The sequence below is a fragment of the Notolepis coatsorum genome (assembly GCF_963971535.1).
Source record: "Notolepis coatsorum genome assembly, chromosome: 7".
Lineage (NCBI taxonomy): Eukaryota > Metazoa > Chordata > Actinopteri > Aulopiformes > Paralepididae > Notolepis > Notolepis coatsorum.
The window spans coordinates 26127700-26199788 of record NC_140171.1 but is presented as its reverse complement, the minus strand read 5'-3'; the positions used below and the strand labels follow the sequence as shown (position 1 = coordinate 26199788).

General features: G+C 42.3%; 3 protein-coding genes across 6 annotated transcripts in view; 1 reads left to right on the top strand and 2 right to left on the bottom strand.

Annotated features, from left to right (window-relative positions):
- cldnd1b (claudin domain containing 1b) overlaps window positions 1-10568 on the bottom strand; it is a 15593-nt gene extending 5025 nt beyond the window's left edge. Inside the window, exons 1-5 of one of the 4 annotated variants that reach the window (XM_084319240.1) lie at window positions 10521-10568; window positions 9362-10113; window positions 9119-9250; window positions 8810-8917; window positions 778-915 (exon numbers count right to left, since the gene is read on the bottom strand). In XM_084319240.1, the coding sequence (XP_084175366.1) occupies window positions 778-915; window positions 8810-8917; window positions 9119-9250; window positions 9362-9647 (664 nt within the window). In that variant the 5' untranslated portion in view covers window positions 9648-10113; window positions 10521-10568. Of the gene's footprint in view, window positions 1-777; window positions 916-8809; window positions 8918-9118; window positions 9251-9361; window positions 10114-10310 lie in introns of all 4 variants that reach the window. The other 3 variants (XM_084319238.1, XM_084319239.1, XM_084319241.1) reach the window with 3 other exon arrangements.
- A 6118-nt stretch (window positions 10569-16686) lies between these two features.
- On the bottom strand, window positions 16687-43954 carry glb1 (galactosidase, beta 1). The gene is made up of 16 exons (XM_084319226.1): window positions 43814-43954; window positions 42741-42910; window positions 40996-41146; window positions 40741-40801; window positions 40546-40640; window positions 37480-37660; window positions 36160-36218; window positions 33505-33626; window positions 31688-31728; window positions 31448-31560; window positions 30411-30485; window positions 28566-28655; window positions 25835-25948; window positions 24956-25087; window positions 21972-22211; window positions 16687-20204 (listed from the first exon to the last, which is right to left on the bottom strand). The coding sequence occupies exons 1-16, from the start codon at window positions 43862-43864 to the stop codon at window positions 19947-19949; spliced, it is 1953 nt and encodes a 650-aa protein (XP_084175352.1). The 5' UTR covers window positions 43865-43954; the 3' UTR covers window positions 16687-19946.
- Window positions 43955-44169: 215 nt separating this feature from the next.
- On the top strand, window positions 44170-52533 carry ccdc86 (coiled-coil domain containing 86). Its single transcript, XM_084319288.1, has 5 exons — window positions 44170-44649; window positions 48938-49140; window positions 49571-49700; window positions 49801-49875; window positions 52027-52533. The coding sequence occupies exons 1-5, from the start codon at window positions 44335-44337 to the stop codon at window positions 52279-52281; spliced, it is 978 nt and encodes a 325-aa protein (XP_084175414.1). The 5' UTR covers window positions 44170-44334; the 3' UTR covers window positions 52282-52533.
- Window positions 52534-72089: the final 19556 nt, after the last annotated feature.

Genomic DNA, 72089 nt, shown 5'->3' with positions numbered 1-72089 from the left:
CTGCAGCCACCATGTCGCAGCCCACCCCTCCTCCCTCTACACCACCGGTCCCAGCCAAGCCAAGTCCCTTCACCCAGCTAGGAAGGATGACAGAGGATAGGGTGAACAGGGCTGTGACCCAGTTCGTTGTCAAAGGCCTGCACCCCTTCTGGAGTCCAAGGGCTTTAGGTAACAACAACTAATCATTCAGTGTATATAGTTTTTTTTATCTTACATTTGTTGTTTATTATAAAAAGTCTATAATTCAGACACATTTAAAACATTGTTCCTGCTGTTGCTGAAGAAATAATATTTATTTATTATATTTATTTATAAAGTTATATAAAAGAACATTGCTGCTGCTGAAGAAATAATATTTATAAATAATAAAGCAATGTCGATAAAGTACCGAACCGTTAAGCAGTATCGATAAGAGTAGTAGTATCGATAAAATCCTAACGATACCCATCCCTAGGTAGAACACACATATTTTGAATGCCTTCGGCAGACTTCAAATGAGCCATTTTAATCTAGATTAACTCCAGGATTGCAGATAGATTAATCTAGATTAAATTCTTTTTTTATCTATGCCCACCTCTAATATATATATAAATAAATATATGTTAGTGGGGCAATGGGAAAAACTGAATGATAGGAACAGTTTTTGTGTGCGTTTTGTGCTAAAGTACAAAATGCTAAAATGAGGTAGGGATGTAGTGCAAATCTTTTAGTAATAATTAGATAATAAATGTGTGCGCGTGTGTCTGTGGCGAAAGACTACACATGCATTTGTCTTACCTGCCAGTAGGTGGAGCACTCCCACACCGAGGGTGGGGGTAATGCTGCGGCAGAGACAGGCACACACTCCGACGAGGCAGCTGAGGAACACCAGGGCCAGGGACACCAGCGGCAGCAGGAACTGACACCTCCACAAGTCTGTACAGACAGACACAGACACACGTGAAGAAAGCGATCAAATACATTCAGATCCATCTGTGATTGTAATCGACCGGTCCCGAATCCTGCCCCCTGACCCTCCATTCATAGCCATTGTTTTCCTTGGTCAAGCTAAGAGAGAGCGGAGCCTGGGATTGGTCAATTAGGACTAGGCGATATGGCCAAAGTATTATATCACAAAATGTCTTAGTTTTGTTCATTTACAGTACAAATTGAAATGCAATACGACATCTTTTTCACATCTTTATATTTACATTTAGTAATTTAGCTGACTCTTTTATCCAAGCGACTTAGGAGTTCTGTACAACAGGTCAGCAGGAAGGGTGACAGCTAAGTAACATGTTCGTCAAACAGTGTTGAACTTGGGTGCTACAGTCTTGAGTCAGTTGAGTGCACTGCATAGTAGAGACATTAGTATAGTAGGTAGTAATTCCTTAGTAGCAAAGTGCATAATAGTATAAGACTAAAATTTTTTTTTGGGTTTATAACCATATTTAAATAGTTATGGTGCCATTTGATTAAAATGAAACATTTTCTTTTATTCTTGAGTTGCAAGCAGCAACTCTGTGGCTCGCCCTGTTGGTTCCCACCCTCTTGCTGCCACTTGGCTTGGAGGTCAAGTGTTTGTGAGGGAGGGTGTGTACTGTATGTATGAATTAAAGCCGGGCTCATATTTTTCACTATTTGGGCAATTTTACACAATTCCTGTGAGTCTATGGAACACATCTGTAAGGTTTTTCAATCAAATTCATTGTTATGTATTTTTAATCAAGTACTTTGGTGCACCACTTTCTGCCCTTGCAAAGTCCAAGCTGTTTTTGGCTGGGCTCCGCCCATACTCACAATGCGCTTTGAGTGACAAGTCACCCACCTGCACTGGCAGATACCTTTAGGGGGGGGGAGAGAGAGAGAGGGAGAGAGAGAGAGAGAGATGGAGCGCGAGGCGGCAATTTGTGTGTGCGTGTCGCTGTGTTTTCATGTGTGTGTGCTGACGCATGGTTCTGTTGGACTAATTAATTTAGCTGCGGGGGACATAATCCCACGGGACAATGCATTGGTAACTTGTTTCAAATGACAATATATACCCCGTGAATATTATTGCACGGATCGGAATGCGTGGGAGCGTGCGCTATGATATTTTGCAACACGTTGACAGTGATACAGCGAGTGCTGATACGAGAGAGAGAGAGAGAGAGAGAGAGAGAGAGAGAGAGAGAGAGAGAGAGAGCGCTCCCCCCCAGCCCCATTCCCTCACACCAGTTTTATCTAGTTCTGTGTGTGATTCACTGTGAATTCACTGAAGGTCTCTGCTGTCGAAAAACCGCTTACGCATTATTTCCACTCGCTGCGCATAAACGTATCACAGTTGATTGTGGGCGGGCGGTGGCAGATCAGCATTCTTACATGTCACAGATCGATGTAAATTCAGAATGGCTTGGTTTAGTGGGGGAGGTTTTTGTCTCAGTTGAACTGGAGGAATGTGACTGAATGAGAATTTCACATCTAGTCAGTGTTGGTACAACCCCCCCATTGCTAGAAAACAATGCAAACCACTGGAAAAGGCCATTTATAAGATAGTTCCCCTTTAAAGCATGTGGATACATGCGTGTATGCAGTCAGTTATTTCAGATTCTTGCTTCTTCAATACTGCTGCAAGGATTTTTTTTTTTTAACAAATGTTTTTTTATTTGCCCCCTTTTTTTTTTATACATAAAACCAGACACAATACATTAACAGTAGAAATTAGGGGTGGACGGTATAAACGGTATACGGTATAAACGGTATGAATTTGCTCTACGGTATGGATTTTGAGTATACCGTGTAACCGGTAGTGCAGCTCTAAAATAGCAATGACGTCATGTAACCACAGCGCGACTATTTCACTCGCATTTGCCCCTAAAAATAGATAGAATTAGTCATAGATAATAGATATGTGCGAACTGGAAAAAGTTATTTAGGAGGCTTCGCGCAGTGGCCGTGCCAGCCCCTACCGCACGCAAACACGGGTCTAGTAGTCTAGTGGGACGGGACACGGAAGCTGTCGGCGTCTCCCTGAGCTAACGTTAGCTTAGCTACCGTTACAAAATGACCCAGTCAACTATTCACTTTTAGTTTAATACATGATGGGGCATTGTCTAACCGAACGGTATCTAGTCGGCCAGCTACCGATAGCTCCTGACATCAACAAACGCTCCACAAAGTCTAGTACTAGAGACGTGTATGCTACCTGTTAGCTCACGTTAACGCAAGTTAGTTCACCGTTCAAAACGAAATGTCCCATTGAACTAAATAATTCACTGAGGCGTTGTATTAACGTTATATATGCAGTAGCTACAGATAGCTCATGATATCAATGTCTTATAACACTGATTCGATGCGTATTCGAGCTGAGGGCTTGCTAACGTTATAATACCAATACAATAGGGTCCAGGTGCAGCGCCGGAGAATCCTGGCCGTAGCTCTGCTCGAGGCTACTCGAGTATAGGTCCAGGTGCAGCTCCGGAGAATCCTGGCCGTAGCTGGAGGCTACTAGAGTACACACAGACAGTGGAGCTTGTTGCGTGGTGGCGATGTCTCGCAGATAATACCAGTACAAGTCTAATTATATAATATATATATTTTATAAAAAAAAAAAATTATATAAAATAAAATAAAATTTTTTATCAAAAACGATGATACCGTGATATATACCGTTACCGTCTATGCTTCAAATTATACCGTGATATAAATTTTAGACCATACCGTCCACCCCTAAAATCCACAATAAATCACAGGACTATGATTGACATAATAATAACAATAATGACAGTCCAGTACTTAAATCAAAATAAATGTAGATTAAAAGATTTACCCATAATAAATACAATACAATACATATGCTCTTTGTCTCTTTACCTGTATAGAGGCTGCTAACTGAGAAACATCATTCAACAACAATACAGAAGGCAGTACAGGTATGGTCAGAAATAAAAATTCTGATAATTGCGTGGTTACTTCTTCCCAGAATATCTTAACAGGAGGGCATTCCGAATCCCAATACATATGCATAAATGTACCAATATCACCGTTTAAACATAAGGCGCATCGAGAGTCTTGTTTAAGCCCCATTAGGTGCAAACGTCTAGGAGTTAAGTAAGTCCTATGAATAAAATTAAGATTAATCTGTTGATGATCCGGGTTGCGTGATGAAAGCCGTACGTTTGCCCAAACTTCATCCCAATCAAAATCTACTTCCAAGTTTGGTATATCCTTCCTCCAGACTAAGTCTAGAGGAAGGACCTCGTATGTGGACGTAAGTAAGTGACGATAAAAATCAGAGACAAAGCCTCTCGATGTCTCCTTTCCATAAAATAATTTGTGATATCTGTGGTGCTCAAGTGGCACCTTTAATGGAACTCCATGAGCCCTTAAAGCTGCTCTTAATTGTAGATAGAAATAAAAAGTGGATTTAGTGAGGTTACATTTGTTAGATATATCTTTAAAGCTGCAAAAACCCCGGTCGTTGAAGACATCCCCCAATGTATGTATGCCCTTCTTTTCCCATTTGGTAAATCTGATAGGTTGTTGTGCAATAAGGAGTGAATTGTTATTAAATAGGGAAGAATGACTATGCCATTTATGTTAGTTAGTAAATTTTTTCTGTGTGTCACGCCATATCCAAATCACATGTGTAATAAGAGGGCCAAATTTCAAGTTGCATTGCTTAATTGATAAGTTGGTGTATACTATATCCTGCAGTCTATGTGGTGCCACTATGTTCTCCTCTAATGGTCTCCAGGATACAGATGCTTGAGAATCAAACCAGGTGATCAGTGGTCTTAAAGAGAACGCTTTAAAATAGTAGCTGAAGTCTGGGAATGCTAAACCCCCGTCGGCTTTATTTATCTGTGCAGTGGATCTTTTTATTCGTGGAGGTTTATTGTTCCAAATAAATTTATATGCGGCGGATTGTAATTTTTGCCAGTAACCAACAGGGGGGGGGGGGGGGGGGGGGGTAACGGCAACATTGAACTGAAAAAGTTGATTCTAGGCAAAACATCTATCTTAACTATTGATGCTCGGGCCTGTACTGAGTTTTTTTAGTTTTGACCACCTGCCGAAGTCGTTTGTGATCCTATCTAGGAATCCGGTATAATTATACTTCACCGTTTGGCAAATAGTGGGAAATATTTCAACTCCAAGACATCTAAAGTGTTCTACCATTGGTATATTTACTGGGAGTGAGGTAGCCTTCGCAGTCACATTAAGTGGAAGGAAGGCCGATTTTGGCCAGTTTATCTTAAATCCAGATAGATTGCCAAAATCATCCATTACCTTGAGAAGATGAGGTAGTGAGGTGGTAGGGTTTTCCATGAACATTATTACATCGTCCGCATATAAACTGATATGATGTTGTGTGCCCTTAATTGAAATCGGCTCTATGGATTGGGATTGTCTTATATACTGTGCCAGAGGTTCTAGAGATAGAGCAAACAGTCCGGGACTAAGAGGACAACCCTGTCTGGACGAACGCGACACAGGGAAGTTTGGGGAGGTGAATTTCCCTGTTATAATCATGGCCGACGGATCTGTGTATATAGTACTTTGATCATATTAATAAATCCATCTCCTAACCCCATCCTTCCAAGTACTAGCCATAAATAAGACCATTCCAACCTATTAAAGGCCTTCATCGCTGCAAGGAATATTAACTTAAATATACTGTGCACACTGGGAAAACGAAATACCGCCACATATCATTATACTATCAAACATGTAAAGAAAAAAAAATATATATATACAGTGTATTGTTGTGTGAATATCAGGAAGGCAGCAGGTCCGGACGGCATCCCCGGCCGCGTCCTAAAAGTCTGTGCCGACCAACTGGCCCCAGTATTCACTGACATATTTAACCTGTCCTTAGAACAGGCTGTCATCCCCACCTGCCTGAAGAAGTCCACTATTATCCCTGTACCCAAAAAATCCAAGCCTGCTTGCCTCAACGACTACCGCCCTGTAGCTCTCACCTCCATAGCCATGAAGTGCTTTGAGAAGCTAGTAAAGGGCTACATCTGCTCCTCCCTCCCCATCAACATGGACCCCCTGCAATTTGCATACCGCCCCAACAGGTCCACGGAGGACGCCATATCCCATGTGCTGCACACAGCAGCATCACACCTGGACAAGAGGCAGGGGAACTATGTGAGAATGCTATTCATCGACTACAGCTCGGCATTCAATACCATAGTCCCCTCCATACTCATAGCCAAGCTCAGGGACCTGGGCTTGGGCTATGACCTCTGCCAGTGGGTCTTGGACTTCCTGACTGGCAGACCCCAGGTGGTGAGAGCAGGCAACTGCACCTCCTCATCCATCACCCTCAACATAGGGGCCCCCCAGGGCTGTGTTCTGAGTCCCCTCCTCTACTCCCTGTACACACACGACTGTGTGGCTCAGCGGAGTAGCAATACAATCGTCAAATTTGCTGACGACACAGTGGTGGTGGGCCTGATCTCTGCCAACGACGAGAGGGCCTACCTGGAAGAGGTCAAGGTCCTGGCGGGATGGTGCCAGGAAAACAGCCTCTCCCTGAACGTCAGCAAAACAAAGGAGATGATTGTGGACTTCAGGAGGTCGGGGGTCAAGGACTACAGCCCCCTCAGCATCGACGGGGCACCGGTTGAGAGAGTCAACAGCTTCAAGTACCTCGGAGCCCACATATCCGAGGACTTGAAATGGACCATACACATTAACAGTGTGGTGAAGAAGGCACGACAACGCCTCTACTTCCTCAGGCGCCTAAGGAAGTTCCAAGTCAGCCAGAAGATCCTTAAGAACTTCTACTCATGTACAATAGAGAGCATCTTGACCGGCAACATCACCTCCTGGTTTGGGAATAGCACTGCAAAAGACCAAAGCAGACTACAAAGAGTGACACGTTCAGCCGAACGCACAATTGGAGGGGGGCTCCCCACTCTCCAGAACATTTACAACAAGCGTTGCAAGGGGAAGGCTAAGAGAATTATTAAGGACTCGAGCCACCCGAACAACTGCCTCTTTGAACTGCTGCCGTCAGGCAAGCGACACAGGAGTCTCAAGGCGAGCACAGAAAGACTCAGAAGTAGCTTCTATCCCCAGGCCATCAGGCTGCTAAACGAACAATGAATGAACACTACACAACAACAACCACCAAACACACATAGCACACACATCCACACGCACACACTCACTTTAAACAAACACACTGTAGCACCCACTACACACACTTTATAGCACACACCCACTTTAAACAAACACACTGTAGCACCCACTCCCCACACTTTATATTTATGGATGAAGGATTGCACTACAACTCGTACACCTTACTGTAAATTGTACCTAAAATTGTACCTCATCCCATTTCTGCTTTGCACTAGATAGTACTGTACATTAGTACACTGCATAGTATTGTGTATTGTATATTATATGGTAACTCAGAACATTGTACATATGTCTATACCGAACAACTGTGACCTCATTCTTCTTCTAAATTCATGCTATATTATGTTATTATGTTATTTGATACTATCTTGTCTAGCACAGTCTCTGGAGCGTAACAGTAAGAAGCATTTTGTATGAAAGTATTCTGTACTTCTGTATGACAACTATTAAAGAACTTGAACTTGAACTTGAAATATCACAATATTGACCATTTCTGATGTCATCACAACCAGATGAGAAATGGATGATCAAAGAAAGGAAACTCAATCATCAATGGGAGACTGCTCATCAAGGAATACAATGGGACAAAATGCTCAGTATCTAAAAGGAGAACATCTGTGGACGACATCTTGAACTACATTAACCTCAGTGGAATAAAGGCGCCCTGGACTGCATTCTCCACTCACGTTCCATTCCAATGTCAACGGTTGAGGATTCATTGTAGACAGTGGACTCGATTGTTTTGTTTTTGTTAGCCGAATGACTGCACTATGTACAAAAATTTAAGCTGGAGTGAATTAAAGTCCCACCTACACCCAGTACAGCCAAGCTGGTCAAAAAGGCTGTTTCAGTGCTCGGTGAGAGCCTGGACTCAGTGAGGGTTGTGGTGGAGTGTAAGCTGCAGGCAAATCATGAAAAATTACAGCCACCCTTGACCCTCTCGATCCCAACCTTGGCAGGTCATCATGAAGAATGACAGTCCATCCCAACCTTGGCAGGACATCATGAAGAATGACAGCCGCACCCTGGCAGGACATAGGAGCAGCCGCAGCGGACGGCTCATCTCCCTGTGCTCACGGACCGAGCGGTATAGGGGATCTTTTGTCCCCTCAGCCATCAGACTGTTTAACACCTCAGGCGAGGGTGGCGGCTCATGAGCCCCCCCCCCCCCCCCCCCCCTCCCATTGGACAATGTGGAATAGCGAATGTGCAACACTGTGCAATAGTGCTAATTTATTGATCTATTTTACAGCAGCAACCATTTTTTACTTTTTAATTAATTTTACTTTTAAATTAAGTACTGATTTTATTTGTTGTACACCACATTGTTTTACTTGTTTGACTTTTTTATTGTGTGTCTATTTTATGTCTGTCTATTTAAACGTTTGTCAATTGTAATGTTGACTGATGAGCTACTGGATACCTGAATTTCCCCATGGGGATCAATAAAGTATCCATCCATCCATGTTCCCACAGCTACCGTGCCACTAGAGGCAAATTCGGAAAACTCCCACCTGTACCTAGAAGACAACGCTGCTTCTTCCTCATTTGAGATTCAGTTGTGGTTGTTTCTCAGCCTTACCGGTGCCCTATGGCCATGTCTTATCCGTACCACCTGACTCTTCAGGTAACGGCATTGGTATAAATGTCAAACTCAGTCCAGTACAGATGGAAAAAAAGACAAAAGACTCACAGGTTCTCAACATATCCTCTCCACTGTTGTGGTTGCCTGGTTCTTTGTACTTGGCCACAAACTGCTGCTGCAGAGTGAAGCTAACACACTGGGTCACCATCTTAGGATCTGAGGAAGAGAGAGAGATGGCGGAAGAGGGGGAGAGAGAGAACAAGAGAGAAGAGCAGACAGAAAGAGAGAGAGCGAGACTGACTTAGAAGACTGCCAAATCAAAGGAGTGAGTGTGGCTCAATCTCAATGTAGGCCTACCCGACACCATCACCCTATTCATTAAATTAAAAAGAATGTATAACTTATTGTATAGCCTACATTGTTTTGTTGATGTTATGGATTTGTAGGGAGCCATATCCACATCCGTGAGTGTGACTTTGGGAGTGGCACTTCGCAGTGAAGTGGTAGTGGGTGGGGTACCATTTGAGTAAGTTCCTGAGTGAGTCACTGCTAAGATAGAACTGGGCAATCAGCATCCAACTGGTATTACGTTCACTCAGCATTAAAGACTAAATTCAATGTAGAAACTGTAGAAAACATGACTGTGACTGGAGTTCTTACCGGGCTCTTTGAACCAGTGCGACTGGCCTGGCACCAGGATACACCTCCACCACAGTCCCAGGGTGCCGTTGAGGCGGAACATTGTGTCGCTGTATTTATTCTCATCAAAGTCCCCATTGATGAACTCTTCTCTGAGTTCTGAGGAGTTGCTTGCCTCGTGCTTGGCTGGCGGGCTGCGGTACTGATGCCAGTGCTGTGTTCCCACAGCTACCGAGAGATACACAGTGGCCAGGAGGCTCAACACTGAACCAATGACCAGGGCTGTGGCATAACGGTTATCCACCATGATTCAGATGGGAGTCTGACTTGAGTGTATGTGTGTGTGTGTGTGTCACAGAGGAGCTGGAATTGGTTTCACTTTCAGGTCGTCCGCGAATGATTACATGACCACTACACTTCCATCCTATGGGATTGATTGATTGAAAATGTTATTAACAGATTGCAGAATGGGTACAATACAGTACGGCTCAATACACACAATTGTTAAGGGAAGGCAGACCAGAGAAAGACTTTCGTCTTGTTTACATCAGGGTCCCCCATTTTCAATGCATCATGATTGTGGAAGGAAGCCTAGCCAGTATGGCAACAGAGACAGGAGAGGCCCAGGGTCAGTCACTCGGCGTCTTAACTAAGGATAGTCCTCATGGCATGCTGGTTTTGCATTGCAATTCACGACACCCCGTCCGATGTTAGAGGACACTTGGTTCTAATGTCACTGCACTTCAAATGAAGACAGCCTTCATCACTCCAACCTGTGTGGAAGAACAAAATACAGCAGAGTGTCACAAAAAGCTGTTAGCTAACTAACGTTAGCTGGTTAACATGAGCAAGATTACATGTAAGGATAGTACAACTGTTGGCTACATGTTCAACGGCTGTTAAATAGTTGCGGAATGACAATATGAATGAAAAACAATAACACCAGCCAGCTCAGTTGGGTGTGTCTTACTCTTGACTCTTGTTAGCAGCTAACTTTTAGCGTTGCTGTTAGCTGGCGAACGCTCATTTGCTAACGTTGATCATGCAGCTACTACTACACCGTCTGTTGTCATTCCGGTGTATAATATCGCACCGTATCATCATATCAAGTACTAATAACATAACGTTAATTTAGTTACTTAACGTTAGCTCACATCTTAGTTAACGTTAGGTACTTCACCGTGAGCTGTTAGCGATTGGGGGGGGTCCATTACTTCTTCGCCTGTCAATATATACGGAAGACAATTGTAGGATCTCTGCTATACTGCCCTCAGCAGTTTACTGTTCGCAACTGCAGGGGCGAGAGTTAAATACTCAAAAACTCCACTCGTACTGAATTTTGATCGCCACGCCCCCTTTACTGGGGAAAACAACTCGGGGAATAAACAGGGATTGGATGGTGTTTGTTCATAAACTACAACTTTAGGACAAAACATACATATAAATCACGTAGAAGACCATTTTTGCCCAGAAATAGTAATTATCTCTTAGTTTTAGGTCACTTGGAATGGATATTCATTATGCAAATGACATGTCGTCAGCTTGTGACTGCAACTTGTTCCTGTTTGCGGACGACTCAGCCCTGCTGGTCTCTGACAAGAACAAGTTACAGGTTGAAAAAGCCCTCAGCTCGGAACTAGGCAAAATCTGCATATGGCTCGCCGACAACAAACTATCATTACACATGGGCAAAACAGAGTCCATTCTCTTCGGTTCAAATAACAAACTCAGCAAGACTGACGGCTTCTCGGTTACAGTGGGTGACAATATTGTCACAAGGAAAGATGAAATTACCTACCTGGGTTCCATCCTAGAGGCTAATCTTTCCTGTGACAAAATGGCATCCAATGTAATAAAAAAAGTCAACCAACGAACGCGATTCTTGTACCGGATCTCCTCTCTGGTAAACAAGAATACCCTGAAGACTCTAGCAGGAGCACTCATTCAAGGGTACTACGACTATGCTTGCACCTCATGGTACCAAAGCACCTCAAAGGCACTAAAAAACAAATTACAAACATCTCAAAACAAGCTAGTCAGACTACTACTTGACCTGACTCCTAGAACCCACCTCACCCCTGCCCACTTTGACAACCTAGGATGGCTTAGAGTAGACGACAGAGTACAGCAACTTGCAATGGGCCTGGTCTACAAGATACACTACGCGACCAAGGTACCCATGTACATGTCAAAATACTTCCCAAAGGTCAGTGAATACCACGATCACAACACCAGAGGGAGCTCCACAAATCATGTAAAACCCAGATTCGGCTCAAACAAGGGACTAAACACGTTTCGCAATTATGCCACATCAATGTGGAACGCCCTGCCTAAAGCTGTAAAGGAATGTGAATCACTACCCACCTTCAAAAACACTCTCAAAAAACACCTACGTGAGACTGCAATTCGAAACTGGCCCCTACAAATGTCCTAACCTAGTTGTACAGTAAATGACCAAGTAAGGCTTTGTCAACATTCCAATGTACAGTGTAAAATGTGTATGTGTCCCCTACCCAACCCCCCCCCCCCCCCCCCCCCCCCACCTCCAATGTACAGCCCTCACCCAACCCACCCAACCCCACCCCACCAACCTCCTCCAATGTACAGTTTCTACGCCAAATGTATATACACTCCTTTTCTGGACACTTTTGTATCACAAACAGTACTGTATTTGCAAATCTGATATGTCATAAATGTATAGATGTAGCAGTACTGTCTATCTGTATGTCAGGTATGTCATATATGTTATGATGAATTGAAAATGGGGGACCCTGGTGGAAACAAGACGAAAGTCTTTCTCTGGTCTGCATCCCCTTAACAATTGTATGTATTGAGATGTACTGTACTGTACCCATTCTGCAATCTGTTAATAAACTTTTCAATCAATCAATCAATCAATTTCAATCAATCAATCAATCGTAATAATGTCCATCAATGTGGAACGCCCTACCCACAGCTGTAAAGGAATGTGAATCACTACCCACTTTTAAACCACTCTCAAGGAGCACCTACGGAAGACTGCAATTCGAAACTGGCCCCTGTAAATGTCCTAACTCAACCCCCTCCAATGTAAATGTCCTAACTAGTGCTGTCAGGCGATAAAAAAAATTTATCTAATTAATTACAGGAGTTGTAATTAATTAATCGAATTAATCGCATTTTAATCGCATAACCATTTTATGCCTGATATTCTATATTCTATAATCATATTTCAAATTGCATGTGTCCGGATGGCAGAATTCAGTACTGTATCTACAAAACCTTCTGTTTAATCATGTTCCATCTATTAATTTGCTTAGATTTTTCAGGTCTGGTCAATTTGAGCATGGTGTTATTCACAGTCAAAGATAAAAAAAAAAAATTATTGATATTCTCATTTGGTTCATTACAATTTACTCAAAATAAAATTGTCATTCAATCACCGCGCAGATTGATTGATTGAATGAAAATGTTATTAACAGATTGCGGAATGGGTACAATACAGTACGGCTCAATACACACAATTGTTAAGGGGATGCAGACCAGAGAAAGACTTTCGTCTTGTTTACATCAGGGTCCCCCATTTTCAATTCATAATGAATTGGAAGTAAGGGTGCAACTTGCACCGTGCAATCCATTCTTTGTGGATCTAGCCCACAGTATTTCTGACACTGGGAATACATTCCCTGAGATTCATAGATGTCCCTAGAATCAGATACCAAGAACATGCAAATGGACCATATTAAAAAAAAAAAGTCTGTAAATGTGTATTCTATATTCTTATGGAATGAATGAGATACTGTAGGATAATACCATTTAGATAAGAATTTAGTCAAATGACTTACTCACTCAGTGGATCCAGTTAGTAAGGTTTATTAACCAGATCAATCAAATCATTACAACAATAGAGAATATGGCTGGAGATCTCACCTAAACAGACCAGCTCCATCAGTCAGGTAAAAAGATCCCGCTCCCCAGTTGGGGGAACGATTAAGTACCAGGTGAACAAAGGGGGAGAATGGGGAGGTTTGGAAGGGAGGGGGCGTTGTTTACAAACAGGTTTAGAGGTATCTCAATATATTCCACAATAGAAAAAAAATAGTATTAAAAAAAATATATATATATTTATTTTTTGTAATTAATTTTGAGTTAATTTTCATAACGTGATAATTTGATGTGTAATTAATTAATCTAATTAACACGATAAACTGACAGCCCTTGTCCTAACCCAATAATACACGAGACCCTCTTCTTGGGACCAAGTAAGGTTTTGTGGATAATCCAATGTACAGTTACCCCCCCCCCCCAACCACCTCCAATGTACAGTTCCCCCACCCCACCCCTGCACCCCACCTCTGCCCTCTCACGGCTGACCTTTCCGACTGCTCCCGATTCGAGAAGCATGCAACTGCAGAGCCGCAGAGCACGGCGCTCTCAGGCCCTGCGCGTTCAGGCCCGGCGGTCTGGGGCCCCGCTCAGCAGCGCCAGTGCGCCACCCACCCAATGGCTGAATTGCCAATGGCTGAATTGGAGTGTATTGCACTGTGCAGGCACAGCTGTGAGATCCGCGCGAGGCCAGATATCTTGAATGAATGCGTTTATTTAAACTTTAATTAACAGATTGCAGAATGGGTACAGTACAGTACAGCTCAATACACACAATTGTTAAGGGGATGCAGACCAGAGAAAGACTTTCGTCTTGTTTACATCAGGGTCCCCTATTTTCAATTCATAATGACATTTATGACATACTCAATATAGAGATATAAAAAAACTAATCTAATCATCTAATCTAAACTAATCAATCAATCAATAAAAAAATATAAACAAATAAACCTGTTCCGTCCTCTGAGCTTTTAAAATTGACAAACTGGTTTAGGCAACTTAGATTACAAATCAGTTTTGGGAAAGTTATGTGAACACAGAGGGGCAGAGCTCAAGTTTTATATTAAGATATTATGTGAGCAAAAAAGAAAAGAGAAATCTATAAAGTATATATTTTACTCATACAGTATGTACATCCTCTGGTTAACTTCCCTGTGTTATTGACAAAGCTAAACCCTATTGATATGAAGTCTAAATAACATGAGAGGATGTCGTCATTATTGCACTACTGAGTTATTTGCTGCTATGTTTCAATATTATAAGAAGAATTATAATAACACTTTTGAGTTTTACAATCAATAGTCAATAGTCAATACACACAATTGTTAAGGGGATGCAGACCAGAGAAAGACTTCCGTCTTGTTTACATCAGGGTCCCCCATTTTCAATTCAACATAAATGTACAGGTCCCTCCCCCTTGTATATATTTACTGTTAGGATCTCTGGCTTGGCTTCAAAACCAAATTCTCAACAATACTAAACAACATGGCCCCCCTAAGAACCACCAGGGTAAAAAATCACGCTGAGGCGCTATGAAAGCCAGAGACAAAAAATGCTCTGAGTTTCGTAAAAGTCAGTCAAAGCTTACCAAAAGCACGAGCAGTGAACTCCAAGCCCACGTGACTGAACTCAAACTAGAAAGAAACAGACTAAGAAATGACGTAAACTCCATGATAAAAACTGCAATTTTTTTTTCATCAATGACAAAACTGAGGAAAACAAAAATAAACCATGTGAAGTTTGGAAATTACGCAATAATCAACTAGGCTGCAGTAAAAAACTTAAAACCAGGTTCTCAAATATAAAAATAAAGACGGACAACATGCTCATCACAGACAAACTGGATGTAGCCAATTACTTAAACACTTTCTTCACAAACATAGCCACAACACTGGTAAACAAACTACCCTCCCACTCAGGGCAGTATGGGGTAGAACACATAGTAGCATACTACAAGAACCTAGGCGTCCACAAAGACTATTTCAAACTGGAAATGGTAACTACAGATGAGGTACTCAAAAAACTGAGCGCCCTCCAACCGAACAAGGCCACTGGCCATGACAACATCCCCTCCAAATTCCTCAGAGACTCAGCAGCCGCCATCACCCCAGTCATCACACACATAATAAACCTCTCCATAAAACAGGGACACATCCCCAAGGACTTCAAAATAGCGAGAGTAACACCCCTGCACAAAAAGGGCAGCAAATACAGTACAGCTCAATACACACAATTGTTAAGGGGATGCAGACCAGAGAAAGACTTTCGTCTTGTTTACATCAGGGTCCCCCATTTTCAATTCATCATTACATATATGATATACAGATAGACAGTACTGCTACATCTTGTGTGGAAGTATGGGGATCGACATTTAAAATCATACTATTTATACTACACCATATTGGTATACAGTATTATACAATTAATAGTATTTTCAGTCACTGCCTGAATCAAAGATTGTTAAATGATTGTGTATATTGTATTGTGTGATGACTGAATACATTACATTACATTTAGCTGATGCTTTTATCCAAAGCGACTTACAAGTTCTGTACGACAAGTCATCAGGAAGGGCACAACTCTATCAGCTGAGTAACAATGTTCATCAAAGTGTTGAGTGCTACAGTGTAGGTTAGTATATTAGGACAAGTGCATGACAGTAAGGTTAGTTAGGGTTAGAATATTTAAATTTTTTTCATTTCAGATAATGGTTGAAAGAAGTACGTCTTTAGTCGACGGCAAAAGATTGGACGGGATTCGGCTGTCCTAACTGGGGTGGGCATGGGCAGTTCGTTCCACCATTGTGGGGCAAGGACTGAGAATAGGCGGCTTCTCCTTGATGACCCTCCAGGAGCTTGGATAAAAGTGGGTCTGAGACGGCCAGAAGATACAGAGCGTAGGGGTCTTGAGGGTGTGTAGTTAGAGACCATTGACCAGAGGTAGGCGGGAGCGGTTCCCTTTGCCGCACGGTATGCCAGGTCCAGGGCCTTGAAGCGGATTCGTGCTGCAATGGGGAGCCAGTGTAGGTCCCTAAGAAGTGGGGTGACATGGGCCGACTTCGGTAGGTTTGAGATCAGGCGGGCCGCTGCGTTCTGAATGAGCTGAAGAGGCTTGGTGGCAGTGGCCGGAAGGCCAGCAAGCAGTGCGTTGCACTACTACTACTACTATGTGCAAAACAGTTGCTATGTAAATGGAGTGTAAGTGTGTTGATATATGATAAATATATCAGCAGAAACATAATAATTTGGTGTCTTATTACTGGATCTTGTCAAATCACAGTAAAACAGTAATATCATGCTATTCTAGTTTTACCTACTCTTACCACTGCACAGAAATTAGCAACAAAAAAAAACTTTCTTTTGAAAGTGGTTGCCAATGGTTACAGGCAGCAATACTGGAAGAAAGATAACTACACAAACATTCTGTGCATGGCCTCTATAGATGTATTCATCATCATCTCTCTCACACACACACACACACGCAGCTGAGCAATATTTTTTATTGTAATGTTGACATAAAAAAAACATACATTCAGATTCAAATCCTGATATCATCTGGTGTATGCAAAATCAATACACATTTAAAAAATGCAGTTTTATCACACAACTGTTCAAACGTTCAAGATTCATTCATTGAAATAAGAAATCAACAAGATCACTGAGGTTACCGTCATTCTCAACGACGTCGAGATAATAAAGAAGACAACACACAAGACAAAAAATAAAGAACAATCAGTAAAAAAGTTACACACTGAGCAGTTTGTGATCACGCTTCTAAACTTTCCAAAGGTTGTGAGACTATCAATCTTTAGGGTGTGTTGAAGATTATTCCACATGTTTGGAGCACTGAAACTAGAAGCTGGCTTTCCAAATTCGGAATGGATTCGGGGGACCTGAAGAATAAGGCCTGGAACACACAGGACGCCGGGAACACACAGAACGCCGGGAACACACAGAACGCCGGGAAGAGCAGCCGGTTTCCTTTCGGATTGGACCGCTCATACCAGCCACGGAGCTCCATGTACGGCGTGTGATCTGCAGGGATAGTTTTGGCTTCTGGTCTATTTTCTCTGTGAGCAGCGAGCGAATTGGACATAATATACATTAAAAAACATCAAAACTGGATGAACAAACACGTTATTAAGGTTTTTAATATTCCAATTGTATATCAATGAAGCTATAAATCTATATGCTATAGATCTATAAACTAAATTGTAATTTATTTATTTATATTATTATTAATATATGATATTATATATATTTTTTATATATATGTCATTGTTATACATTATTATCATTATTGCCTTTATTTTTACTTGAAAAAGATAAATTAAAAACAGTTACAAGCAGAGACAAAATCGGGTTAAAATCATGGATTAAAAATGTCCAAAGAAAGAAACTAGAGGCAGATCTTCCAAGCTCAGTATGAAGGGATCTGCAGCATAAGGGAGTCATTAGACCATGTGCGGTGTGGTCTATTATAGTAGATAATTAGATATAGTGATGTAAGGTGGCGGTTTTTCAATAAGGGTCTTGTAGATAAACAAATACATATTGTATGTCCATCACGTCTCTCAGACAGAGACCACCCAACTTTTTCATACACAATGCAATGATGAGTGCTATAAACAACACCCGTAATAAACCCAAGAGCAGAATGATACTATATCATATCATTATTATAATAATAATTATATTATATATTGTTATTTATGTATATCGTTATAAAAAACACCATTATAAATGAGGGATGTCCGATATTATCGGCCTACCGATATTATCGGCCGATATTGGCATTAAAATGTGATATCGGAAATATCGGTATTCAAATTTTTGTATTTAATTTTTTTTACATTTATTTAACCTTTATTTACCCAGGCAAGCAAATAAGAACAAATTCTGATTTAATTTATTGTCAAAAGTATGCATAATGTTGTGTAAATTCCACAACAAGAGATATGTAATGTTAATTACCTGAAATTATTCAGTTTTTGGGGGGGGGGGGGGGGGGGGGGGGGGGACCCTGCATATATCGGTATCGGTTGATATCGGTATCGGAAATTAAGAGTTGGACAATATCGGTATCTGTAAAAAAGCCAATATCGAACATCCATATTATAAATTGATGAGGTTGTCACTTACCCATGATAAAGATCAGCTCTACCTGTGATTATAAAAAGCAGCGGAGCAGACCAGTGTGAGGAGAATGCTCCTGGTGTGAATAACCAGGCTACTGCTCGCAAGAGAATTGACGTTTCGCGGCGCTTTGGGTCCTGTGTGTTCCAGCTGTAAGGCAGTCATTTAGAGCAAGTTAGATAAGGTCCAAAGCGCCAATCCAATATAACTGATGTAAGGTGGTAGTTTTCCAATAAGGGCTTCATAGATAAACGAATACCAATGTTTATCATGTCTCTCATCCAATGACGAGTACCATAACTATCACCAGTAACAAATCTGAGGGAGGATTCAGGAATGATATACTGAGTCCAAGGGCGTCTAAAGAGTGGAAGCAGCAGCTTTGTTTTCAGATGATAAAAAAATTAAAACATTCAATTAATTCAATGCCTGTTCACAGTGAGGCGTTGGCAACGCTTTAAAGATAAAAATTCCCTTCAGACAAAACCCATAAAAGGATAAAAATAAAACGAATACAGTCATACAGTTCATGCAGAATCACTGAGGCAGAGAGACATCCATGATTGGTTTGATAAACGTATTTAGCCTAGATGTTTACTAGGCTTAGACCACGGAAGTGACATTCCTGGTTCAAAAGCTCTGATATTTAGCCCCCTCCCCCTGGGGAAATAACCATTTCGCAGCAGTGGAGAAAGTAATTATTGTATACATTTTTCCTAGAAGCACTATTCAATCTAACTGTATCTCATTTCCTGGGAAGCTGTTCAGCTAGGTAATTGTTTTACTTGTGATTTTAAGCAGACTAATCAATGCTAGGAAATGTTTCACGCTGAACCAATGTTTCCTGTTGCAGAATGGCACGAGAGTAGCTTTTGAACGAGGGGGGGGCGCCACCAAATGGAATGTCACTTCTGCGGCCTATCAGTGATGTGAAATCCCAAACAGAGCCCTGCATAAGCCAAGTTGGCACAACATTTAAAGAATCACTTACCCAAAATTAGCCTCTTCAAACATACAAAATTGCCCAGATGTAAATTAAACGTAGGAGTGTCCATTTTGGATTGTGCAAATAGTGCAAATCGATCACTTTACATTCGATCGGTGCATTAAAGGTGTACTCTGTAGGATTTCTATATGGAATGAGGACCACATAACTCAACCACTCATTTATTCCATGTAATCGTCTACACCATGGCATTCCAGTGCAGCCCGCGGGCCAATGGTGGCCTATGGAAGCGTTTCTGGCGGCCCACGATTAGTTAAGGTGTAAATGCATAAAACATCAAACGGTACTCTAAGAAGCGTAAAACTGCGCCCCCCTGGGCTAAGCTGTCAAGTTAGGAATGACAGCTTGTTGAAAGCTTGTTAGGCTACTGGTTGCATGGCAACTACTAGGCATCTTGCGAGTCGCGTATGACTCGTGAGATGCCTACTGGCGAGACAGATTGCAAATAATTTTTGTGTTTAGTTTTTTCTTGGCCGGCCCTCAATCCAATGTTGGTTTCCTAAATTGGCCTTCGGTCATCAAAACTTTGAGAAACCCCTGTGTTCATTCCAAATGATGGGAAAACGTACAGTGTACCTTTAAAAATTACATGTAAACTGAGTTATCGCAGTAAATCGTCTTTGTTAAACAGCTCCCTCTGCTGTCTGTAGTCATACTTGACAGTGGCATTCAGGATGGGGGAGCTGGTGAACTCCACAGTGCACGGCCCTGAGGCACAGGGAGCCCCCTCCAGCTCCAGGACAGTCACGTTGTTGGGTGCAGCGGTGCTGAGGATGCTGGCAGGCACAAAGAGGGTCACTTGGGGGCCGCGGCTGGGCCAGTAACGTCCCAGGTTGAAGCCGTTGATCCAAACCTGCCCCTGGGGGTGGGGTGCAAAAAACATATGGGATATGTAGGGTTCTCTCCCCCCCTGCTTCTCTCTTTCTCTATGCTCTCTTCTGGTCTTTGTCTCTTTAAAAGGTGCTGTAAGTAGTGTTTAAATAAGTGTTAAATATCTCTACATTCCGCCATCACTGTTATAGTGTGTTTGGTCAGTAACATGGGTCTCCCAGTCCCTCCGCTCTGCAGTAAACACAAAATACATTTCCTGGTATCCCTTCCCACTTTATACAATCAGGAGAGAGAACCCAAGATATATATATTTTTGTACTTATTTAAAGATATCTTGCCAAGCCATTTTTTGCAGCGTAGAGTTATCTTGGATAAGCATGGGAGCGAGGATACCAGAAAATGTATTTTCCGTTTAGTGCAGAGCGGAGGGACTGAGAGACCCATGTTACTGACCAAACACGTTATATCATTAACCATTAACACGTAGGCCAATTATTTTAACAACAACAATACCACTTACAGCACCTTTAAGATAGTTGTGCACTTGACAAGCTAATGGTCCACAACTGAACAGATGCCTTTAAGAAGGGACCAGTACCTCTGCTCATTCTCCTGCTCTCCCTGATGGTCTAAAATTATGATTTGGACATTCGTCACAAGAAAGGCGCTGATAATGTGTTTGCCGATGCCCTTTCTCGTGGCTAGCTCGTTGGAAGTATTTAAAAAAAAATTGGGAACAATTGTGAAGTTTGGTTTCATGGGGGATGCTTTGTGTTATCGCCAGCCTTGGGCTGACTCTTTATGGGGTGTAGCAGAGTAGCCTATTGGCACTGCCCCTTTAAGGCAGGCAGTCTAATTGCCATATAGGACTCAGCTGAGTTGATTGCAGCATGGGCAGCAGAGCAAGAAACCAGAGTGGAGTGAGAACAAGCAAAGACAGAGACCAAGCTTGATGAAGAAAACAAAGAAAGCAACATAAATAAGTCAATTTGGAGGAATTACAAAATGGAGTTCTCAAGGATCCAGTGGCACAGGATATGGCCGATCAGAGGTTCCAAGACACCAGTGGAGAGAAGGCACCAGTGAAACAGACGGATAAGTTATCACCCAGTCCTTTTCATTTCACTACTTCACTGAACTGTCACCTGTCTTCAAAACCCCAAATAACCCGGACTTGACCATGTTGCACTTTGACACTCAATGTCTCCATTGTCCCTGTTCTCCCAGCTCCCTCATACAACCCCCAAGCTCTCCTCAGCCACCACTTCGGCTTACCCCAGCCTGCTACCCCCACACACACACACTCACTGAGCACACACCCAATCCCCAATCTGGACTGTTTATTTTACTCATTACCCCTTTTCACTTGTATTCTATGTATCTGTTTTGCACTTGTTTATTTTGAATACAGTATATATTATTTCCCTGAATACTGTTTGCCTGCCTCTTATTTCAAACCTTATCACATGCTGTTTTTTGTAGTGGAGGTTACCTGGAGCTAGCCGGTAACATTTACATTTTGATTATATTGGGCTGACCACCGCTATAGGGGGGGAAGTTCACTCTCTCTCTCTCTCGCATACACATACTTGCGACACTCCTCTCACACTGATGTACTCACTTCCACATCTCATCTGGTAGTTGTTCTGGATGTTTAGGTTAGCCAGCCCGTTGGCCAAAGAACCTTCTAATTAGCATTAGTGGTAAGATCTAGTCCACTTCAAGGGAGTGGATACATGAACACATCGGGGCAATTAAAGCCAGTCATGCTCACACTCTCATGTCACATACGTACCTTCCTCCAGTCAGGGAACTTGATGTAGGTGTCTTGGGGCATGTCTGGAATACCATCTGGAATGACAAAGCTGCCCCCATAGAAGGTTGGAGGGGAGAGGGTGGCAGGCTGGGGTGCGTCTCTTACAGAGGGTTCCATTTTCCCGAGACGCCCGTGGCTGACTGCGTCATCAATGCTTAGACTGTAGACAGTCCAGCCAGTGAGCCAGTCTGCCCCCAGAGTCAGGTTGGTCACCAAGCCCTGTGTGGCAACACAACATAAAATAAAATACAACATCTTATACAGAACAGAGCAAACAATATACATTATTTTGACTCCCAACATCTAACATGTTTGTAAAAGATTTCTTCCTTCACAATGCAAAGCAGCATATAACTCGGGTGTAACAAAGGAAAGTCCACCATAAAATATAATTAACATATTATTTCTAGTATAGAGTGTGGTTCAGGTCCGATTTGTTCATATGACACTATGTAACTGGTGATTGCATATGGGTACATTTTCGGATTCAGAGCTGTAAACCCTACTTTTAAATTTGAATTGAATTGAAAACCTTTATCCCGAGGGGAGATTCAGAGCATCACAGCATAACAGAAATTTAAAAACGGTTAATAGAAACAGTTAATACATACACTTTGTAATGGCAAATTTTACTTTCCAATGTCCTGTTTTCTCTTGCCAGTTACTTCACAAGTATGGTATGGGAGTGATCCTATGCAGTAGACACAAAAACTAGCAAAGATGGATGTCCAGTCATAATTCCAGTTCAGGTGTATTTATTGCGTTGCAGTGGTAATGATGCACATTCGATTTATAATGCCAGTGTGGGTTCTGTGGCAATTCCCTGTTCTTCTGTATTTCTGTCCGTCTCTGGCTGTTGAGCTGCTGAGCTGCTGGTAAGAACGGTGTGCTCCTCACTACCTGTGTCCTGACTAATTACTAGGGTTGGGCATCGTTTGGATTTGAACGATTCCGATTCCGGTTCTCCATATCGATTCCTGTTCTAGATGATTCTCGATTCCAATTCTTTGAGGTGCAGGTCAAAACAGGTCACAGCTTATTTCGCAGGAGAATTTTATATTTTTTAAATGTTTTCATACTATTCACATTTTCAGTTGACTTGATGCAGTTTAATTTGGTTGCTGTACTGTAACTAGGGTATTAATTAATTTAATTTAATTAAGAATCAAAATGCAAATGTTACTTCCGGTTCCAGGACCGGTTTTCGGTGCCCAGTTTATTTATTTTGTCTGTGTTGGTGTTGGCCCCCAGCATATCACAGCGAAGAAGAGGGCACTAGCCACCGCAGACTGGTAGAACATCTGCAGCAGTTTGCTGCAGACATTAAAATACCTGAGCCCTAGGGCGGTCAGTTGGCTTAACGGAGATTGCGTTCGTCACCAAACCCCGGAGCGGCTAGATTCGCCTGTTCGAATCCAGCTCACAGCTCCGGGGTTGTCACCAGCTTGGCTGGCCGTTCACACTAATACAATTGGCAGTATTAGAGGGTGGGAGAAGCTGGCGGGGTGGGTCCGGGTCGTTGTAAACAGCGACTCCTACAGTTCGGTCGGGGCGCCTGCTAAGCGCGGATAGGACTTGAGTGCGATAGTGTGATCCTTCCACACGCTACGCCCTCTCAATGAGAATCCGCGCTGCCAGGTGAAAAGAAGCGGTTGATTGGCTGGACGTGTGTCGGAGGAAGCACGTGATAGCCTCCACTCTCCCAGACCGACTGTGGGGGGTAAGTGCGCAGCGACCAGGAAGGGGATTGGGAATTGGCATAACGACTAACATTGGGATGGGAGAAAATCGGAGGAAAATGGAAGAAAAAAAAAAAAAAAAAAAAAAAAGCCTCTCAGGAAGAACAGTCTGCTCTGTCCCTTCCTGTAGAGGGCCTCTGTGTTGTCCGTCCAGTCCAGTTTATTGTTCATGAGAACACTCAGGAATTTGTAGTTATCCACCATCTCCACCTCCACCCCCTGGATGATGATGATGGGAGTTGGGGGCTTCCTCCTGCTCCGCCGATGGTCTACCACCATCTCCTTCGTCTTGCTGATGTTGAGCTGTAGGTGGTTTTCGTTGCTCCACTCTGTGAAGCTCTCCACCACAGCGCTGTACTCCTCCTCTTTGTCGTTGGTGATGTATCCAACGATGGAGGAGTCATCAGAAAACTTTTGGAGATGGCAGTTCCCGGAGCTGAAGCCTGAGGTGTACAGGGTGAACAAAAAGGGTGCCAATACAGTTCCCTGGGGGGCGCCAGTGTTGCAGATCAGCACATCCGAATGGCACCCCTGCAGTTTGACAGACTGTGGTCTGCCAGTGAGGTAGTTGAAGATCCAGGCCACCAAGTCGTCCTCCACCCCCCTTGCTGACAGCTTCTCGGCTAGTAGTGGAGGCTGAATAGTGTTGAAGGCACTGGAAAAGTCAAAGAATGTTACCCTCACTGAGCTGCCCGGCTTCTCCAGATGTACCGGTAAGTAGGCCTTGTGGACCATATTTATAGATGATGCCATCCTCCACACCGATGTTCTGCTGATACGCAAAATGCAGGGGGTCCGTAAAGCCTCTCACCTGTGGTTTAAGGTGCTCCAGAACCAGCCTCTCAAAGACGTTTATTATTTGGATGATAATGGCTCAACAAATTCAATCAAATTCAAGTGTCGATGTTCTGATTTCCAGCTTAGCGAGACTGTTGTCTGTGTTTATAGATATTGAGTTACTGTAACTGTCCACGTTCATTGGAATAGCACAATGTGTATTCAATTCTAGGGTGGAATTTCCCTTTAAACTCGGATCATTCACAGAATATGATGCAGTCACTATGGAATTCTGTTTATACAACCACTGTTTGCGCAACCATAACTGAATGTCTGGGTAGCTCTACAGGAAGGTATCACACACCCTCCATGGTGATTGATACGTCAGCCACCACAGTGGCAGTGATCCTGTATGATAAATTAATTAGAACAGCAGCTGTAGAGTACCTTGAAGTCATTGATATTTTTTCCGTAGTTGATCCGGCCCATATTCTCCACCAGGATGTCCACCTGGCTCCCAGCCTTCCCTGTCACATTGATGGTCAACGCTTTGTTCCTTTCAAGGATCCCCACTGCCACCTTGGGAGAAAAAAAACAACCAAAATACATATTAGGGACATTTTCTAAATCAAACCAAAAAGAACTGGACTTTGTTTTGTCCGGTATTGATATTGTAGCCTGGGAGATGAGTTGTAATGAAAACGTACACAAAAACTCCATAGTAGGAGTTTGATTCTGCTGAATATTTGTTAACTGATGCGTAGCATGCTGGCGATTTTTACTGATCAAGCAATATATAGGATTACTGGTGTTGCATTAAATATGGATCAGCATGAAATATGGATCGGCCAGTGAAACATGGATTGTTGCCCAGGTAACACACTTACCACAATTGTAAACAAAAGGAAATCAATTAAATAATATTATTTAATCTAGCTAACTAACAGTTTCACTATTTGCCATGTTACCATGCTAGGTACTGTAAGAAGAAATACAATTTACATGTTACAGCCTACCCTCTATGTATTTGTCCCTTTGAACAGCTTATCTACCAAGATCAAACCCAGGATATGTTTTAATTTGGTTTTATGTGATCTCTCCACATTCTAGTTTGAAAAAAATGTATTCATTAACAATGCTGTTAAAAAAAAGTATAGAACTGATGGAAAACTGGGCAGTAAACAAAATGTATTGTTGATCACAATAGGAGGAGTATTGCTTTAGGAATGAGGAATCGCTAGATTACTAGTGCATTATTCTGAAATTCTTTGTTGCACTGTGTATCATGTATTGTAGTTACAGGTTGGTTACATTGAACACACTCACCCCGTTCACTGACACATAAGCTCTATCGTGGACCCCATTCAGTGGAGAAGACAGAGGAGTTGGTGAACTACAGTCAATAGGCAGCTTGGTCCTGTAGAGCATAAACCCAAAGGCCTGGTGGAGAGGAGGGAATTACTTTACTTTACTAATTTACTGATTAGTCTTAAAGATCCAGTTCAGTGAAAATCATGGTATGTTGATGTAAAATTACCCAAAATGTTGAACTGTTTTAAAAACGGCAACTGTGATAATTTATTTATCACCTGCTAGCACAGATTAGCCTGTTAATCTCCCATAGCAACCGATCACCCTGGTCCCATGAAAGCTTCATGTATTATGATACTAACTTGACATCTCCTTTCAATTAACAGAGGGCCACGCCCCCTCAACATACTGAGAGTTGGCTGTACTCAGAGGCTGCACTAAAACACTTATAACAAATCAAATGATACATCTGAAGCTGAAATGTAATGTAAAATGACATTCCTGACATTAACTCATTCTGCGCCAAACCCGAGATATCTAGTTTTTAGATCCTTTCTTTTTCCCCCCGATTTTCCTATACTAAACAGTCGCGCGGACCTTTGTGACTCATCTGATACCTTGAAATTACAATGACTATTGAATCCCGCCAGGTGGCAGTATCACCTACCATATGCACATGCATATGGGCCAGCTTAGTGTGGGTGACCCCAGCCCCCAAACAACTAGGGACTCTACTAGTAGGTTGTGAGCAGGACGACAGTGGTGATTGCCTAGAGCGAACTATTGGATATTATAAAAGACAAAATGGATTATATGGATGATGATTATGGATGATAAGGTGCATTTCCTAACGTTATATGTATTGATCCTGTTCTGATTCAAGACTTCACTTGGACTTGAAGTGAGAAATGGAGCACCTCTAAAACAAAGGTAACGTCTATTTTACATCTACTTTACCGAAACTCTCATCATAAAACATGCGTTTGTATGATCGCAACGTCGGAGAATGACACCCCCCCCAACATTTGGTAGTGTACCTTTGGTAACGTCTATTTTACCGAACCCCCATCCTTGTATGATCGCAGCATCGGAAAACATCCCCCCCCCCCCCCCCCCCACGGCTTTGTGAAGAAACAAGGTCATGTGTTTACCTTTTACCTTTGACCTGGCAATAATATAGGTTTCAGGTGAGCAGTCGTGAGATTTGCGCATACGCTGCACAAAACAGACTTTATCTCACAACCTAGAAAACCAGCCTGGATTATTTTGAAACGGGCCGATGTTTACCGTGGTATAGCGCACAAACGAAGGGATGTAGAAATGAACTGTTTCATCCCTGTTGTACTATAAATAGTGCCTGTCAAATGAGCCATACTATTGTCTCCATAGCTATAATGTAGAATATACGATGGGTCCGCAAACATCGTGAAAATGGTCAATAACGCTGGCGCCAGGGAGTAAAGATGGGAAACAGCGTGGCAGTCAATGAGTTAACATTCCACATTACGCTTTGTCCGACTGAATTAACATCATCGTACTGGTTATTTAAATAAAGTTATTGTCCTATTGACCACTTACACAATGTGGGGGCGTCATATCCGGTTACGTCTCTCTAGCCCAGCAGACTTCTTTCAGTCCCATCACAACAGATTGTCATAATCACGCCGAGAGCCTTCCTCACCCCTCCTCCTTACACACCCTTATATGGGCAGCATTGGACCCCAGCATTCCCATGCTGCCAGAGGGACATCAATCAGCGCGGCTGTGAGGGATTCCCTCATTAACAACCCCTACATCAGCCCACGGATCCTGTTCTCCCTCATCGCAGTGTTAACCTAACAACCTAGGTACGACGACGCACACTAGCCTTGCTACTCTCTCCTTGTTGCCTGCCTGGTCCTAATCTTTGTTCTCCCTGTGCCCAGGACCACCGCTCCAGAGCTACGCCGTCTCCCGAGACACGACCCATCTGGACGCTCCTGTGCTGCATGAGGAGTGCACCTGCTCGCGCCTATTTGCACATTCCTGTACTGTCATACCTGTCTGCTTGGTGCCTACATTAAAACCAACCTAAAACGCTCCATTCTCTCTCCTCCTGTGTTCTGCTATTGGGCTCCGCCACTGCTGCCCTAACACACATTGAGTTTAGCAACTTTTCTCTCGTCATTAAACAACTTTATCGTAACTTTTTTTCTTTTTAAATTACTTTTAAAAATGATTTGATAAGCTAACGTGTTTGTCAGCGGGGTCTTTTAAGGTTTTTGGGCTGTATTTCATGTACAAAGGTTTACTGTTAGCCACATTACCATTTAGCTCCGCCTAAATCCAATACAACCAACAGTTTACCAGAAAACGTTCACAACTTTCGAGAATATCAAACATGGGTCTAACAGATGCCACGTCCATACTAATTGAGTTATAAGTCATTTCATGCCCCATATCTAGCAGATTAATGTATTGGATTCAGGCGGAGATAAATGCTAATGTGGCTCCACTGTTAAGAGTTAGCCACATTAGCATTTAGCTCTGCATCACACATGCATGGATACTTAAATTTTATGAATTGAAAATGGGGGACCCTGATGTAAACAAGACGAAAGTCTTTCTCTGGTCTGCATCCCCTTAACAATTGTGTGTATTGAGCCGTACTGTATTCATTGTACCCATTCTGCAATCTGTTAATAAAATGTTCAATCAATCAATCTTATTTCATTATATCAAAGGTTAAAACAAACAGGAAGAGTACCTGGTTCATTTCGATGAAGCTGAGGGGGTACGTGCTCTGGACAGGCCCTGAATACGACAGGGTCTCCAAGGCATCGGTTACCGTCTGCAGCTGCAAAGACGGATGGTTGCATGTTTACCATGAATCTCGTGACATAATTATCTAATTTTGCTAAAACGCTAAAGACAAGAGAAAACAGCACTATGGAAGATTGCCATCCTGTGGCCAAGAAAGGTAATTGCACCTTGCGGATAAGAAAAAACAACATTATGGAAGATTGCCATTCTGTGGCCAAAGGAGGTAATTGCACCTTGCAGATAAGAAAAAACAGCACTATGGAAGATTGCCATCCTGTGGCCAAGAGAGGTAATTGCACCTTGCGGATAAGAAAAAACAGCACTATGGAAGATTGCCATCCTGTGGCCAAGAGAGGTAATTGCACCTTGCAGATAAGAAAAAATAACGCAGCACTATGGAAGATTGCCACCCTGTGGCCGAGAGAGGTAATTGCACCTTGCAGATAAGAAAAAAACAGCACTATGGAAGATTGCCATCCTGTGGCCAAGAGAGGTAATTGCACCTTGCGGATAAGAAAAAACAGCACTATGGAAGATTGCCATCCTGTGGCCAAGAGAGGTAATTGCACCTTGCAGATAAGAAAAAATAACGCAGCACTATGGAAGATTGCCACCCTGTGGCCGAGAGAGGTAATTGCACCTTGCAGATAAGAAAAAACAGCACTATGGAAGATTGCCATCCTGTGGCCAAGAGAGGTAATTGCACCTTGCGGATAAGAAAAAACAGCACTATGGAAGATTGCCATCCTGTGGCCAAGAGAGGTAATTGCACCTTGCGGATAAGAAAAAACAGCCTATGGAAGATTGCAAGCCTGTGGCCAAGAGAGGTAATTGCACCTTGCAGATACGAAAAAATAACGCAGCACTATGGAAGATTGCCACCCTGTGGCCGGCACCTTTGGGGTTGTGAATAATTCCGCTTTTCCACTGCATGGTACCTACTTGACTCTACTTGACTCTACTCACTGTTGGTACCTGGCACTTTGTTCGTTTGAGCTCATAGGAGAGAGAGTGGGGGGAGAAAATGAATGAATGTGGATTAGAGCCTTGACCAGGGTTCCAAGAGACATTCCAAAATGAAATTATAATGCTAACTGTTATAATGGGAAATCCCAGTCACATAAGCTAACAAAATTAGCGATCTTTTTGTGAGACTAAACTCTTTGTTCTTGGTGGTAAATTATTGTGTTGCTGTTGGTTTTGTTTCATAAATAAATGAGGCAGAATACACCGTGAATGTATCTTTTTGTGTTTATTTCACTTTGTTCTCGCTGCAAACAAATAATGAATGCTAATGTTTAGTCGTCGCAAGGCTATTTAAAGATGGCGGGTTTGTGCTTTGTGCAGGGCAATGATAACGTAGTGACGATTCTTAGTGAGTTTTTCCTTACCTTCGCGTGGGGTATGTCTGGGAGTGTTGCATTCATTTAAAAAATGTATTTAAAACTTTTTTAACTTCATGGTGTTTTTGTTTTGTTCTTGATTCATTGTGATGTTTCTTCTTGACTTGTTTAAAGAAGACGTGTCCGGCCCATGGGGACATTAACGTGTGTTGTTGGGCCTTACAAATAAATTTGATTTGATTCTCTCTTCTGACCAATCAGTGGTCTGCACATCACTTTTTGGTATTGCTTCTACTCGCTTGGAACCTCGACAGAGCAGGTACTAAAAAAAACATCCACAAATTTCGGCAATGGAAAAGCAAAAAGGAGTCGAGTCGAGTAGGTACCATGCAGTGGAAAAGCCCATAGAGGACATTATGAAGATGCAACGTTGCACAGGTACCAACCTCCTTCATCTTAACAGCCCCGTATGCATATTTGGGAGTTGTCGGGGGTGCCGGTCCCTCTGGTATCTCACGGTACTGTCGAGGGAGGGTACAACGTCTTTAATCAGAGAGACCGCTTTTATGTGAGCTCAACAATATTCATTATTTACTTCATTGTTTTACACAAATGTTTTATATCCTGTCTATATCTATTTTACCTAAACATTTAACAAAACAAGCTCCTTATTAAGATCACTCTCTCAACATCAGTGCTAACACATATCTGCATATATTCTTGTTTACATCCACTCTATGCATTGTACACGCTGTATATACTCTATCTATATCTGTATATATTCCATACCTACTTGTATTAGTTATACCACTGGCCAATATACCGTAATTCCTCTAATAGTAACCCCGGCTTGTATTTGTTTCAACTGTAGCGGGTACCAGGCTTGTATTAGGAGGAGGCCTGTATAAGAGGGAGGCCTATATTTCAAATTTTCAAACGGATCATAATGAATAAATCAACATTTTGTGTCAGTTTGAACCCAGTAAAATGTACTGGGTTCATTTATTGAAACCAAGTACTGTATGAAATAGTAAACAGTGCAATTACAGGTGGTCACTGGTCATTTCAACGTTTTCAAAGTGAAATCAATTAACTAGCTCAGTATGCAGCTCAGTATATTAGTAACCCGGCTTGTATTAGGAGGCCGGCTTATAATTGCTTAGCTCAAGAGCGCACCCGGCCATTAATAGAGACCCGGCTTGTATTTGAGACCCGGTTACTATTAGAGGAATTACGGTAGCTTACTACCTTAGTGTATTTATACACTATATTGTATCACTGTACATAATAATATTGTACATACATCAGATAACCATATTTACTCAGTAGCTCACTTGTTACACTGTATATTGTTAATGCACTTAAGTGTTACCTTGCACTCGTTGTACTGTGCTTGTGCTGTACAATGACAATACATTTGAATCTAATCTAATAGAAGTTCATTTTAAAATGCAAGTCCAGAGGTCAGTCTTATATTGCATACCATTTTGATCACATCTCGAATGGCAAAGTACTTGTCTGTGAGGTCCCCTGCTTCTGTTAAAGGGGCATCGTAGTCATAGCTGGTGGGCTGGGGGGCGTACGCCATATTGGCACCTGAGGATTTGAAAAGAAAACAGATTTTCAAACTAAAGTTCAGGTAATCACCCTAGGAGAAAAATAGATATGATTGGCTTACTCCAAAATGTCACATCATCAAACCATATTGTGAAAGGGCACTCGCCATTCCAGTATCCAAAATTGGTTCCTCCGATGAACATGTACCTGTGAAGAGAAGTTGTTCTATTAGTAATTATATGAATAATTTCATAACTAAACCAGTGGCTAATGGGTTAGTATCAACACACTGAAACAGCTGGGCCCTGTTTCTTGTACCTGGATAACTGAGTTAGCCGGATAACTTTAGCTGGATAACTGGGTTAGCCGGACTTTCCGATTTCATGTACCTGGATTTTCCAAATCACCATGACAACATATCCAAAAGTTTGAGCCTGGTCGAAAGCAGAGTTCAAGTTCAAGTTAGCCTGAACTATCGCCACGCCCCCGCAAAGAAGTGACAGCCCGTTTCCTGAAACTATTCCCACAGTCTACAATCTGCATTATACCATTCTGAATTACGTTTTTGTGCTCCATTCTTCCAGAGGGGGCTTTTGAAATGTAAAATAGACCCAAAATGCTGATATTAAATTCATTTGTCCTAAATAATGCACGTTATATATACCGTGGCGACGGTGGCGCTCGCTCGTGCGATGTACACATGATGTGGTTATTTTAATTGTAACTGGGATTAAGATGTCTGATGAGATGCGCTGTTTGACGGATTTGAGAAATTGAATGAGCCGTTGACGTCACATTAATGAATGAGGATAAAGAGATAAACTTCATTCAAAACAACGGATATTCTAAACACGGGTCTCTCGTTCATTAATGTATAAACAATGAATTTATCCCATCTGGCCCAGTGGCCCAGCGGTAGTGCTCATGCCTGCCAATCCAGCGACCGGGGTTCAAATCCCGGTGTTTCCAATATGATTTTTTTGAATATAATATTAATGATTATACGCCAAAGTAGCCTGGTTTTAAGTTAAAATATTATAAATCTACATGCATTGAGGATGTCATTCTTTATATAGCTCTCAACGTGCACCAAATTGAATTATTCCTATATTGCAAAAAGAAGGAAAAGACTAGGGCCTTGAACCCCGGTCGTCCGTGTGAAAGTCAAAAGAAGAACCCGTTACACCACAGAGAAGATAAGTAAAAGATTGACTATACATCAATCAATGGGTAAGAGAGCCGTATCGTAATTCTGTATAACAGTTAACTAATAATTTTCGCTAGCAAGATCTCATTTGATTATTCAATCCAGCAGGCAAGTTTAAAGAAATATAATCTGATTGATTGAGGTAATGAGGGACTTAGAATTAGCCTATAGATAACGCATTTAACCTGTCGGCGAGGCGATTGAGCCGTATTGCAATCTGTCAATAAAGTCTTAAATCAATTAATCAATCAATGCCGTTGAGAATCAGGATCTCTGCCATCGATACGTGCTGGCTTTCCACCTAAAACGGGAGCGCGCATCTAGCCTGACTTGAGCCTGACTCTCAAGTCTGGCTTGAGTTAACGAGACTGAATCCTCCTTTGTGAAACAGGAAAATCCCGGCTTTGAACATCGGGTTAACTGAAGCTGGATAATGGACATGTTGATCGACTTAGTTGAACCACGTACATGAAACAGGGCCCTGGTTGCTTTTGGGTCATTGTTATTGTTTTGTGCACTGATGGTTGTATCAGTAACCTTCCAATTCAATTATTGGTTGGAATTGAACATTGAACACTGTATAAGGTACAACATTATAGCCCTAAATAGCTACATATCCATCTATCTGTCCATCTGTCTTTGTGTCAGTGGTTCTAAAGGACTCACAGGTTAACACTAGCTCCATGGTGGAGGATCTGTCTGTCTGTCTGTCTGTCTGTCTGTCTGTCTGTCTGTCTGTCTGTCTGTCTGTCTGTCTGTGGTTCTAAAGGACTCACAGGTTAACACTGGCTCCATGGTGGAGGATCTCGTTGAGGGTTTTTACCACAGTGGACGTGGCCACGACAGAGTGCCGTTCTCCCCAGTGGTCCAGCCAGCCAGCGTAGAATTCAGAGTTTACCTGTAATACAGGAGGCAACACTTTCAAAGTATTACTTAGATCTATTGAGCTTTTTTAATTATTGCAAGTTCTCATTGTGTTTTCGAAGGGATCAACAGAAAGCTCAAAGAGTCTAGACAAATACTGGTGGGGTGAAAACACAAGCCACTGCTGAAAGTGGTGGGGGAAAATAAATATCGATACAGTATAGTATCGCGATACTTTGCGTGGCGACACTGTATCGATACAAGGATGCCAAGTATCGATATTTTATTATGCAAATTTCTTTTTTTGTATAAGGAAGTTGCATTGTTCATTTCAATACCTGTAATGGTACAGTAGTACACACACACACGCACATGTGTGCATTCAGTTAAGTTGGAATATGACTGTAATACAAACAGTTCAGTTTGTCAGGTACATGCAACACAGATTACAGTGTTGACATCTGTCTGCTTGAGAAAATCCCATTTGCTGCAATAAAAATTATTGAAGTGAGATGAACAGACTGAAACTTTATTTGATTAGATAAAACATGTTGACAAAGTTTTACGTTGCAGTTGAAAAAAGGTAATAAATCGCAATATATTGCAATATTAATATCGCAATACTCAGCATATCGCAATATATTTTGAATCGCAATACTATCGTATCGTGACTTAAGTATCGTGATAATATCGTATCGTGAGGCCTCTGGTGATTCCCACCCCTAGAAATACAGTATCAAATTACCCTTTCCTCTTTGAAGTCTCCTTTCAAATCCTCCAGCCGAGCTGTTCATCACCCAACTGGTCTTTGTTGAGACTCTTTGAGCTTTGTGTTGATCCCTTCGAATACACAATGCAACCTTGCAATAATTAGTTAGGACGGGTTTTGACTTAACCCTCAGAATGGGTTTGTTATAGAGCTTTGTATATACATACAGTACATACATACCTTGAAGACTAACAGGAGCACTCATTCAAGGTTACTACGACTATGCTTGCACCTCATGGTACCAAAACACCTCAAATGCCCTAAAAACAAGGCTCCTAACATCACAAAACAAACTGGTCAGACTACTGCTTGGCCTTACTCCTAAAACCCACCTTACCCCTGCCCATTTTGACAATCTAGGATGGCTTAGAGTAGACGACAGAGTACAGCAACTTGCAATGGGCCTGGTCTACAAGATACACTAAACCACAAAGATACCCATGTACATGTCAAAATACTTCCCAAATGTCAGTGAATTCCACGACCACAACACCAGAGGGAGTTCCACAAATCATGTTCGACCCAGATTCGGCTCAAACAAGGGACTAAACACGTTTCGCAATTATGCCACAACAATGTGGAACGCCCCACCCACAGCCGTAAAGGAATGTGAATCCCTACCCTCCTTCAAAACCGCTCTCAAAGAGCACCTACGGGTGGCTGCAATTAGAAACCAGCCCCTGTAAATGTCAAAATTCCCCCCCAACCCCCTCTAATGTACAGTTTCTTCCCCTTCGGATTTAAATTTTTGTATGATGTTCTCTCTTTCTTACACAGTACCGTATATTTGTATGTCTTGTTCTATGTCATACATGTCCTGACAAATTGAAAATGGAGGACCCTTATCTTATGTAAACAAGACGAAAGTCTTTTTCTGGTCTTCATCCTCTTAGCAGTTGTTTGTATTGAGCTGTACTGTATTGTACCCATTCTGCAATCTGTTAATAAAGTTTTCAATCAATCAATCAATCACATACAAAGCTCAATAGAGCTGAGTCTTACTGGGCTTTCACACCAGATGCGCAAGCACAGACCTGCGCTGAGCAAGCTGTTTTCAACCAACAATGTGGCTGTATTGTACCCCTAAACAGCTATGTGATTAAAAGCAGCATGTACTGCCTTGAAATATCGCAGGGCACCGTGCCTCGAAGTTTCAAATAATTTGAGCTTTAACCAATAAAACCGATGATCTCCAGAGACATGACCGATGGCTTTGGTTGGGTGGTCCCTGAGAGAGGACGTTTTCTGCTGGTAGGCACTACCGTCTACCATTGCACCGTACAGTACCTGTGCGGCTTGTTTGAACCTGGTTAGGCAACAATGTAAAAGTGTGTGTGTGAGTCATTGTATTTCTTCGACCGGGGAGAGGCAGGACACGGATTATGTGTGGAGAATAGGTTCTGGCCTACTGTTGATAGAATGTGTGAATGTGTGTGCTTGTGTGCATTACATTTAGGGTGGTGCCACGCCTCGTTCCGGGTTGATCGACCGAGATATGGAGGGAAAACACCTTCCATGCCTATTCTATTATTTCTCCCTTCTCTCGACGCACGACTGTCCAAACGGAGAGACCGGGCAGTCCTGTGAGTAGTTTTCAATGGTGAATGCAATGTCGGTATCCATTTCACAATGCCACCAAGGAAAGTGCCTTTTCTAGCCACCAAAAGGTCACCTGCCAAAGTGTCTAGTAAGAGTGACGGTGTTACCCGCCACTGCCGAATTCTACCAGCCTATGACGGGTGGTGGAGGTTAATGTCAAGCCCTGAATATAAAGTATAAAATGTAATGAGAAACTTACCAAGGGTCCATGAGGTTCAGCATGTCTTTGTACATCAAATGCAGCGGTTACATTTGAACCTAGTACATGAAACGCACAAAGCAAACACAGAGGCGTGAACACAGGCAAAAACGTCCACATGACTACTCTGACTAACATAACATGTGGCAATGAGTCAACACAGCACAAACCAAGATGTAGAACCATGGTTACATATTGTAACCCTGATTATATGAAGGTGGGCAAAGCATCTCGCTGTGCCTACCGGACCTTCAGTGCACGTACATGCTCACACTGAAATAATTTGAATATGCCTATCACCTCTCAGGACTCCATCCTGCTCTTGTTCACCCTCCCACTCTTTTTAAACCCTGGCTGATACAGGTCAGACCCTTTCTTATGTTTGGTTTGCTCTTTGTTTGATTTGGTCTCAGTTAGGTTTGGCCTTTGTTTCGGGGTATTGTAGAGCCATGTGTCCGGTTTATTTTACTTTAGTTTTAAGTGACTATTTTCGTTTGTCATACTTTTAGTTGACGACTGTTTTGTTTTCCTTCATGTACATTATATTACTCATTTCTGTTTTCTCTTGTTTTTCAGGAAGCACCGATGGGGTGAGCTGCCATTTGATTTGAGTATTGCCTTTCTCCTGTTAGTTTAAGGGTTTAGGTAACTAATGTATTTTCATTTACAATAGGTTACAGTTGTGCTTCCTTTATGTCAATAAATATACTTCTGTTTCAAACCTGGTCATCATTCCCTTCAACCAAACTTCATGTTACAACCCTTTTACCCCTAGACACATCAGGGGTCGTAGCGATGGGTCTCCTATGAGACACATCAGGGGTCGTAGCGATGGGTCTCCTATGAGACGCATCAGGGGTCGTAGCGATGGGTCTCCTATGAGACAAATCAGGGGTCGTAACGATGGGTCTCCTTATGAAACACATCATAAGAAGGTCAAGAGAGAGACAACTCTCTGACACATCCAGCAGGTAAAACCAGGTAAGAAGGGACATCAAGATCAAGTTGCAGGTATGCATTATGTCTTCCACTGATACCCTTCCAAAAAGTGCAGAAGAGGTGGCCACTCCCCTGGTGGGAGTGGGCTCTGGTCTTAGCTGGAGCGGTTAGACCCACTTTAGTGTAGACAAGGGAAATGCCTTCACAGCGCCCCATGAGAAGAGTACTGTTTGGAGAGAGTGCTGTTTGGAGACACAAAACGGCACACAGCACACACAAAAAAAGAGGGCGGGTTTGAGATCAATTTCCACTTTGTTGTCAAGGAAGCGCCGTCAATGTCGTCATTGACAATGTCAACGTGTTTCTAAAAAGACTACCTACCGGGGCCAAAGTCGACAGTGGCGTAAAGGTCCTGTATGGAGCCACACTTGAGGTAGCCCAGTCCAGCGCCGTCTGTGGTGAACAGCACCGCTTCTTCGCCCAGGTGGAGGCGGAACAGCTTGGTCAGGTGACGCATGTAGTTGTAGTCACAGGCGAAGTAGCTGCCATATTCATTCTCCACCTATTCAATAGGGATATGGGACGGTAACCGGTATTACTATATATCTGGGTAAAAACTGAGATAGTTATTTATATTTTATTACCATAACTACCGTGATTACAGCTTACTTACTTACTAATCTAATGAACTGAAAACGTCAACATACAGTACAATTCTGTATGGCTATAAGATGCCATAAATAAAATAAAAAAATAAATACATCATATGATATTTTTTATTAGTTTTGACGGGATAGCGTTAATTCATGGTATTTCATTTTCCAGTACAAATTACAATGTGATATTCAAGATTCAAGATTCAAGAGGTTTAATCGTCACATACATATACACAAGACATAATAGTGAAATGAAGGTGGCCATGCCATAGAATAGATAATAAAATAGGGGGCGGCTACGTGGCGTAGTGGGCAAGGCGCTCGCCACGAAATCTGGAGACGCTGGGCTTGCCTGTTCGAGCCCAGCGCTCCACATTTGCTTTCAGTTTAGCTGGTCGTCCGTACTAATACACATTGGCCGTATTAGGGGGTGGGAAACTGATGGGTGGGGATCGGGCGTTGTGGACAGCGACTCCTACAGGTCGGTTGGTGCGCCTGCGCAGTAGAATCAGGAAGTGTCGGGGGCAGCGTGAGCCTCCCACGCGTTACTCCTCGCCACTGAGAGATCGAGCTGCGCAGGTGAAAAGATGCGACTGCTGTTACCTCAAGTACCGGAGGGGACTTGTGCTATGTATGACTTAGTCCACATTGCAGCCGGCTTGTGGGAGGCAAGAAACAGCGTTCGTGACAGGGGAGGGTTGAATTGGATGATACGAAATTGGGATGGGAGAAAATATAGAAAATGGGAGAAAAAGTGGATACAAAAAAAAGAATAGATAATAAAATAGACATGATAAAAGTAAAGATAAAATACAATACAATGCTAAGCTTAATGGGTCCTATGTACACTACTATACAATATCCTATACAATATACAGTTATACTATGTATACTAAACTAAATGACAAAATGTAAATGTAATGTAAACTATCCTAGCTATACTAACTATACTATACAGAACAAACAGTTATGTTTTTTTATCCCTTTAAAGTGACCTTTTATTTTGTGTTTAAAGTGACCTGTAGTGTAGCTCCACTGAGATATGACATATCTTTTCAAGGCTTTATCTTTTAATGCAAGTGTCATGGTGCAATCCCATTCAAACTGGTCCATTTTCTTTTTTTAGATGAACTTATGTATGTACTAACTGTATATATAAAATATTATATATACTGTATATTTTTTTGTTGTAATGTGTCTTTAGTGACAAGAAGTCCCTTGTATATGCTACTCCCCAAAACGATTTTAAAACGATCTTCTCTGTCTGACTCTCTCTCTGCCCTTTCAATCCAAAGTGAGAAACGGAGCCTAATGTACACAATGGGCTTTCCAAAAATGTCAGACATTGTGGGGCAAAACCAGCCTACACAATGGACCTATCTCAAACCCCGCCCTCGAGCAACAGTTGTGATGGGAGGATCAAGAAAAGAGGGTGGGGTTTGAGATTTGAGCACCAACTGGAGAAAGGGGGAAGAGGAGAGCAGCTGCTTTCGCCTCTGCTGTGTTCATCATAGCCACAAGACCCAAGACAACATGCGTGTGCAGATGGAAAACAGTCGACAAGGTCATCCTTCGCTGAGGCCAGGGATGTATTTGCGTACACACTATACATCATATGCCTCCCATATGCCTCGATACATCCTCAATGCGTTTTGGGTGCGATCACACCTGTATTTAGAGCTGTCCACTTGTGACTGGATCACCCAAGAGATGCATTTAGTATTAAGTCTGAACAGCTAAGCGCTAAGTCTAAACATCTGATTAGCACTACACCCAGTAGTACTAATTTATATATTTTATACCCAGTTTAATCACCTGTACATTGTATATAACTATTGCACTTTACGGTTACATTTTCATTGTACTGTACTTGTGCTGTATAATAACAATCATTTGAATCTAATCTAAACAGGGCCTCAATCACTCACTCTTTCTTAGCCGCTTTGCCCCTAGTGGTGACTCACTGGAATTGCACTTTGTGTAAGACGAGTTTGCTTATGACACTGTTGTTTTGCATCTAGTCACCTCTTGTGTCGTCTCCTGCCCCTGGCATGACGGTCACGCATGATTCATGAGACGACCCTCCCCCACATTGTGTTGGCTTCCTGTGCGCGTCTATACTTTTACCAACTAACCTCCAGTTCCGCGTTCGCGTTCTGCGATCTGATTGGCTACTGACGTTTCTGGTCATGTGACATGTGCGCCAATCGCGTGACGCCTGTTTCTGCACCTATTTCCGCCTCGAACAGCCTGCAAACTATCTAACGCCTAGTTTATCACTGGTTAACCTTAGGCGACTCTTTCGAAGTTGGTTAAGGTTAGAGTTTGGAATCAAGGCTGGTGTTCTATCGCCCTGCTCTAAGACAAACTCTAACCTTAAGCAACTTCGAAAGAGTGCCTAAGCTTAACCAGTGATAGAAACAGGCGTCACACGATTGGCGCAGATGTCACATGACCAGAAACGTCAGTGGCCAATCAGATCGCAGAACTGGAGGTTAGTTGGTAAAAGTATTGACGCTTCCTGCGTTCTAGCTGGCAGAGCAGAGCTGGGGAAGGCTCGTCAAGCTAATTGGGGCACACCTGGGCCGGTGTGTCCCAGGCAAGATATCAGAGAGAGGCTGCCTCTGGTCTCTGGTGAACTCCCCACATATCTGGTTTGGTTATTTGATTGTTTGGTGCTTTTGGTTTTACACTTACTGAAATAATACCATAAATCTAGATAATTTTGGTTTATGCACCAATAAAAACAACCAATACAAACTCTCAAAACTATTCATTACTGTCTACTTACCTGCACAGTGATGACAGGACCACCGTTCTGATAGAGGAAAGGTTTTATCATGGGCAGCAACTTCCCCATCCACTTGTCAACCGCTGCAATGTAATCTGAAACACATGAATGGGATGTTTTACGACACACAGCTTAGGCCATAACCGTTTGTATAAATACTGTATCTGGGTTGATTCTTGTTTCATGTCGTCACACCTGGATCTGAAGACCGCAGCACTATGTCTTTCTTGTGGAGGAGCCAGGCAGGTAAACCACCCTAAGAGACACCAATATTCATAAATGTTTGGGTACATTTTGTCTTTTGTGGTATAATATAATGTGTAACACAAATGTGAAGCTAGCAGTTCAATATTGGCATGGCACACATTATCCACAGTAAAACAACATTCTATGTGCTGCAAGCCCTGCATCTTGCAACACACAGTAACAATCACAGACACCCTCTCTCACCATGTCCCACTCTCCACATATGTAGGGGCCAGGCCTAAGGATGACCAGTAAACCGATGTCTTGGGCCAGCTGAAGGAAGGACTCCAGATCCCTGTCTCCACTGAAATTATACCGGTCTGGGGACGGCTCGTGGTAGTTCCAGGGAATGTAACTGCAAGGAGAATGATGGTGGTTTTTTTTTTAAGTACAATGAAGCACAATACCTACTTCCTGACCCCCATATACACAGGAGAAGAAAGTCTTGATATGCTTTGCTCATGACCCCATTTTAAATATGATAATGTGTTCATAGTACAACATTAAATATACTGTACAGTTCAAATCAAACAAACTCTCCTACGATGGAAAGGTTTGGGCTACTTGTTTCTCCCTTCACATAAAAGACTAAGTTGGGCATTTTACTACTTTTGACAAAAAACATTTTTGTAATCCCGTTGTAGGAAGTCATATCACATCATAACTTACAAACGTTCAGCTTCTATAACATTAACATAATACATCCGCTTCTAATTATGCCTTCAGCAATGTACACCTATTATATGATATCTGGCCCAAAATTGTGTCACCTTGCACATTTTTACAACATTTATTTACATAGGGTTCGCCGAGCACAAATGCTCTTTTTCAGCAACGCCCTGCTTCACACTCACACAGTCACACACATTCAAACCTGGGAGCTGCGCAGTACAACCACAGTCTGACACTGTTGGCCACTGAGCAGCTCCACTGGAGCAGTTAGGGGTTAAGTGCCTTGCTCAAGGGCACGTCAGTGGTTGGTATTGTAGGACGGGAGAGAGTTATTCATTCATTTCCCCGCCCAGATTTTTCCTGCTGGTCTGGGGGATCGAACCCGACCCGTGACCTTCCGGTCACAAGGATGCTTCTCTATCCTTTAGGCCACCGCTGCCCCCCAGACATGAAAATCAAATGAGTGTGCACATTCTTTCTGTCAGCCAATAAACTCTCCAATCTCTAAACCCTTCCAGTTTCCTTTATCACTTCCTTATCAGGTGCAGCATGGTTGTAACATGGTTGTAACATGGTTGTAATGGTAAAATCAGGGTTTGAAAGTAAGGCTGTCCAGAAGGCGTCTAGTTTTTTACCAACCCAGTTCCGCGTTCTGCAATCTGATTGGCCACTGACGTTTCTGGTGCGATCTGATTGGCCACTGACGTTTCTGGTCATGTGACATGTGCGCCCAATCGCGTGACGCCTGTGTCTTTGCCCATTTCCGCCTCGAACAGCCTGCAAACTACCTAACGCCTAGTTTATCACTGGTTAAGCTTAGGCGACTCTTTCGAAGTTGGTTAAGGACGGTTAGAGTTTGGAATCAGGGCTGGTGTTCTATCGCCCTGCTCTAAGACAAACTCTAACCTTAACCAACTTCGAAAGAGTGCCTAAGCTAAACCGGTGTAGAAACAGGCGTCACACGATTGGCCGCACATGTCACACGACCAGAAACATCAGTGGCCAATCAGATCGCAGAACGCGAACTAGACGCGTCCAGAAGCCCAGAGGGTGATAAAAACGGTGACTGGGATGTTTCAGAACAGATTTAGGGAGGGTCCCAGGATAGTAGATGAAAATAGGCTGAATTTTCATACACAGCCACATGTTTGGGATATGGGGCACTCTTCTGCACTTCGGGACAACTAAAACTGTAGTTCGGGATGGTTGTCGTTGTAAGCCCTGGGCCATGAATGAAGACAGAGAAGAGAGATGGCACGCTACAGATAAACACATACGTCTGGATGGAATTCAGTCCTGCCATGTACATCTTCAGCAGACGATCTTTCCAGTAGACTCTTGGTATTCTACTGTAATGGATGCTCCCAGATATGTAGCGAAACTCTTCCCCATCCTTCCGGAAGCAGTCTTTCTCGTAGTCCACGCTGAATGTGTTGGGTGCTCCAAGCTGATGGCCAACACACATTTTAAAAACACATATTTGGCAATAGTACACCATCCTCTGATTTCTTCTACATGTCGTGAATTAATGAATGAATGATTCATAAATGAAATGAAATATAGCGCTTTTCTAGACACACTCAAAGTGTTTTTTTTACAATGTATTGGCTCCTTAGGTGGCCTTGATGTCAGAGACCTGATTAGGAATTTGGCCTGGAACGTTTTTTTTGGCAATGTCATCTTGTAGGGTGGAATGAGTTAGCCTGGATACAGCCCCCTTACTTATTGAATCATACAGGCTAAGTTCCTATATTCTGTGTCATCGGTTTATGCTATTTGGAATGGGCCTGATAGAGCACATGATCATTGCATCAAAGGTTGATGGTTTTATGACAAAAGCATGGCATCTCATGTGATAGCAATTACCTTGACAATAGGCTGTGCCAATGCAACTCACATTGCAATGAAAGTCTGATAAATGCATTGATAAGCGTGAATTAATTAATTAATGAAAACTTTATTAAACAGATTGCAGAATGGGTACAAATAATACAGTACGGCTCAATACATACAATTGTTAAGGGGATGCAGACCAGAGAAAGACTTTCGTCTTGTTTACATCAGGGTCCCCCATTTTCAATTCATAGTGACATTTATGACATACACAACAGACATCATGACATTTATGGCATAGGGACATACATGACATACAGGTATAGTACTGTTACATTTGTGACATATATGATATGCAAATATACAGTACTGTTACCCATAGATTCTGACAGAGTAACACAAAGTATAGTATGATCTGAATTAATAACAGGATGAACAGCTACAGGCTTTATTTTGGATCAGCAGGTAGAGCAGTCACACACAGCAGAGGTCCTGATGAAAACGTAGAAATACTTACTGAATTCCCAAGGAGCAGCAAAAGCATGGCTCCAATTTCGAAGAGAGGCATCCTTGACCGTCACGTTTAAACTTTATAATTTTTAATGGCCCCTCTATATCTCCCTAAGCAGTGTTGGCTACTGCTGCTGTTGCTTCTCACTGCAGACTGACACATTCCCGACGATCAAGGGTTGCGGAAGTCATACGTCATCATGTGACACGATTGTGACTTTGTTGTGGCAGAACCATCATTTACCAGCCGGCGGCAGTGTAACACATTTTTGTTGTTTGCCAACAACCGGTTTAAAAAATCGGAGGACGAAGAAGAACGACACCGGGCTGTGACGTCGCGACGCGTCACACGCCACACACACATGGAGCAGGAAACAGGGAAGTAGGGAACACAGCAACAACACGTGGGGCCGATAAAGGGGTAATATTGTCAATAGTATTGGTTTTGTAGCTTGTTGTGTGTACATAACGCGACGTGGTAAATATCATTGTTAGTTTTGTACCGTGTGCATAGTTTAGCAAGACAACATGTCGACGGAGGAAGATGTTTTGCCAAGTGCTGGGACCGAAGTGCTACAACAGGAGGCCGAGAATAACGTTGAAGAAGACGAGGTTGAGTTGCCTCCACCAGTGGTGACGCGGACCCGCAGCGGACGCACGGTTCGTGCACCGTCCGACTCTCAGGCCGGTGGGAAGACTCCTGTTCGCCGGACGAGGAAGTCCGTCCTCCAGGAGTTATTACCCTGCGAGAATCCAGAGACCGAACTCAACCCCGTTGTTCCAGTCACTGAGTGCACCGATACAGCAGCAGCAGCACCGTGCACCGAATCCCAGGGAACTGAGGTACAGTCCCCTCCTAATGTACAGTCCCCTCCCCATACTCTCTGTCAGGATCTATGGGTAACAGTACTGTATATTTGCATATCATATATGTCACAAATGTAACAGTACTATAGACATGTATGTAATGTCCCTATGCCATAAATGTCATGATGTCATGTATGTAGTGTATGTCATAAATGTCACTATGAATTGAAAATGGGGGACCCTGATGTAAACAAGACAAACGTCTTTCTCTGGTCTGCATCCCCTTAACACATCCACCGCAAAAAACGGCTTATGACGGGTTTCAAGGTCATGCGAATTCCGCCATTCCACGGTGTACGACGTTATTGAGATCATATTTATTGAGATCATAATTCCCTCAACCAGCCTCGGCTGAGACAGTGGGACTTGGCACAACCGTGCAACGCTTTAATACCGCCACCTGGTGGATGATCGGGCGAGTTACAACCGGAAATGGATCTCTGGTGATCTCCGTGCATCTGGGAAATGCGTCCGGCAGTCACATATTGTTGCGGGACTCTAGACACACATCCGTGTATATGGATCGCTGCCATAACTCAATAATCAATATGATTTGGGTGTTTTATTTCGCCATACAAACCGGAAATGATCTAGTCGATCAATGTCAAATAAGTGGGATCTTTTTCCTCCAGTCTCATTGGCGAACGGTAAGAGGACAGTAACGTTACTTTCAGCGTGATTGTTTATTATTATTAATGCAAACTGCTCTGATCAATATATCACCCATACTACATAAAGCATTTACTGACGATCACGGAATTATAAACGACCCCCCCCCCCCCCGTTCATCCGCGCATGATGAGTCATAACGTTTAGGATCGTATTCAGTTGGATTTTTTAATATAGCGTGTATCACGAATAAACTGCAATCGATAATCTATTATGCGTTTAGGCCTATAACTAGCGTTCTAGGAATTACTGCAGAAAACGATAAAAACATTTATATTCTAGACAGTAGGGATGCCCCGATCGATCGGCCACCGATCGTTATCGGCCGATAATCAGTATAAATATGCGATCGGTGATCGGTGATAATGCTTTATTTTCGCCGATCGTCAAAACCGATCTCACTCGCTGCGGTGTCTGCTTCTCCCTCCAGCCCCTCCCGCACACATGTAAACACGGGTCTAGTCTAGTGGGATGGGAGGACGGCGTCTCCCTGAGCTAACGTTAGCTGCTACCGTTACAAAATGACCCAGTCAACTATTCACTTTTAGTTTAATACATGAGGCATTGTCTAACCGAACGGTATCTAGCCGGCCAGCTACCGATAGCTCCTGATATCAACAAATGCTCCAGCAATAGTCTAGTAGAGACGTGTATGCTACTCTGTTAGCTAGGGCTGGGCGATATGGCCTAAATTAGGCTTGGGCGGTATGACTTTTTTCATACCGTTATACTTTGATTACCTAATACCCCGGTATACGGTATATGACGGTATGACTTTCATTATCATCAGCGGGGGGGGGGGGGCAACCCGTGTTACCAAGTAAACAAATTACGGAGATGGCCAGTTCGCCCGCAGCATCTAGTGCTAACGTTAAGCTCTCAGAATGGTAGCAGTCCTCCCGCAGCATCTAGTGCTAACGTTAAGCTCTCAGAATGGTAGCAGTCCTCCCGCAGCATCTAGTGCTAACGTTAAGCTCTCAGAATGGTAGCAGTTAGCCCGCAGCATCTAGTGCTAACGTTAAGCTCTCAGAATGGTAGCAGTTAGCCCGCAGCATCTAGTGCTAACGTTAAGCTCTCAGAATGGTAGCAGTTAGCCCGCAGCATCCTACAAACAACAACAACACACACTATCGTCACAACGCTTTACGGTATTTTCACAGCACTGTCGCAACATTACTGTAAAGCGTGAACACCGTTGTGATCATACACAACACTACAGTTAGCTCTCAGAATAGCCAGTTAGCCCGCAGCACCAGCAACGGTAAGCGTGTCTCATTTAATTTCACTCACTGAAGCGGGGTTCCCCTCCTCCTCCTCCTCCTGTGTGTAGAGACAACCAGCTCTGCATGGCTCGCCCCACCCGTGAGGACTAGTCTCGCCCTCTGCTGGCGCGTGTGTGCACTACAACAAAACTCAGTTTAGACGGTATTGATTTTCAATACCGTCGGTATTTCGAAATACCCCGGTATACCGTAATACCGTCATACCGCCCAAGCCTAGCCTAAATATGATATCACGATATTTTCTGACCTTTCGGCGATACACGATACACATCACGATGTTTTTATGTTTTTATTTTTTTCCCCAAACAATTCATTATGAGGCTTACCAAGACAGTATTTGAGTTTGCAAGCTAACATTAAAGACTAAATAAAATACCCATGCATTTAGCATTTTTATATTATATATTAGATTTAGATTATTGGATTATTAGATTATATATTGCATATATTTAGCAATGAGATATTATATGATTTAGATATGAAATATGATTAATTGAAAATGGGGGACCCTGATGTAAACAAGACGAAAGAGTTTCTCTGGTCTGCATCCCCTTAACAATTGTATGTATTGAGCTGTACTGTACCCATTCTGCAATATGTTAATAAAGTTTTAAATCAATCAATCAATCAATAAATAGCATTTTAGCATTTTTATGAAACTACTGTATATTTGTATGTCTCTAAATGTTTTGATGAATTGAAAATGGAGGACCCTTATGTAAAAAAGCCGAAAGTCTTTTTCTGGTCTTCATCCCCCAGTCCACTGTTGTTGTATTGAGCTGTACTGTATTGTACCCATTCTGCAATCGTTAATAACGTTCTCATTCATTCGATCATTCAGCCGGCAACAGCATAATTTTGATTGACAGTCGAGTCTGCCAATTACGTCACACCGATTGAACCCGCCCTGCTGTTCTTAGCACCAATCGGCAAGCTCTATGCGTTTTTTACTTCCGCAATTGATTTTGACGAGAGCTGAGCTCAGCTCAACGACAACAACAGCTCCCTGCGGCAGACGAGTGATTACCAGCGCACCGCAGCATGACTAAACAAGCCATAATGATTTTATTGCAACGAATGTTATAATAAAAGCCTTTCCATACATCTGTCTGATTGAAAACTTTATTAACAGACCGCAGAATGGGCATGCACAACTCCGCACGGGCTGAGATATGAACAGTAACGCTTGCTATCTATGTCGTCATCGGACGTTGCTATGTTTGGGTAAATACGCTAATGTTATTGAACGTGTAACTAACTATATAACGTTAATGCCACAAAACGAATGCCTTTGTTAATAATAATTAGTAACTTTGATGCAGTAGTGTGTGTGGGGGCGGCGTTGTTCAAAAGTTTGAACGGGTGTGGACCAGATTGACGCGACACAATCCTCTTGGGCAAAACATCACGATATCCACAATACGTTAAAAAAGTGTATCGTTAATGAACTGTACCCGATATTTATATAATATCGTCATATCGCCCAGCCCTACTGTTAGCTCACGTTAGCGCAAGTTAGTTCACTGTTCAAAACGAAATGTCCCATTGAACTAAATAATTCACTGAGGCGCTGTATCAATGTTATATATCCGGCTAGCAGTAGCTACAGATGGCTCCTGATATCAATGTCTTATAACACTGATTCGACGCATATTCGAGCTGAGGGCTTGCTGAGCACATTAACGTTATACCAATAGGGTCCAGCTGCAGCGCAGGAGAATCCTGGCCGTAGCTCGAGGCTACTCGAGTCATAGGCCCAGCTGCAGCTCCGGAGAATCCTGGCCGTAACTGGAGGCTACTAGAGTACACACAGACAGTGGAGCTTGTTGCGTGGTGGCGATGTCTCGCAGATAATACAAGTACAAGTCTAATTATATAATATATATATATTTTATATAAAAAAAATTATATAAAATACATTTTAATTTTTTTTTAATCAAAAACGATCGGTATCGGCCGATATGGCTCACGACGATCGGTGATCGGTATCTGTGGCAAAAAACGTGATCGGGGCATCCCTACTAGACAGTATTTTCGTATGAATCTATGAATGAAAAAGTATAACGTTCCTACATCCTGAACGATAGATAATCAATGTTGAATGGGCCATAGTAATGTCAATTCAGCAATACAATTTAAAAAGTTATAGCCCTGCAAAGAAGGTGAACATCATAGGCTTAGAGTGGTGGCAGAGTGGTATGAGAGGGGCAAACTGCGTGGCAGTTAATGTGTTAACAATTGTATGTATTGAGCCGTACTGTATTGTACCCATTCTGCAATCTGTTAAATAAAGTTTTCATTCATTCATTCAGGTATCTGTCCAACCTGCAGCAGACATGGCCTTGCTTGACACCACGCACCATTCCCACCCCACGCCAATGGAAACAGCCCCCGAACGTCCGGATAAAACGGCCAGAAAGAGGAGTCATTCAGAGTCAAGTGGGAAGCAAAACACGGCCATTCCACTGGGGAAACCCAAATCAGGACGGATATGGAAGGACCGCAATAAGCAAAGGTCAGAATTTGGTCAGAATTTATTGAAAGGATAGCCCCTTGAGATGCAGCATCTCATTTTAGAGGGGGTCCTATGCACAAACTTAAAACATTACATACAGTACAAGTACACAATACACACATGTACAGATACAGTTACTGTAGCTTGCTCACCCTCTCCCAGGTCAGTTCACTTGTGTGTCCAGGGGTGTAAATTGTTTCGTTAAGAATATTTTTGTTAAATCTTCACGACTGAAATTCAAATTGGCTAGTATGATTTGATGCTAGTTACATGAAGACACTGTTTTTTGGGGGAGGAGGTGTGATTGGGTGACACAGTGATCATATGTTATGTGTTCAACTGTTCATAGTTTAACCACTTTCTTTAACCAACCCTACTGATTGGTCACCCTCATGGCCTCATCAAAATGCTGTCTGCTGTACGTCCACAGATTTTCGGCTCTGTTAAGAGATAAACCGCTGCGGTCTTCTTGGGAGAAAAAGATGAAAGCCAAGCAAGAGAAGGAGCTGGTAAAACGTTTCTGTGTCCAACTGAAAGACGACAAGGCCAAAGCGAAGGAGGTAGGCATTCTAGGTGTTGTATCTCTGATTGCTTTGACCATTACAGGACAAGTGTTTTAGTGCACCTTGCTTACCTTGCCTGTTATCCCTGCCACAATAGGATAAGAGGAAGAGACGAGAAGATAACTTGAAGCGGCGTCTTGAGAATGAGCGCAAGGGGGAGGTTGTCCAAGTGGTACGTGATCCCTTTTTGTCTCTACAAACACACAACATGGTACAGACATGGAAGTCCTCTCCCCAACATTGCAGTCGTTTTCTCCTTGAGGTCCCAACGCTAAACAAAATCTGTATTTCTGCTCCTCTAAATTGGAAGTCTGCTTGTGTCCAGCTCGACTCTTTAAATAAGGAATCATACCCCCGGTCTTAAAATCACTCCTGGGTGCTACTGCCGACTGGTGGTGTGGCTGTATAGTCTGGAGATACAGACCAATCTCTACATTTACATTTACATTTAGTCATTTAGCTGACGCTTTTATCCAAAGCGACTTACAAGTTCTGTGCGACAAGACAGCAAGAAGGGTATAACTCTATCAGCTGAGTAACAATGTTCATCAAAGTGTTGCGTGTTACAGTGTAGGTTAGTTTATTAGGACAAGTGCATGACAGTAAGGTTAGTCGGGGTTAGATTTTTTTTTTTTTTTTTTTTTTTTTTAAATCATTTCAGATAATGGTTGAAGAAGTGAGTCTTTAGTCGACGGCGAAAGATTGGACGGGATTCGGCTGTCCTAACTGGTATGGGTAGTTCATTCCACCATTGTGGGGCAAGGACTGAGAATAGGCGGCTTCTCTTTGATGACCCTCCGGGAGCTTGGATAGGAGTAGATCTGAGGCGGCCAGAAGATGCAGAGCGTAGGGGTCTTGAGGGTGTGTAGTTAGAGACCATTGACCGGAGGTAGGCGGGAGCGGTTCCCTTTGCCGCACGGTATGCTAGGTCGAGGGCCTTGAAGCGGATACGTGCAGCAATGGGGAGCCAGTGCAGGTCCCTAAGAGATCTCTAAACATCAGATCTCTGCCACGGCATGTGTAAAAAGAAAGCCAATAAAGAGGCATGCCTGACTTTTAACTGATGATATAGACATTTAAAGATCTGTGTACGCCTTTACAGATCTGTGTACACCGGGAACGAAATTAACTTTTTGGCCTACCAGCCAGGCAGATTTTTTACCAGCCAAAATTGATAAATAGCTTTTTAGTATATTGCCATATGTGTTATTATTACTATATAATACTCATATGAAATTTTCAATTAATATCATAAACAACATAAGGAATATTAGCATTTTGAGTGGACTGAAGGAATAAGTCAGCGTTAATAGTTTAAAATGCAGATCATTTATTCAAACATATATATTTAGTGTAGGGCTGTCCCGAATACCATTTTACAGGCTTTGAATACTCCTTGGTGTTTCCAAACGAGTATTCGAATACTCTTTCTTAAAAACACTGTTAAAAACAATAAGATTAACATTTCATAATTAACCAATCAATCACAAATCATTAGTGTTGGCTACCATTCTGTTCTATCCAGTAGCAACCCGAGACCGTCACCGTCAAATTGCTTATTTTGTTCCCTGTGTGTACGCCTTTAAAGATCTGTATGCATTTACAGATCTGTGTATGGATTGAGAGCCAAATGAGGGGACTATTATTTAGCAGTGGTTGATAGATTTTGGGCTAGGGATGTCCGATATTATCGGCCGACCGATATTATCGGCCGATATCGGCAGTAAAATGTGATATCGGAAAATATCGGTATCGGTTTAAAAAAACAAAAAAACAATAACAATATTTGTTATATATATATCCAGTGAAATTATTAGTTACCTGAAATTATTCCGGTTTTTGGGGGGGGAAACCCTGCATATATCGGTATCGGTTGATATCGGCATCGGAAATTAAGAGTTGGACAATATCGGAATATCAGTATCGGTAAAAAAGCCAATATCGAGCATCCCTAATTTGGGCAAATTAAAACAGTAGGAATCTTATCAGAAACAAGTAGGCTAATGTTTCATATATTCATGTTCTCCTCTTCTTTTTTTTATTTTTTTTGCAACGATGGACTATGCCTGTAAAGTTGTTTCTGATCCCTTGAGGAATACAGTGGTACCAATGGCGGTCTGTATTAAGAGCCATGTAACTGTATATGTGAATGCAAATGTTATTAGTGATGATAAACAAAGTGCTGTTCTATAATCGGAGCCAGAGGACTGTGGCCAGCGGCCCTGTATGTAGCCGCTTGTGTGTAGTCAGCACTGTGCATAGAGACACTGTTGCTCAGTTAATCTAACTGGTTGTCTCACCATTAATGTCGTCTGGTTCACAGATCCGGAACACGACAAAGATAAAGAGGATGAAGAAGAAACAGCTGCGGAAGATTGAGAAGCGGGACACGCTGGCCATGCTGCAGAAGACAAACCCCCAGAACACCAAAGCCACAGGGAAAGGCTCAAACCCCCAGAACACCAAAGCCACAGGGAAAGGCTCAAAGCCCCAGAATAAGAAGGCTACAGGGAAAGGGGGCAATAAGGGGAAAGGGGGCAATAAGGGGACTCCAACAAATGTCAAAACAAAAGACTGATGGTATGTTAAGATCAACTTGGCCCTCACTCTGTGTGACAAGAGAAGATACTTTTATTGTGTCTGCAAGATGCCTCTGCAACCCCCTCCCCTTAGTGAACCGAATGGACATAAACCATTGGTTTAATTTCACCAGATGTCTGTAACCACATTCTGAGTTATTCAAATAAACCGGAACCATGCATTTCATTGCTTATTATTCCTTTTGCTTTGATACCAAGAAGTGACATCAATAAAGAACCCAAGCACATCATGTGATGTAATTTCTTTATTGTCCTCTCAGGAAGTTTGTTGTACACATAAGAACAGAGGAGAAACATCACCACATACCACCATCTAGAACAGGGGTGTAACATTCAACAATCATAAACAAGGACCCAAAGTGTCAATAGATGCAAAGTGTTCTCATAGATTGAGCTGGTCTTACAAAGTACCATGCCTGAGTGAGCTGCCACTAGGGGCAGAGTGTGAATGAAGTGTTATTGCCAATCCTAGAGGTGCTTTGCGTTTATGAACAACCACAGGAAACCATACAGTTACAAGAGCACAATTCATGACCAAGTCAATACATATGGAGGAACCCAGGGTGATGGATGCCTGTCTTCAGTCACCCAAGAGTCAAAGAAATGAGGTCAGTTTCAGTTCAACTGTCGGTTTAAACTAGTTATTTGGAGGTTTAGTTTCAGGTTTGGCAAATAATTTGCCACGACTCCAGGTTTTTAAAGGGGACATAGTATTGCTGTGGAAAAATTACATGCCGTTTGGTCAGGGTTTGTCTTTCAAGTCCGATGAACAAACTGGTCAGAATTATTGCCCTATGCTTTTTACAATCATAGTCACAATATGTCTATACAATCAACCCCCAACCCTGCTTTTTGAACCCAGGAACCGAATGTACCGACAAAGTCTGATTCAGACCAGCAATTCTAGAATGTAAACCTCATTTGAGTGTAAAAACTCACAAATAATTTATGACCTTATAAAGTCAGACCCCCTTTCATTGTCTATGGAGCAGCCCCATATTTTAAATCACTGATTGTATGGTTCTCTCAGATTTTCAGTTTGATGTTCCATTATCTATTTCTTCCCTTATTTTACGTTATTTGTATGTGGTTTGAGTGTACATGGTCCTCATTCCAAACAAATTCAAATTAATTGAAGAGGCCTTATAATAGGGGGATGGTGAGGGTGGTAATTTCTTATCCTGAGGACAAGGGGAACATGCAGCATATGAAGCATTTACACAAGGTGTAAAACATGTTTATTTAGGCTTAATTTCAGTCACCACATAAATACAAGTACTAGCCTAATATGAATTACAGTCTGTTATAAAAAAAGGATAAAGGCTATACCAATCTAGTTACTATAAAGATAATAATGCTAACATAGTCTAATTTAAGTACCAAGATAATAATGTGTAGGCTTTAAAGGTCCCCTCCTCTGTTTTCTTTCTACAGTTCTCGTCTTGGAGGCATGACTGTGTATTTATATGTGTATATTTATGTAGAACTTGTCACCAGAGCACCCCTTTTCACCCTTTCTTTCACTGGAGGGAAGGAGCTTCTCTGCCTGTGTGATGCGACTCATCCTGTGAATCTATCATGGTCGCTATTGCCCTGCTGGCCACACTGTCATCCAGGAAATGCTAATGTGAAATTTTGACATGGAAAAGGATAAATAACATATTTCTTTATATTTTAATAATAGAAAATATGAATAAATGGCACATATCTTTTGTCTTTGGCAAGTGGCCACGGTATAAGCGGAATAATCAACTTGTAGGCGTGTGTTAAACGGTTTTAAAGGCATTGACGGAGGCAAAGTAAAGAAAAAATAAATATATGTATTTATTTTTAAGTTGATTAAAACCGTTTTAACACCTACTCATTGATTATCCCTTACTTAGCCACTCCATTAGGAACTTTTATCTCCTCAGTTCAAGGAGTTGTGCCATAATAGCCAGACACGTAATTAGAATTGTTTTGTACATTATCCCGTCTGAGGCAGCAGCAGTGTTAGTGGTATTGCTTGCAGTTGTGGCTACAAGAGTGGCTGCAGTTGTGGCTACAAGAGTGGCTGCAGGTGTAGTAGCTGCAGGCGTGGCGGCTGCAGTCGTGGCTGCAGGTGTGGCTGCAGGTGTGGCTGCAGGCGTGGCGGCTGCAGTCGTGGCTGCAGCTTGGCTGTTGACATTGGCTGTTGATTAAAAACAAATAGATATAAGAAAATGATATGTCCCCATAGACCTGGGGAGTGAGATTCGATTTCCCCTTATTGCCGCCACCCGGTGAAGATCAAATCAGTAATTCTGTTTGTTGTTTTGGTTTCATAACATTGTCCTCTCAGCTACGCAGCGTTTGCTTGAGACTGGTGGAATTGTAGCACTTGTGCATTTGGCACCATTAGGTACACCGTGTTGTACACAGAACTATTTTATTGCACTGTAAAAAAAATACTGATTTTATAGTATGTCTGCACTTTATGTGCTCATTTCATTTCATTATTCATGTCTTTTCTATTCTACTAAAACTGAATCGAACCATAAACAAGGTGGCCTGTTGGGATGTTAGATCCTAATGTGAAAAACTGATTTTATATGTCTGCTAATTTTACCCTTGCTATTATTTGACTTATTTTTTTACTTGTATCTCTATGCCCCACTATCCGCTGGGTGCATACTCTGACCCTTATCATGCTTTGTAACAGATTACAGAAGATTAATATATCTGCATTATTTTATCCCACTTTATGCTTAGCTCTTGCTGCTTGTTTTACACAGATTGTATGTCTTATTTCTTACTGGTGTAAAGCACTTTGAACTGCAATCCCCTGTATGAAAGGTGCTATACAAATAAAGTTATTATTATTATTATTACCCATGACTTTTCCCCTAAAATTTCACAATGCAAATCTCATTTAATTATGCTCAACTCTGCTGCCCTATAAAGGCAGACCAATTGAATAAGTGGAACCATATGAACCCATGGCTACCTTGACAAACTCCCTATAGTAGAGACCAGAGGCAAAACCCGTCTGGAACCAGGCGGGTCTTAGAAGTATCACATGACTCCCAAGGTCTATTCCTAATATTTTGAGAGCAGTGTACTTTTGTATCTATATAAGAAATGGTTATACTCACCAATGCACCAATGCACCAGAAGTATTATTAAAACCTTTCCAACCATCTGTCCCTTTTCTGAAAGACAAACAAATGACAAATAATTGTCTTGTACAGTTTGATCAAACAAAACATATTTAAAGTACATTTGAAATACAAAATAACATTCGAGGGGCACTAAAATGATTATACACTGCTCAAAGAAATAAAGGGAACACATAATCATTACAATGTAACTCCAAGTCAATCACACTTCTGGGATATCAACCTGTCCAGTTAGGAAGCAACACTGATTGTGAATCAATTTCACCGGCTGTTGTGCAAATGGAACAGGCAACAGGTGGAAATTAGAGGCAATTTGCAAGACAACCCCTATAAAGGAATGCTTCTGCAGGTGGTGGCCACAGACCATCTCCCTATCCTCATCCTTTCTGGCCGATTTTTGGTTACTTTTGCATTTTGCCAGAGCCCTCACCACTAGAGGACGGTAGCATGATGCTGCGGTGTCTGCAACCCACAGACGTTGCTCAGGTAGTGCAGCTCATCTGGGATGGCACATCAATGTGCGCTGTGGCAAGAAGGTTTGCTGTGTCTCACAGTGTCAAGAGCATGGAGGAGATACCAGAAGACAGGCCAGTACACCAGGAGATGTGGAGGGGGCTGTAGGAGGACAACAACCCAGCAGCAGGACCACTATCTGGACCTTTGTGCAAGGAGGAACAGGAGGAGCACTGCCAGAGCCCTATACAAAGCAGGCCACAATGTGCATGTTTCTGCTCAAACTGTGAGAAGCAGACTCGATGAGGGCCCGATGTCCACAAGTGGGGCCTGTGCTCACAGCCCAACACCGTGCAGCCCGATTGGAATTTGCCAGAGAACACCAGGATTGGCAGATTCGCCATTGGCACCCTGTGCTCTTCACAGATGAGAGCAGGTTCACACTGGGCACATGTGACAGATGTGACAGTCTGGAGACGCCGTGGAGAATGTTCTGCTGCCGGCACGGTGGTGTAGTGGTTAACACTCGCTTCACAACAAGAAGGTCCAGGGTTCGATTCCCGCTTGGGGACCAGGTTTCCATGATGCCAGGTACTCAGGTGGGGTATCTCCCAGGCCTTTCTGTGTGGAGTTTGCATGTTCTCCCCGTGCTCGCAAGAGTTTCCCCCCCGATAAGATAAACCCAATGGAAAAACATGCACAACAGATCACTAACGCTGTGGCGTCCTTGACGAAGACGGACAGGAGCACTTGGATTGGTCCCCGGGGTGCGGCTCACGTTGACGCCCTATCTGCTCCCGGCTGCCCATGGGGGGAAGGACAACGGGATGGGAAAAGTGCAGAGAGACATTTCATCGGCGACTCAGTGCATGTGTGTGTGTGTTCCTGTGGGTCGCCCATCTCGCGTGTGTGTTAAAACTGCATGACAAATAAAGACTTCTAGTCTTCTAGTCTAACAATTATTATTATTATTATTATTATTATTATTATTATTATTATTATTATTATTATTATTATTATTATTATTATTATTATTATTATTATTATTATTATTATTATTATTATTATTATTATTATTATTATTATTATTATTATTATTATTATTATTATTATTATTATTATTATTATTATTATTATTATTATTATTAACATCCTCCAGCATGACCGGTTTGGCAGTGGGTCAGTGATGATCTGGGGAGGCATATCCTTGGAGGGCCGCACAGACCTCCATGTGCTAGCCAGAGGTACCATGACTGCCATTAGGTACCGGGATGAGATCCTCAGACCATATGCTGGTGCAGTGGGCCCTGGGTTCCTTATGCATGACAATGCTCTGCCTCATGTGGCTGGAGTGTGTCAGCAGTTCCTGCATGACGAAGGCATTGATGCTATGGACTGTTCCCCAGACCTGAATCCAATCCAGCACCTCCGGGACATCATGTCTCGTTCCATCCACCGACGCCACGTCACACCACAGACCAGGAGTTGACTGATGCCCTGATCCAGGTCGAGGAAATCCCTCAGGAGAACATCCGTTGTCTCATCAGGAGCATGCCCAGACGTTGTAAGGAGTGCATACAGGCATGTGGTGGCCACACACACTACTGAGCCTCATTTAGAAGTTTTATTTAAAAAAATTTAACAGAAGTTGGATCAGCCTGTGATCTGAATTTTCCACTTTTATTTTGAGTGTTTCTGAATCCAGACCTCCATGGGTGATGTTGATTTCCATTGATCATTCTTATGTTATAGTTCTCAATGCATTCCACTATGTAATGAATAAAGATTTTCAACTGGAATATTTCATTCATCGAGATCTAGGATGTGTTGTTTAAGTGTTCCCTTTATTTTTTTGAGCAGTGTACATTGCATATGTGAAAAATATATATTTTTGTTGTTAACACAATGTCCTTTTATACTGACAACATGTCATAGTGAACCTGTTGTCGTTGATATACCCATGCATTAAAAACATTTATTCATTAATATCCATCATTGTCCATTGACATAAGCCCAGTCCCCTTTCATACATCATGAACTGTGTCGTAGAGACTTATGGGAGGTGTAAAAGCTTTAAAGTTTTATTCTACCCAAATAGTTGTTCAGGTTTATTCCACCAAAATAGTTTTGTGGGTTTATTTTGTGTGTAATAGTGTAATGTGTAATAGTGCAATGTTGTTTAATAGTATGTGATAGTGTAATTTTGTAATAGTGTGCTAGTATAATAGGAATAATGAAGGGAGATCTGCTTTCATTGGTCTATGTTTGCCCCCCCCCCCCCCCCCCCCCCCCTACACTTAAGCCCCGCCCAACACAATTGGATATTAGAAAATAAATCGATGGCTGCTGCCTGGTGGAAATTTGCACTCTACTGAGCACACCTTTGTAATTTACAATGTTTTACATTATATACGTTTATGTAAACACTTTAAAATGTTACACACACGCACATATATATATACAAGGGTATTGAACAGAACAGTGCCATTCGAAACAAATCTCCTAATTTCAAGTGACCATAAATATTGGGATCAAAGGACTTGTGAGGTGTTTCCAATGGCTTGGCTGGTCAACATTGCTATAATTATTTACAATTGTATCTACATGTTTTGAGTAATAGGTTTAATCTTTCTCGCTAACAAAGCAGACCAATGAATAGGATTTAAAGTGGTAATCTGACACAGATTACAAAACACAGATGACAAGACACAGATTACACAGGGTCATGATTCATATTTATGATCGAACTGAACTGAACTTGAATACCATCCAGAAGTCAACTACACAATACTGTGTTTGAGTGTTCTGATGGAGAGTCCACTGTACATCTCAAATCACATTTGAATGTATTGAAGGGCTCTGCTTTGTTTGCAGCAAAGACGGAACATATTATTCAAAACCTCTAGATACATATAGTGACATATAAATAATTATAGCAATGTTGAACAGCCGAGCCATTCGAAAAACACTTCACAAGACATTTGGTCCCAATACATATGGTCACTCGAAATTGGGAGACATGACGACACATTGAATGGCACTGTTCTGTTCCAAGATTTAGAGACAATACCCTGTATGTTTTGTTTTATATTATGTAACATTTTGTAAGTATTTACATGAATGTATATAATGTAAAACATTGTGATTATGAAATATCGAGCTTCCAGCAAGTGTACTCAAACTTTTGACTAGTATTGTACATCTGTAAAATAATACTCCATATCCATTTATAACAATTAAATCAAACTTACCAAAGGTGCTCTTCAGTTTCAATCTTTTCTATCTGGCTTGTAGTGTTGTGATGCTCAGTGATGCTCTATGTTGTAGATACTCAAATTAGTTTACGCTCTCCGATTCAGTTCTCCTCTTAAATTAGCTTTGTTTTATATATGTAACCTTTTCAAGTATTTACATGAATGTATATGGCATAAAACAGTCAGTTGTCAAAAGAATCGCAGAATTAAATCAATCTTACCAAAAGTGCTCTTCAGTTTCAATCTTTTCTATCTGGCTTGTAGTGTTGTGACGCTCAGTGATGCTCTATGTTGTAGATACTTAAATGAGTGTACGCTCTCAGATTCAGTTCTCCTCTTAAATTAGCTCGTCCCTGGGATGTCTACCGGTTTTATAGGGGAACGTGATGTGTGAATGACATCACCATAAACATGTGAAAGAAAGCTACCTTTTAACATGTGTCCAAAACAATAGGGTATCATTCCTTTCCTAGTGATCATCTCAAAGGCGTTGCTTGTTCATTTATTCTTCTCTTTTCAACCAAAGTCAAACTAGCTTTGTGCAATTGACAAGGTTTACAAAGCCAACTGGTTGGAGAAGAACTGAACAAGTTGGACGAGGAGAGGCCAATTGAACAACTATTTGCCCATGTACTACTCAGATCTTCAGCAACATGTGATTAATCATGATGAGAGAAAAGTCAGTAGAAAGCCTTTGTTTTGCAGGGTGTGCCCGTCACTGTCAGTTAGTTTACTCTCCAAATGTATACTGTGCTATTTTGGGTTAACGTTCTTTTAACACTGTTTTTGTAAGGAGTGCATTCCTACCAGGCTCACATGTTTTGTGACCCATTCCTGCGGCATGATGTAGTGGTTAACACTGTCGCCTCACAGCACGGTGGTGTAGTGCAGGGGTTCCCAAACTTTTCAGGCCGCAACCCCCAAATAACGGTGTCAGAGAGCCGCGACCCCCACTATTATAGGAGGCAAAAAATAATAATATATATATATATATATTATAATTTTCTTTTTTAATAAATGGAAATGTATGGTTGAAACATGCAAACGTTCAAACGCACACACACTAATAAGCATTGGAGGCTTTTAACCAGGGCCGGACTGGGGAAATCATTCAGGCCAGGAAATATAGTGCAAAATATAGCCCCAGTCAGGCCACTTTTTAAGCAGGGGGTCTGGGGTCCCCCACCAGGATTTTTTTTGTTACAAAGACTTCATTTCCTGCATGAATGTCAGTAAATGTCAGTGTTTGTGATGGCATCACAAACAGGCTAGCATATGTATGATTAGCAACAACACTAATTTGCAATCCTGGAGTTAATCTAGATTAAAATGGCTTAAAAAAAAAAGTCTGCCGAAGGCATTCAAAATATGTGTGTTCTACCCAAATAATGACCAGAAGTAAGTCCTTACTTTTTCTTTCCTCCTTACGTTTCTCAGTCCAGGTGGCCCATTACACCATGAGCCCATCTCCCGTTTCCAAACTGCATTACAGACTGTTTGAAAAAGCTGTTTTGCTATGATAATTGGTAATGAAATATCAAAATAATGTTCAATAAGATGTACTTGTGTTTAATAAATTGTTTTATTCAGAAGTTAACACAAATACCGTAATTCCTCTAATAGTGACCGGTATTCAAATACAAGCCGGGTCTCTATTAATGGCCGGGTGCGCTCTTGAGCTAAGCAATTATAAGCCGACCTCCTAATACAAGCCGGGTTACTAATATACTGAGCTGCATACTGAGCTAGTTACTTGATTTCACTTTGAAAACGTTGAAATGACCAGTGACCACCAGTAATTGCACTGTTTACTATTTCATACAGTACTTGGTTTCAATAAATGAACCCAGTACATTTTACTGGGTTCAAACTGACACAAAATATTGATTTATTCATTATGATCTGTTTGAAAATATAGGCCTCTCTCTTATACATGCCTCCTCCTAATAAAAGCCTGGTACCGCTACAGTTTAAGCAAATACAAGCCCGGGTCACTATTAGATGAATTACGGTAAATAATATTACCAGTACAGAACAGTACAGTATCTAGCACACTCTCGGGAGCAAAACAGAAAGAAGCATTTCAAACTTGAACTTGAACTATGTGACATGGCTTGATTCAATCAGTCCAATCTCTATTTCTCCTTCTTCCACCAGTCACTCAGGCAGACCAGCTTGTTCACATTGGCTGGTGACAAACTAGCTCTCCTCTTCTGCACAATATGGCCTGATAAAGAGAACAGTCTCTCGCATGGGACAGTTGAGGCAGGGCTCCCCAAGTACTCGTTCACACACACTCCTTCTGAAGACTGGCTGCTCACATACACTGCTGCAGAAGACTGGCTACTCACACACACTGCTGCTGACTGGTTGCTCACACACACTGCTGCAGAAGACTGGCTACTCACACACACTGCTGCAGAAGCAGGTTTCTCAACTAATTAAATGTCCCGGGCCCCATTACAGTCAGAAATGTGGGAACTACTTTGTCCTCTTCAATTCCATTAGCTATAATGAAGTAATCAAAACGCTCAGTGTAACAGTTCCATAACTCCACATTGTCATCAAACGGTCCAATATTTCCAATAATCCAAGCCATTTCTGTTGTAAACACTCACGATAGTCCAGTTGATCCTTCCTTTAGTGTGTAAAGTGGATTTCCTCTTCTTGTAGATGTTTCCAAGTGCCGGGCCACGACGTAAGCTAACATGCTAACTCGCTAAGCTAACATGGTAAACAAAGGTCCCGACAGACTTCTCTTGCATTGCGCAGATTCAGACGTCCTCATCGCCGAATTGTGTTATATCCTGAGGACTTCTTAACCTCACCTGTATAACAATGATTACCGGACCACTACTTTAGTTTGACACATTATTCAGACTACAGCTCATGTACATACGGGCAATCACTTCCGGGTACCACAGCACTACGGCAAGTATTTAAGGACGATACATCACACTCCCAGACCCAACTTTGAGAATTCGATTAACGGCGTCAATTATATTATCGCGCGATACTAGTCTCTCGTTAACGCAGCACGTTAGCGCCGTTAACGGCCCAGCTCAAAAAAATAATACAATCTTTTATTCAACTTCAGCCCTGATCATAACACCACATATTAATTTTATAATTCTAACCCTTTAAATGCCAGTGTGTGTGATGGCATATATTTGCAATATATCAAATGCAAAGTAGATTTTTCTGGGGGGGATTATTACAGGCTAGCATGTGTCAATGATTAGCAACAACAGTTTTGTGTAAGGGTCCCGTCTCCACCAATCACATGCGGCTCCCTTTGTGTGTGTGTGAGAGCAAGAGAGAGAGAGAGAGATAGTTCTCCAACTTGTGTGAGTTGCAGTGATCTCCTGGTTGTTCCCCACCTAGGTTATCTAACTATTGCGCTGCTGCAACTAGAAACACTGGCCTGCTTCTAAGTTCAGTGGCCTGACTGCATAAAAAAAAATATATATTTTTTTTAAATCATCTGGCGACCCCCCCGCGGCGGTTCGCGACCCCAGGCCCTGGTGTAGTGGTTAACACTGTCGCTTCACAGCACAGTGGTGTAGTGGTTAACACTGTCACCTCACAGAACGGTGGTGTAGTGGTTAACACTGTCGCCTCACAGCACGTGGTGTAGTGGTTAACACTGTTGCCTCACAGCACGGTGGTGTAGTGGTTAACACTGTCGCCTCACAGCACGGTGGTGTAGTGGTTAACACTGTCGCCTCACAGCACGGTGGTGTAGTGGTTAACACTCGCCTCACAGCACGGTGGTGTAGTGGTTAACACTGTCGCCTCACAGCACGGTGGTGTAGTGGTTAACACTGTCGCCTCACAGTACGGTGGTGTAGTGGTTGACACTGTCGCCACACAGCAGGGTGGTGTAGTGGTTAACACTGTCACCTCACAGCACGGTGGTGTAGTGCAGGCACGTGCACACATAGAGCCCAAGGGGTGCTTGAGCACCTGCCCTTTTGAGCCTCATAAAAAAGTGCCCTTAAAAAAAATATATATATATATATTTTTTTTTACCGTTACGCATATAGACTGCCCTTCCAACTGAAAAATAGCAGGATAGAATCAAAATATTAGGTAAAGAGAGAGAGATGCCCCATATTCCATTGCAGTTTGCATGGCCTCCTCAGCGTGCCTCTCCGCGGACCTATATATTTTATGCATAGCGTGGGTGGTGATGATAATGATGATAGAAACCGCTGTAGCACATACAGTTGAATGCTGGTATTACACTCATTGAGGGACACGAAGAAGTCAAGTCCGATGGGATTTGGGAATCTCAAATACAAATCGGGATTGGAATAAAAAAAGCATTTATATTAAACAATACAGAATATACAGCACTTCTTGGGGTCTGTAGGGTAAGCACTTATTCCCTACCCCCTGAACATTTATGGAGATGTATGGGCCTTTTAAGTCAGTGATAAAAGTGTCTTTCAAGGATAAGTGAGCTTAGTATGTGGTTCACACAGACTCTTTACCTCTATTCATATCAATTTATCTCTCTGATAAGGCAGGGTATTTAGAATTTTGAAGTGCAGTTTAACTAGACCCAATGTATGTCAGTCAGATCACCATGCTTTGTTACATAGCAGATAGCCATGCCTTCTCCTCCACTTGCACGAGTGCCACCAAGGCAAATATGAACACACACTTCCCGACAAGTCTGGCCAATACACCGCTAGATGTGTTACATTATGCTCCCTTTTCTGTATTCTCTGTATTTCTGTATGTTGACATAAATGACTCCACCTACTGACAAAGTTGGACGCAGCTGTGCTACTAGTGGAAAAGTTAGTCTAGAGCTCTGAGGAAAATGCAGTACATTATACAATAAAGTTACTCAACATAAAAGCACATCACATTTAGGGGAGCTCCCGTAGCTCACCGCATATCTCGGCGCTATTTCTGCGTGGGGGAAAACCGTGCTCGATTCCCGGACCCGCCGTCATTTCTCAGAATGTCTTCCCCTGCTCTACATCCCATTTCAACCTGTTTCTGTCGGTCATGCTTGACCAGAAAAGCGATAAACACTAAAAAAAAAAGTAAAAAAAAAGAAAAAGCACATCACATTTAAAGGATAGGGGCCGGCGTAACTTTGAAGCAGGGTCATTCAAAATGTACTGGTCTACAGTGGATACAACTAGGCACATTTCTTGAAGATTTGACGTTTAGCTGCAACCTGTAAAAACAATTCCAGTGACCCGTTTGATCCACACCAGGATGTAATGAAGACCATGGATGTTCTAGTCTCTGGCCTGAGAGAGGCTGAACGGCGTAGGCTACAGCAACAGAGTTACTGCTTCTCTCGTTTGAAACAGAACACAGGAATAAACCTCTCTCATTGTGGACATAATTATTTGGGAACAACCGTTTGTCTAGTTTAAGTGTTTAATCATTTACATCTATTCACAGGGCTTTGTCGAGATCCAGATGGCATTTCTTATTTAGCAAGTGATCGAAGATGGCTGCTACAGTGGAGGCCACTTAGCCCTTGTGGCATATTGAGTTATAAGTGTGGACCTTGGGCGCGTGACTGGGCACACGTAAGTGACGTCATCCAGCTGACAATGAGAGAGCGGCTGGAAGTCCCCCAGGTTAGGAGCTCACAATGAGGGAGCGGCTGGAAGTCCCCCAGGTTAGGAGCTCACAATGAGGGAGCGGCTGGAAGTCCCCCAGGTTAGGAGCTCACAATGAGGGAGCGGCCGGAAGTGCACGGACAGACCCTTAAAGATGACTAGGATTAAATAAAGCATGTATGAATAATACAACTTCGTCTGGTTGTTATAAAGCCTGAAGAACAAAACAATGCTAGCAGTCCATGAGCTAGAATTTGTGATTGTTGAGGGCAAGAGAGCACCCATACTAGGATTAAATGAATGCACTCTATTGGGACTGGTAAGAAGAGTGCCCGAGGTGAGAGGTGTAAACTCAAATTAAAACACAAAATACAACTAGAAGACAACTGTGTACCCGTAATACATGCACCTAGGGAGATACCTCTAGCTTTACGAGACAAACTCAAGGCAGAGAGATTAGCAGCACTAGCCATCATAGAAAACGTGGAGGATCCAACAGAATGTAGAAAGACCAGACAAGCCACTGAGGCTACAGTATGTATAGACCCAAAAGAACTGAACAAGTATGTGAAAAGAGAGAATTTCCAGCTACCAAGACTGTTGGAGACTTGTCAGGGGCTAAATATTTATCAGAATTATACGCCTCCTCTGGATTCTGGCAAGTCTGTCTAGATGAGGTACAAAATAGTGTACTTTCAATACGCCCTTTGGGTAATAATTATATTATACAGGGCTCCTCCATAGAAGAGCATAACACAAGACTAAAAGTAGCACTAGATGAAATCAGAGAATGCCCCACGCTCAGCACCTTTAAAACACAACTAAAGGAATGGCTGGTGACAAACCAAACCTGCACACACACAATTAGTTAGTAGCAGTGCATTTTAAAGATAGCAGTGAATTAATTACTGTAATATTATGTATTTTATATTATGTATTAAAGTGTTATTGTGATTTGTTGTACACTTAAGCATTACATCACGCGCAGGAGTGTGTTATAATAATTTGAGCATGCCTAGGGGTGGTTGTTAGGCCCGAGGCGCAGCCGAGGGTCGTTAGACCCCCTAGGCATGCTCTAATTTTTATAACACACGACTACAAGTGGTGTAATGTCTTTTATACAATTGCAGAATTCATCCAACCTTATTGCTATACAATAAACACACATTAATTGAAGCATAATGGAGATTTATTCACAAAACCATCCGCAGAAAAAGTAGGTAAAAAAAAATATAAAGAAGTTGCCTCCGAGTCTAGAAGCAGCTGGGAGGTGCAGTGTTTCAAAGCATGCCATCTAACAGTGAAGTTAGCGGTTGTTATTGGATTGATTGATTGAAAATTGTATTACAGATAGACAGTGCTACATATATACATAGGTTGCTTCAAAGTATGCCATCTAACAGTGAAGTTAGCGGTTGTTATTGGAATGATTGATTGATTGATTGATTGATTGAACATTTTATTACCAGATTGCAGAATGGGTACAATACAGTGCAGCTCAATACACAAAATTGTTAAGGGGATGCAGACCAGAGAAAGACTTTCATCTTGTTTACATCAGGGTCCCCCATTTTCAATGCATCATAACATATATGACATACATGACATACATATAGACAGTACTGCTACATCTATACATTTATGACATACCAGATTTACAAATACAGTACTGTTTTTGTAGGGTGATTATGGTTTATTTACATTGAGGTTCTGGGGTCACGTGGAGTGTATTATATACGAAATAACAACCGTCGGCTTTCCTCTTCTAAGCATTTCCGGTGATAGAAGTGATTGGGGAATAGTTGCGGGACGCCAAGATGTACCCACAGTAGAAAGCTTGCGTGGATCCTTATATTGGTTCTTTTAATACAGCGTCTTTTAAATCACACGAAACAAATAACCTCTGTTCTCCTTGCAATGCGTTTTTTATTCTTTCTTATACAGTAGGAAGGGGGAAGAACACTATATCGTGGGTGTTCCTATGACTTGTATTCTGCTTACAGCTTCGAAACTCTTATTTCGTTTTACAATGTCAAAGCCTTTGAAATATAATTAAAACGTTCCCGTATTTCTGCAATCTATGCACCAATAATACCGAGTTGCGTTCTATTACATGATGGGTAGGCTGATAGAGTGTCTGCGCGTTCACCCGAGAGGAGTCGGATTCTGCAACTGTCATTGGCCACTTCCCCCCCCCCCCCCCGCGATTTATATTTTGTTTTACAATGAGTCATGACAAACCAATTACATAATCCAACCTTGTGTAAACAACTAACATATTCCAGGTAAATGTATCTATTTTGAATGAGTCGTTATGACTGAATCAATACATCCATTCATAAAGATTATTGTCCACCATCTTGGTTTCATTCTGTAAAAAAATGAACTGCGGAGTGATTCGGAAACAAAGTAATTCGGTTGTGGGCGGGTTCTAGGATCACGTGGAGTGTGTTATACTCAATAACAACCGGCAACTTCACTGTTTCAGCCAATCAGAATCAAGAAATTTGCATGCCATTGTATAAGTAAGGGATAATTGTGAGGATGGGGGGGTTCTTGCGGAGCCCAATAGCAAAACACAGGAGGAGAGAATGGAGCGGTTTAGGGTTCTTTAATTATTCTTCCCAACCAAGCAGAGTATAACAGTAATGTGAAACAGGAATGTGAACAACATGGAGGTTATAATGTTCTTGGGGGGGAGAAGAATGAGAGCAGGTGCACTCCAGTGCAGCTGTCGGCAGCGAGAGAGAGAGGACACAGGTCTTGCGCTTGAGAGCGAGCAGGAGTCCTCTTTGCGGGGCTCGAGACGTCAGGGTGGAAGGACGCTGGGGCTCGAGATGTCAGGGTGGAAGGACGCTGGAGCTCGAGACGTCAGGGTGGAAGGACGCTGAAGCTCGAGACGTCAGGGTGGAAAGACGCTGGAGCGAAGTCCTCGGTAGGCAGTTTAACACTGCGACGTTGGATGACGGGTTCTGCCAGTTGAAGTAGGGAACGCTTGATGAGGTGATCTCTTGCAGCCGCGCTGATTGCTCCTCATCTGAGTAGGGGGTATCTGCAGAGCCGCAGAGCCAGGCTGGACGGGTATAAGTGGTCTGGACAAGTATAAGTGGTCTGGACAAGTAGTTGCGAATGGGGGGGGGGGGTTGTCTCGTTTACATAGGTACATTATACATAGACAGTAATGTTACATCTAGACATGTAATAATAGAGTAAACTTGTACCCATACAGTGTTACATCTAGACATACCAGATCTAGTAATAATAGAGTAAACTTAACTTTCGTCACAGTAACAATGTTCATAAAGTGTTGAGTGCTACAGTGTAGGTTAGTTTATTAGGACAATTCCACCATTGTGGGGCAAGGACTAAGAATAGGCGACTTCTCTTTGATGACCCGACTTCTCTTTGATGACCCTCCCGGAGCTTGGATAGGAGTAGGAATAAACTGTACATATACAGCACTGTTTGAACCTGGCACACAACATACTTCACATGTCATTTTTGTGCTGTATATGTACAGTTAATTCCTACTCCTATCCAAGCTCCGGGAGGGTCATCAAAGAGAAGTCGGGTCATCAAAGAGAAGTCGCCTAGTCCTTGCCCCACAATGGTGGAATTGTCCTAATAAACTAACCTACACTGTAGCACTCAACACTTTATGAACATTGTTACTGAGACGAAAGTTAAGTTTACTCTATTATTACTAGATCTGGTATGTCTAGATGTAACACTGTATGGGTACACGTTTACTCTATTATTACATGTCTAGATGTAACATTACTGTCTATGTATAATGTACCTATGTAAACGAGCCGAACCCCCCCCCCCCCCATTCGCAACTACTTGTCCAGACCACTTATACTTGTCCAGACCACTTATACCCGTCCAGCCTGGCTCTGCGGCTCTGCAGATACCCCCTATTGCCTCATCTGGCAGACACGAGCTCTGATCGTGACAATAATGTATAGCTACGAGGTCATTGTCGCAAAATAATTGACCGACACGGAGTTTAGAATACCGAGGCGCCTCTCCCGCTTATTACATGGCTAACTTACTAACAATATACCTAATTAATTTTACACCATCGACACGACGAGATCAAATGCAGACGCAGTTGTTCTGTGGCTCCGTCCGCTGTCAGCCGGCAGGTGTGTGGACTGATTGCACTGATGGGCATGTGATGGGCTTGATTGCTCCAACTGCGAACAGTGGTCATTATTGCCAATAATCACAGGTGATTATTGCGCGTTGCCCATGGCAGCGGTCAGTTATCGAAAAATAATTCACCACTGTCAGGGGCTATTGACCAATCACAATCAAGCATTTCGGCGAATGTGAAAACGCCATGTAATAAGTGTATTTGTACTACTGTCATTGTTGTTATAATCAAATGTTTTATGATTCCAGGTAACATCTCTTAAGGGACAACAGATGGAAACTAGCCTTGGCTATAATCTGGCTTGTTTACAAGCTTTTTCTCTTTGTAATACATTGTTGTAATGCATTGGAGTTTTGTTCATTAACTTGCACTGTCAGTGTATTTCTGCAATCTATGCGCCAATAATAACGAGTTGAGTTCTATTACATGATGGGTAGGCTGATAGAGTGTCTGCGCGTTCACCCCGAGAGGAGTCGGATTCTGCAACTGCCTACATGACAGCACACAGACACCACACAGATGAGAATCCTGCTAAATACAACAGAGTGGTGTTGGAACAGTAACCACCAGAACGAATTTGAGGAGCTTAAGTTAAGGCCCTCAGATTGAGATTCCCAGAGCTGGCGCTGTTGAAGGACACTACAGCCAGCACAGTGAGGACACACATCAAGATTATTCGCACGCCATGGAATAACCAGCACAGTAAGAACAGATAATGTACCACAGTCCAAGCCTTTGCAGACTTTTCAAAAGAATAGGAATTCAAGCACCTTACCTTATGACATGTCGTCAGCTTGTGACTGCAACTTGTTCTTGTTCGCGGACGACTCAGCCCTGCTGGTCTCTGACAAGAACAAGTTACAGGTTGAAAAAACCCTCAGCTCGGAACTAGGCAAAATCTGCACCTGGCTCGCTGACAACAAACTATCATTACACCTGGGTAAAACAGAGTCCATTCTCTTCGGTTCAAATAACAAACTCAGCAAGGCAGACGGCTTCTCAGTTACAGTGGGTGACAATATTGTCACAAGGAAAGATGCAATTACATACCTAGGTTCCTTCCTAGAGGCTAATCTTTCCTGTGACAAAATGGCATCCAATGTAATAAAAAAAGTCAACCAACGAACTAGATTCTTGTACCGGATCTCTTCTCTCTGGTAAACAAGAATACCCTGAAGACTGGGAGGAGCACTCATTCAAGGGTACTACGAGTCACGACTATGCTTGCACCTCATGGTACCAAACCACCTCAAAGGCGCTAAAAACTAAATTACAAACATCACAAAACAAACTGGTCAGACTACTGCTTGACCTGACTCCTAGAACCCACCTCACCCCTGCCCACTTTGACAACCTAGGATGGCTTAGAGTAGACAAAAGAGTACAGCAACTTGCAATGGGCCTGGTCTACAAGATACACTACACTACACAACCAAGGTACCCATGTACATGTCAAAATACTTCCCAAAGGTCAGTGAATACCACGACCACAACACCAGAGGGAGCTCCACAAAACATGTTAAACCCAGATTCGGCTCAAACAAGGGACTAAACACGTTTCGCAATTATGCCACATCAATGTGGAACGCCTTACCCAAAGCTGTAAAGGAATGTGAATCACTACCCACTTTTAAAACTACTCTCAAGGAGCACCTACGGGAGACTGCAATTTGAAACTGGCCCCTGTAAATGTCTTAACCCAACCCCCTCCAATGTACAGTAAATATCCTAACCCAATAATACACGAGACCCTCTTCTTGGAACCAAGTAAGGTTTCGTCGATAATCCAATGTACAGTTAGATTATCTCATTTCCTCATCAGCGATCACAGCCACACACACACAAGCATAGGGCAAACGCTGATATATAGGTGAAAATAGCTCTGATTATCCTAAGACTGGTAAAATAAATTCCTTACCTCAGATCAGATGTTATCCAAAAAGATTATTCCAATTCCTGATCGCCATTCCAAATATCGATCGCGTTTATAGATTCAGCATTGGGTACTGTAAATACATAATCCACGCGTTTTCCGGGCCGGCGATCACAATGGATTCTTCAGATGCCTCGTTGGAAAAGTTAAATGAGGAAACTGCCCCCCCCCCCCCCCCCCCTTCATCAGTCTAAAGTAATGGGGTGCAGTTACACAGGGAGAGACGATAGGGGGCGGTATCTTCCCAATTGAGCTCAGAGAGAGTCTGCAACACTAACCTGAGGCTTGATTGATGAAAAAAAAAAATACGACAAACAAACGCTATATAGCGTTGACGGGCACTCAACGGTCGGCATGAACTAACGACAAAATGTGTGGCTGGCATCCAAAGTGTTAACAATTGTGTGTATTGAGTGTCGCGAGAATGTGTGAAATAGGCCTACAATTAAAATACATTAAACTGGTAAAAGAAATGCTTTTGAAATGTAAAATAATAGACCTAAAATGCTGATAATAAATCAGCCTATGGATTTACTTTGTCCTAAATAATGCACGTCATAGCTACGGCGCACGTGACACACACTGTGGTTATTTTAATAACGGAGCATTGCAAATGTGAATCCGGCTGGGATATTTTTTATGAATGAAACTTGGATCAGAGGTGTAAGGCCTACCGGGCATTTGGCTCTGATCGGTTTCATATTCTCCGCTGTGGATGGGTTAACGTAACCGAAGCGCACAGATTGTGTTTCATTCAAGCATAAATTTAAGCGTCTTTACGCATGGATTGTGGATGTGAATTACGAGGAATCTGAATCTGTGGATTGTTGAATTGTATCACTGTCACATGTTATTGTGATATTGTAACTGGGATTAAAATATATAAGATATAGAGTGCATTTGTCGGTTCATAGTAATCAGCTTGATTCACAATTCTTATGGCTTTCTTCTGCATTATGAAAATTTGGTTAGTGTTTGTTTTATGTGTTTCCATATACGTCTGTAACGTTCGGGAGACTATCCTCCTTAGGATTGTATCCCACTGTCTACCTGGGTCACTCCTGTTGTTTTGGGTTCACCTTGTATGTCACCACTGATTGCTGTCATCACTAATTGTCTGTCACACCTGGGTGCTGTCATTGGTTGTCAGACTGCTGTCACTCATTGACAGCGTGGAATGTTGAGTATGTGACCTATTTAACATTTGCTCTATTCCTTGTCCTTTGCTAGAGCTTCACCTAATCCTACGGACGTAC

Bases quoted from the DNA above. Each gene is read 5' to 3' on its own strand.
- glb1 (XM_084319226.1), bottom strand. From the start codon at position 43,864: ATGCCTCTCTTCGAAATTGGAGCCATGCTTTTGCTGCTCCTTGGGAAT. The intron at 25,949-28,565 runs GTACTCTTCCTG...CCTCTCCACCAG, and splicing joins GCTTCATCGAAATGAACCAG to GCCTTTGGGTTTATGCTCTA. The intron at 22,212-24,955 runs GTACTCTACAGC...GTTGCCACACAG, and splicing joins AAAATATCAATGACTTCAAG to GGCTTGGTGACCAACCTGAC.
- ccdc86 (XM_084319288.1), top strand. From the start codon at position 44,335: ATGTCGACGGAGGAAGATGTTTTGCCAAGTGCTGGGACCGAAGTGCTA. The intron at 49,141-49,570 runs GTCAGAATTTGG...GTACGTCCACAG, and splicing joins AAGGACCGCAATAAGCAAAG to ATTTTCGGCTCTGTTAAGAG. The intron at 49,876-52,026 runs GTACGTGATCCC...TCTGGTTCACAG, and splicing joins AGGGGGAGGTTGTCCAAGTG to ATCCGGAACACGACAAAGAT.